Genomic DNA, 72,089 nt, shown 5'->3' on the forward strand with positions numbered 1-72,089 from the left:
TTTTTTAAAAGTTCACATTTAATTTATCAAGGTTGCCCTGTATTCTATAGAGAATAAATTTCATCAGATTCTCCTTTCTAAAACTTCTTCTCATTCATATACCTTGACTTGTAATTTGCCTAAAAGCTGTCTGCTGATTTTCACTGCATTTTCTCAAGCATTTATGGGGAGAGTTGTACAGTGAGTGGAGATGTAGGAGGAAGTGGAGGAGGAGAACAATTATCACAAACATGACTGTCATTTTGGAGCATGGATTACATCTAAAGCACTTTGTTAAGTACTGCTATCAATGTGTAATAGATGCAACCTATTATAAATATAATATAAATATATTATATATAAAACAACCCTATGAATTAGATGATATTTCCATGGAAAAGGGTTATGAGTCACAGAATGAATGCCCCAATTTACATAACGAATAATTAGTGGAAGTAGGATTTAAACTCATATATTTTCCTACCTCCAAAGTACCTGTTCTTATTCATACTTCTATGCTTGGAACAGTAATCCCATACATAGAACAGTTGAAAGCAAATGCATATTAGTATTCTTAAGCAATTAACTAACATGGACAGAACCAGGTAATTTGATTGAAAATGTCTTATATAAAAATAGCCCTATATTGGATGGTGCTAGGTTAGTGCAGTGGTAGAATTGAGTATCATGTGGGAGACCTGGGTTTAATTCCTGAACCATGCACCTCCAAAAACAATATAGTCCTAAAATTGTTAGAGAACCAATGGACAATAACATTTTTTTCCATTTGTCTAACACTCTAGGTTTCAGATTGTTTTTTGTTTTGTTTCTTTGGATATTTACACCAACACTTGAAAGACCATCTTATTATATGGAGAATGGAAATTCCAAAAGGTTACGTGAAAAATAGGCAGTGAGGGATAAAGCCAGTTCTTAAATTCAGTCTTCTGACCATGAGTCCAACTATTTTACAGTTCTAGTTTCTCTAGTACATGACTCCTTCTGCCACCACCCCAAGTTTCAGACAGTTGTATATGAAAATCAAATATGTTCAGACAACTGAAATGTTACAAAAAAAAGCAAAATAAGGAATCAGAAAATTGCAAATGATCAAAAGTACCCAGAAAGTTAACAGGATAAATGGGGCATTAACATGGGGTGGGTAGAACAAAAGAAGCAGAGGAAACTTTGCCTCATTAATCTATTATTCAGTCCTGAAATGACAGCCATAAACTTTTGAGAAATGTCATGGAAATTCTAGATTGTTTATTTCAACATCCATGAATTTCTATTCATACTTTCCTTTATATACTAATGCCCAGATCACTTTTTTCACAATTTCTTCAGAAATAGTTCAATGTTCAATGTTGCCACCAGAAGCAGAAAAAGAATCCATTACCATGGACTCTTTAATGCTCATTCTTTTTTATGCATTCTTTCAAGTTTAATTCACATTGGCTTTCTAAATCCACACTGGGCTGTGGCTTAAGTGAAGAAATGCATGCATTTGATTTCCATGCTTAGATCAATGCAGAGCACTGATATATTTAGCATTCATTAAGGGACATAAAATCTCAGGTTTAGGAAGAGGAAGTCACACATTCTAATCTTAGATAGACTGAGTCAAATGTATCTCCATGCAGATTTTTATTCCCATGTTCTACTCTGCTACTGGGAATTTGCAAAAGATCGCTTCATCATCCTGGAGCACAAATTTCAGCTGCTTAACACCTACCTACTTGCTTGGTGGTGACTTTTTCCACGAAGTCTTCCTTGACATTACACTTCGATTAGTGATTCCCTTCCTTTTGCACTTCCAGGGTCCCCTATGTTACGGTATCAACTGACTTTTCCTAGGCTAATGAACATATCTGTTAAGTTACCTGTACCTACTTTGTTCTCTGATTCTGAACACCTTGCACAGTACCTGGAGTAAAGTAATTCTATCTCCTTTTGGGTATTGCTGGCATGATTGACAGATTCACTCTGCTGCTCTGATCACTGGTGTTATAACTTGCCACTGACTCAGCTACACTATACCACATTGCTCGAAAGATACCTGGAGATCTCATCTATGACAGCTGGGAATTCCTTACAGTAGTCATTTAATTTCTACATTGTACCCGTGGGTCAAATGGCCTGGGCCATTTGTGGATGCTAGTAACTCACTTTTTTCCATGTCTTTAACAAGTCTGGACTAAAATTGAAATTAACAAACAAAAATTCATGTTGACTTTCTCTTTACTAGGGTAACCTCAATGCCTCCATGTACATCCAAGTACTTGGTTTCTCTGTCTGCTTTTATTCACTCTTTTAATGCAGGCACAGGAAATTGAAGAGATACTGTAGTTTCACTTTTCTTCTTAATAGGAAGTTCTTACCTCTCATAGTATGGCTAAGGGAGTATATGGGCGAGTGGAGATCAACCAATTCATAAATGATATATGCATCAATTTTGAAAACTCTGATTTTCCTATGGTTTGTGAGTAGTTAATGAAGGTTCTTAATAAAGAGAATGGCATGGCTAAATTTTCATTTTAGATTAGATCATTCTATTGGCTCTGTAGAAGAGGAATTTGAGGAGACATATGATGGTGAATAGGAAAACCAGTGATACTGCAGGCTTGCATATTAAAGTTCCATAGCAGGGATTGGCGCACTTTTCCTGCAAAGGTCAAGATAGTGCATATTTTTTAGTTTATTTGGACCATGTAGCCTCTGTCACAACTATTCAACTCTGCTGCCATAGCTTAAAATACAGACATTATGTAAATGAAAGTATGGTCTATATTTCAATAAAACATTATTCTGGGCAGCAAAATCTAAATTTCATATTATAATATTATTTTTATCATTTTTTTCAATTATTTAGGCAATAATTTGTTGAGCCCCATCCTATACTATTCATTTGTTTGTAGAAGAGAGAAAGGAGTTTTTAAAAATACTTAAGAGGTGCAAGGCTTGTATATTTGTTATTTTATGAGCTCGTCGGATAGTACTTGTCAAATGTTAAATATTTAAATATCTGTTGAATTGAAGGAAATATATCAGATCTTGGTGATTGTTCAGATTCTGGTGAGGAAGAAGGCAGAAAGAGTTACCAATATATTTTAAGTTTATTATTGGAAAGGAATTTTCCTGGAAAATATAGGGTTCTTTCCTGTTTGTCTGGTGCTTCTGTTTAGGACTAGTTATTTGCTGGTTTTAAGTTGGTGAAAATTCTTTATTTACCCTCCATGTGGCAGTCTTTACGTGAAGACATTTCTAGAATTCTCTCTGGCTAAAAGGTTCTCATATATATATTTCCCAAAAGGATATTTACATCTTAACTGGTGAGTTCTATCTTGTGTTAGTTTGCAAAAGCTGCCAGAATTTAAAATACCTGAAATGGAGTGGCTTTTAAAGTGGGGAATTTATTAATTTACAAGTTTAATGCCTTGAAAATGTTCAAATTAAGGCATACCTTGGTTCAAGAAGGCCGATGACATTTGGGGTTTCTCTCTGAGCTGGAAAGGCACATGGCCATCTGTGCTAGTTTTCTCTCTAGGTTTCTTCAATGGCTTCCTCAGGGCTGTGTCCATTCTATCCCTCAGGATTCTGTCAGTTCTAGGGGCTCTAAAGTTTTCCCGAAATGGTTTCCTCTTAAAGGGAGCCAGTAAGCAACCTCGCCTTGAATGAGTGGAGACATATCTCCATGGAAACTATCCAATAAAAAGTTGCAACCCACGATTGGGTGGATCACATCTCCAAGTAAACAATCAGAAAGATCTGTCCTAGCAATATTGAATGAGAATTAAAGGACATGGCTTTTCTGGAGTACACAGTAGCTTCAAAACAGCACATTCATTCTATGCTTTAGAACCCAAACATCTCCGAACATCTGTGTCTCTGTTCTGTGAAGCAACTGTTGTCCAAGCATCGATCTTGTTTCTCCAGAATGTCTCCTCTTTTAATGGACTCCAGTAAACTAATCAAGATACACCTGAAATGGGTGGAGTCCCATCTCCATATCATCAAAAGGTCACACATACTTATCGGTGGCAATAATCTAAAGTTTTCAACCTGTAGTATTGAATTAAGATGTAAAGAAAGGGCTGTCTCCACAAGACTGAATTACAATTAACGCTTAGCTTTACTGGGGTACATAATACTATCAAACCAGCACATGTTGTGTTCAATTAAGTAGAGAACTTATCTTTGATTTTTTTTCACTAGTGAAATTGAGAGCTTTCCACAAATGATTTAATTAATTAATTTATTTATTATTGTTGCTGTTATCATCATTTTGAAGATAGAAGTAAATTGGCACAGCTACTAGGTAGTAAAGCAGATAGAAAAATTAAATTACTTGTAATATTTCTATTCTATAACTTTCTCCTAGGCGTCCCAAGTCCAATTGAAGAGCGCCATTAGAAACCCTTTCCTTCCATTTCTTGCCTTTCCCCACAATTCCTTTTCCTCCTTTCTTTTTACTTCACACATATCTCAGTAATTTCTCAGACCTATAGATGAGTTTTCTTCTTCTCTTCTCCTCTTTGCCCTTATCTACCCCAACTCCTCCTCTTCTTCCTCTTCCTTCTCCTTCTTCCTTTTCTTCTTGCTTTACATTTATGTCCTTGAGACCTGTGTCTTCCAGTAAAATAACATGGAAAATACCTGGAGTAAAATTAAGTTCTCAATTTCTCAATAGTTATATGCTATGCTAACGTTTTCGGAATGGAGGATTTTACCTTGAATGCAAAAATGACAATGGAGATGAAAGGGAAGCTATCAAGTATTGCAATATAGAAATTTATTTGCCAACTGCAATCCATGCAAATCATCAAAGGAAAAAAATGTGATGCCATCTTAGTGCATCTGAATGATGAATCCAGTTTTAAGCCACAGAGGACCTGCATTTTCAGAGTTGTAACATGAACTAGATCTCATAGAAATTTACTTTTGTAAGATAAGCTGATTTTTTTTACATGAGGCCTTTGGACTTCAGAGCCAGAAAGAAGCTGAAAAGTTTCTAATTAAAAAATGACATAGGGGAATCCTACAGTCTGATTGGGTCAATTGCTTCCTGGCCTAATTCTTCAAATTGGAATTACTTCTGATTACAAAAAACATTAATGTATTTTCATATACTAAGGTTATGCAGGTTAATGAAGAACATGGACCATGAGCATATTTAATACACACTTTATAATACTTGAACAACCATTCACAAGTAAAAGTAGGATAATATGATATTATCATTGCATCATGTTTTATATGTGATTTATTTTAGAATAGTCTCCAACATTATTTTTCTGTTGACTATTTCTCTTTTTTTTCTATAATCTTCCTAATTTCATAGCATGTTTTTATCTGTTGTCTGATCTGCTTTCATTGTTTTCTTTCCTCTTCTATTTTTCTAATCTCTTCTTATTTCTCTTTATTTTTGTATGCGTGCAAGCAAGTTTTTAAAGATTTTGTGCTAATTGAACAAAATATCTCACATTCAATGATTAAAATCTGAAGTAAAATAATATGATTTTGCAGATAATCCTCCCCATCTCCAATCTCTCCCCAAAAAGCTTTACTAATTACTACTCAGAACATGAAGTCATGCAGAGAAGACAAAACAGAATTTGAAGGCATACAGACATCATTTGGATCCTTAATTCTTTTTATCTAAAACCCAAATCTATCAACTTGTACTGAGTCTGGTTAGAGCTTAGTAATTAATCTCCTCATTAATTAATACACTTATTTGCTTAATATATATGCATTGAATCTGTTATGAAGAAGGTGCTGTGATTGATACATTAAATGACAAAACGATACCAAGGCATGTCGTCCTCCCTCAAGGAATTAAGAATCCATTGGGTGATTAATATATGATGCCCTGCAATATAAAATAGAAATATGTCCTAAAAGATGAAACAAGTAAATATTGATCATAAAACCAGGTATAAATTTGAGTAGGGAAACCAGAATGGACTTTTGGGGGAAGCTCAAAGGAGGAAAGACAGAATTCATATGAACAAAAAGGTTAGAGGGAAAAGGTGAGTAAAAATGTGTTTTTATGAGGATTCCAAGAAAACAGAATTTTATTTAAATTGATAGAAGTTGAGTTAATATGACTTTATTTTGTCACTACAACCTGCCATGTATATGTTTGTTCTCCATTTCTCATATTATTCATAAGAATTACCTCCGTTCCATTTTTACTGTAATTACCACACATCAATCCCTGGTTACCTCCTGTCTGTATTGCTGCAATAGCTATCTAACCAGTGTCTCTATCTCCAATTTTTCCCCATGTCTCTTAAATGACCCACTGCTCTTTAGTCAGAGTAATCTTCTTAAAATACTATTCAACATGTCACCATCCTGTAAGGAGAATTTCATAGTCCTCAAACTAATGAGGAGTCCTCAGAGTCCTCATAGTCCACAAACTAATGTCTAATTTCCTTATTTTGACAAGGGAAGCTTTACCTAAATCATAAGTTTCAATTCTTGTGCACCCCTAATCTGTAGTTATACATAAAGATTCACAAGTATTTTGCAGAAATCCATTAAATGTAGTTCATTTCTAATGAGAAATCACATGTACACTTACAGTTTTTGTGTTTTACCAGGTATGCCAGTTTGAAAGGCTTATGTACCCTAGAAAAGCCATGTTTTAATACTAATCAACCTTGTGGGAATGTCAGTTTCTTCTAATCCATATTCAATACTGTATGTTGGAAATTTTAATTAGCTTATCTCCATGGAGATGTGACTCAATCAAGTGCGGGTATTCAACTTGATTAGGTAAAGACATGGCTTCAACCATTCCAGGTGGGTCTTGACTGTTTTTACTGGACTCCTTTAAAAGAAGAAGTACTTTGGAAAAAGCTAGAGAACAACAAGAGAGAAAGCCATGAGATTCTGAGAAAGAAGAGTATGCCACAGAACCACGGAGTCCACCAGCCAGCAACTTTTAGAGATGAAGAAGGAAAACACCTCTTGGGGAGCTTCATGAAACAAAAAGCATGAAGAGAAAGCTAGCAGATGTCACCATGTGCCCTTCCAGCTGAGAGAGAAACCCTGAACGTCATCAGCCTTCTGGAACCAAGGTACCCTGGATGCCTTAGATTGGACATGTCCATAGCCTTGCTTTAATTTGGACAATTTCACAGCCTTAGAACTGTAAACTAGCAACTTATTTAATTCCCCTTTTTAAAAAGCCATTCCATTTCTTGTATATTGCATTCCAGCAGCTAGCAAACTAGAACACCTGTATTCACCTAGTGAAAGTTTATGAATTTGAAGATTCAAATCAGATATCATCTCCTTTATGAATGACTTCTTGAACGCAGCCATCAAAACTTATTTTCCCCTTTCATGTGTAAGATGTGAATCCTGTAGGGATTATTACTGGAGCATTTATAATATTCCAAAGATTCCTCCATTTAAATCCTGGCTATATGTGTAAGCTGTTTGAAGTCAGAAATAATGCCTTACTGTTACTGGCATTCACAGGGTTTGCCTAGCACAGAGACTGGCACTGAGCAAAGGTGGAATAAATGAAACATTGAATGAATGAACAGCTTTGTTGATGCAATTGGGAGATCCTGGCTTCAGAAGTTGGCTCCCTTGATAAAGGGAAACACATGTAATTAAAGGAAAAAAGAAAACACAGGTCTCTCTCCTCGAGGTTTTTCACTGCAAAATTTAGGGTATAATTTAATATACCATGGGTCTAAGATGCCACAGAGAACAAGACAGATTGTAAAGCACATGCCTAAACTTTAATCTACTACATGAAAAAGGGAAAGTCTGAATTAAACTAGTTGAGAAATGTCATATTTGGTTGTTCTATATTCCCAAAATATAGATGCCTGGAAAGCCAGATTTGAAGGGGTGGGGTGGGAGGCAGAGAGCAAGGCATGGAGAAGGAATTAGGAAATGGGGGTGAAGTGAGAGAAATCCAGGAGGGCAGAAAAGAAAATGCAAGATAATTAGCTGCCATGATTAAAAGGTTTCATTTTTCAAATCACTTTTCAATCTAATTCACACCATGTGAAATATTAAGATCTATTTCTAGGCTGAGTAATAAGCTGTTGTAGTACAAAATTTTAATAAATAATTATCTACCTATTTTAGCCATAAAAATATTAAGACAGATCCATTTAATTAACATAACCCAGCATGACAGGGTGCTGGCCGGGTCCTGATGGATTGCTGCTTCCTGCCTGACCTCAGTATTTACCCTTGAGCCTCATGTGTGAACACCTGGAGGCAGAAGCCTGTCCACCTCCTTCCAGTTCACAGAGGAATGCTGTGTGTCAGTGTTGCTCATTTTCTGATGTGCAGGCTTTACTCTCCCCTTAGGGAATGGGATTCTGACAAGCACTTTATCTCAACACATTGAGTCTCATATGAAATTGTCACTTTCTGTTGCTGCCTTGCTAGTTAATTCAGTACAATGAAGAGATACCAGGAAATGAGCTTGTATATTGAAGTTGAGCCTGGAGATTGTTGTTTCAGGGGAAGTGTACTGCTTTATACGCATTGCTGAAGAACAAGAAATCAAGGAGGAATGGAAAGGGCATAGTGGGACCACTTCAAAATCAGATGAAAGTCTTTTATTTGCACAACTGTTTATATGTTCACGTATGTCAGGTAATCTTCACAAACCATCATTCTTTGGTTTTACTGTCAGAAAAATGAAGGGTTCAGAAAATAAGGACCAAACCATGTGGTTACTAAATAGCTGAGGCCAACGAGTTGATTTCTAGGTACAATCCTCTTTGTTCTGTATTATAGCACTTAAGTGATTTGATTAAAGTGCTAATACCCCAGTGATGATCTGTCTCCATCACTTCATGAAGCGCGTTCTACAGCATGAACTTTGGAAGACGATTCACCGGTACCATATCTCACTATTTGATAACCTAACCAATATTTTACTCATTTAATGGCCATTTCCTCTTGGTAGCTATTCTGGCCTGCACATCAAAAATTGGGATTTTGCAGCAATGACAAGTTTTAATTGCTTTAAATCATATACTAAAAACATTTAGGGCCTTATTTTCAGATAGCACAGTCTGATAAAGATGAGTATGGAATTTATATGTTCCAATTTCCATAACTCTATCTCTTTTTCATATACTGGAAAATAATTTGTCATATTTTATTACTAATTGTCCATGCTTATTTTTCCTGACTCCTATTAAAATGAGTGTAAGAAGATGAAAACATAAAACTGTAAGGCTGAAGAGAATAAAAAGAAGGCAAATGTACAACATTTTGACAGCTGAAAAACAAATAGGTCAATGGCAACTGACTTCGTACAAAGAGATCACTGAAACTTGAACTGTCAGAAGAGAGGCCCAGCAACAGGCTGATAAAGGAAACAACTCAAAGACAGCCATGGGAACTGGAGGTCCTTTTTAAAATTGAACCTACTGGTGTTGATGGAGTGAAAAACAGGATTCTTTTCTAGTCTTTGAAAAATAAAAGTCGGATGCCCATAAAACCCTTTCCAAGCACCTAAATGACTCCCCTCCACACCCTCACCATGGCAAAGACTAGGCTTTCACAATGGAGACATTTAACCAGCAATACTTTGACTAGAAGAAACCAAGCTCATTTGAGTATGAGGATGCCACTAATAAATTGAGGAAACAATGGAGTCTCTATATTGGAAAATGTAACCTCAGCCAACCCCTTTCTCTACTGTAAGAGCACATCCAAGCAGGATATTGGATATCTTCTCTCTGGTGAAATAGCCATCTCCAAATACAGTGCTAACATATAATGAGAGTTGCTGAACTTCCAAAAATGAAATTAGCAAGCTCACTAGACTGAAGTACACCAGTTTACATCTTCAACACATGCACATAGAGATAACAATTAACATTATTTTACCTCACTCTTTAATATGAGCTGACAGCCAAGGATCACCAGATATTGGACAAAAAGAAAACAAACCAAAACAAAATATGAAATTTTAAAAAAAAGGAAACTAAACTAAACAATACAGACTTTAACATAAGCATGAAGTGGAGAAGACAAAAATGCAAAAGAGGTTTCAGAGTACAGAGAGTGAAAACAAAATATGGACAGAAGAAGTCAAATAAGCAAAAAAAATTCTAAGTCTTCAAAGAGATAAAAGAAATTATGACTATCAAGAAGGATAAACAACAGCTACCACAACAACAAAAACCCAAAACAAAATATTCAGAGACTCCAAAAGTTCTTAGAAACATATGGAAGAAATTATTTTTAAAAAACAATAGAAGAGTTAAAAGATGATGATAAAAGTTGATGATATGGCCCAGAAAATAAAAATAACAAAGAAATAGAAAATAGGGAAATGTAAATAAGAAATGAGAAGGATCAGTTCAGAAAACTTGATATCTAAAAAATAAACATTTAGAAATATAGATGACAGACTATGGTATTGAAGAAATTATCAACGAATGAATGAATTTCCCATAGTTCCACATCATGAAACATGTATTTTCATGACCCAAAATTCATCCTAGCCTATTGGATGATATAGACCCACCCCAAGTTCTATCAAGCTTCTATGCTGCCTTCTTTATATTTGTGGACAGAAGACTGATCACATAAAAAAATTTTGTTACCAGAATGGCATTAGATTTCTTAACAGCACTGTAATCTTAAAGACAGTGGGGCAATGCTTCAATCCAAATAATTTCAGACCACAAATTTCATAGCCACATTGTTAATAAGTACCGTTTTATCTGTATAAATTCTCAATGGTTTTGCATCTCAAATACTCTTGGGATGCCATTAAGAGATCTGATTTTTCCCTCCAAGAAAGACTAACCTAAGGAAAAAAAAAAGAAATATGATTCAGAAAAGAAATTTTCCAATACTGAGGAAAGGTGAAGGAAATTTTCCAGTATGATGGTACAGGGAGTTTCACAAGATTAAAGTTATGTATCAGAAAAAAATGACCACTCCATATTAGAATAATAGATAAAAATGCTTGGAGAAAATGTTTTGATAGATTGGTTACATATATGACCTCATATGTTTAGTTAATTAGGTTAACTACACCTTTAGCAGAGTATTCAGCAATAAATGAATGACACATAGAAAACTAGCAAATCAATGAAGAATCAACAAGCAGAACAGTGAAAATAAATAATAAGTGAAAGAATAAAGAAAGAAAATTAATTCATAATGCTCCACATGGTTAAGGGGTGAAATCACATGGTATACTCTTGATTGAAATAACCATTCAAATGTAATGAATTTTAAAATAATATAGTAAATTTTTGTTCCAGGTGTCATCAAGATAAGTAAAATAATATTGAAAACAAAATACTAATGTTGTAAAATATCATTCTTATCATGTGCCAGGTGGTGTGTCAAATCCTTTATGATATAATATCATCTTTAATCCCCACACCAGTAATCTGAAATAAGTGTTTCTATTTTTATTTTATAGGCAAGCAAACTGAGGCTGAGAGAAATTACAAGAAGTTACTTTCAGAAGTTACTTAGAGAATGTAGAGAGAGAGCAAGCAACTTTACTAGGATTACACAAACCAGTAACACGTTAGAGGTGGGATTTACATCTTGACACCCTGGCTTTAGGTATTCAAAGTGCTTCTCAGTAAAATGGATAAATCTAGGTTTTTGTGAAATAGAGTATGCTGGTTTAAAAGGATCATGTGCCTTAGAAAAGTCATGTTTTAATCCTGATCTGTCTTGTGGAGGCAGTCTTTCTTTTAACCCCTATTTAGAACTTTAGGTTGGACACTTGATTAGATTATCTCCACAGAGCTGTGACAAGCCCAATTGTGGGTATTAATTAGAGGGAGATGTGACGCCAACCAATCCAGGTGGGTCTTGGTTAGTTTACTGGAATCCTTTAATAGAGGAAACATTTTGTAGAAAGCCACTGTCATGGTCAGCTTCATGTGTCAACTTGGCCAAGTTGTGGTACCTATTCGTCTGGTTGGGCAAGTGTTGGCCTGTCTGTTGCAATGAGGACATTTCATAGGATTAGATCATGATCATGTCAGCTGCATCCACAGCTGATTCCATTTGTAATCAGCCAAAGGGGAGTGTCTTCTGTAATTAGTGATGCTAAATGCAATCATGGGAAGCCTTTTAAGGAGGACTCAGAGGAGACAGGTTCCATTCCTGCTTTGGCTGGTGAGCCTCTCCTGTGGAGTTCATCCAGGCCATCCATTGGAGTCATCGGCTTCGCAGCCTGCCCTGTGGATTTTGGACTCGGCGTTCCTACGGTCTTGTGAGACACTTTCATAAATTTTTATTTGCGAGTGCTCCCTGTTGATTCTGTTTCCCTAGAGAACCCTAACTAATAGACCACAAAAAAGAGAACCCACACAGCCAGAGACCTTTGGAGATGAACCAGAAATATGCCCCTGGGGGAGCTTCATGAAGCCAGAGGCCTGGAGAGGAAGCTAGCAGACATCGCTGTGTTTGCCATGCGCTTTTTTGGTTGAGAGAGAAACCCTAAACGTCATTGGCCTTTTTTGAGTGAAGGAACCTCTAGTTGGTGCCTTAATTTGGACATTTTTATAGACTTGCTTTAATTGGGGCATTTTCATGGGCTTACAACTGTAAACTAGCGACTTAATGAGTTCCCCTTTTTAAAAAGCCATTCCATCTCTGGTGTATCACATGCATTCCAGCAGCGAGGAAACTAAAACAGATTTTAGTACTGGAGAAGTGAGATACTGCTGTGGCTTGCAAATACCAAGCATGCTGGAGTGGCTTTTTTAATGGATAAGGGGAAGATTCTGGAAGAGTTGTAAGGAACGTGATACAGAAGGTTTAGAGTACTTTGAAGAGACCTTTCTACCAGTCTTGTTGATAGAAACATGGACTCCAGAAAATGAGGTAGGTGTTATTGCAAACTGGAAAAATCAATCCTTGTTTTAAAATGGCAGATAATCTGGCAAAATTGACTAGTGGCTTTGGTTGTAAGGCAGATTTTAAAAGCCATGAAGTTGGATACTTAGGCATAAAAGATTTCCAAATTAAATGTGAAAAATGCAGCCTGGTTTCTCCTCGCAGCTTATAGTGAGATGTGAAGGGGAAAAGATAAGCTGAAAACTGAACTCCTGGATACAAAGAAACCAGAAATTGATGTTCTGGAAAATTCTTGGCTTCCAGAAAGGGAGATCCCAGAGAATACTGCCCCCCACCATGAGGATTTAATCAAATGTAGAACCAGGGAGCCATTTCAGAGAAAACTAGGAGCTGTCTAGGAAGGATTTGTGGAAACTGCTTATGTCTGATGGGCACGATCTGAACTTACTACATAGAAAGCCGACAAGAGTGTTGCAGGATCTGTATAATCAGAACCATTGCCAGTCTGGATTGAGAGGGACAGAAAAGGGACACATCAGAGAAAAAATAACTTCAGAGGCAGAACCATGGAAGCTAAAGTCTAGAGTCGAGAAAACTCAGACCAGAAGAGCAGACCCACCCAAGCACATGAAGAGGGTGAGTTTTTCCCAAAGTGAGGATGGGCCTTGCACCTCATTTCAGTGGAAGAGAGGTGTAGCCTCAGGCCTTAGAGAGGGTGGAGCACACTCCTTAGGGATTGGGGAGAGCCTGGCTGCCACCACATGGAAGGGTTGAACATGTGTCCCAGAGATGGCAGAGAGCCCGCGTGCACCCCAATGCTTAGAGAGGGTGGAGCCGAGAAGAAAGGTGGTCTCCTCAGTATCCCCCAAAGTTGCATTCGGAGAGAGGTGGGATGCTGCGTAAGCCCTTGGAAAGGGTGGGACTGACATTTTCTAAAGCCCCGAAGATAGATGACTCTCAGACTTTGAAATCTAATTGAGTTTGTCCTGCAGGTTTTTGAGACTGCTTGGGTCTGGTTACTCCTGTGTTTCTTCCAATTTCTCCCTATGGAAATGGTAATATGTATTCTAAGACTATCCTTCCTTTGCAGGTGGTAACAAATAACCTCTTTTGAGTTTTATAGGTCCAGAGGGGAATTTTGCCTTAGTACATACCATGCCTGTAGCTGACTTTGATGGGACTTTGTACTGGTTTTAACTTTGTATTGTATTTCTATCCTTACTGAAAAGGTTTAAGGCTTTTGTGATATTGTGATAGAATGGATGTATTTTGCATATGGAAAAAACATGTCTTTTTTAGGGTCCAAAGAGTGGAATGTGCTTGCTTGAAAGGATTATATACCCTATAAAAGCCACGTTTTAATTCTAATCCATTGTGTGGAGGCAGCCTTTCTTTTAATCCCTATTCAGAACTGTAAATTGGAAACTTGACTAGGTTATTTACACAGAGATGTGACACACCCAATTGTGGGTATTAATTAGAGGAAGATGTGACTCCACCCAGTCAAGGTGGGTCTTGGTTAGTTGACTGGAATCCTTTAAAGAGGAAACATTTTGGAGAGAGTCATGAAGCAGAGAGCCCATGTATCCAGAGACCTTTGGAGATAAAGAAGGAAAACACCCCTGGGGAAGCTTCATGAAGCAAGAGGCCTGGAGAGGAAGCTAGCAGATATCACCATGCTCTCCATGTGCCTTTCCAGTTAAAAGAGAAACCCTGAATGTTATTGGTCTTTCTTGAGCGAAGGTGATCACTTGCTGGTATCTTAATTTGGACATTTTCATGGATTGTTTTAATTGGGACATTTTCTTGTCCTTAGAACTATAAACTAACCACTTAATGAATTACCCTTTTTAAAAAGCCATTCCATTTCTGGTGTATTGCATTCTGCAGCTTACAAATGAGAACACAAGGCATATGGATTTGTAGATTAGTACCGCATTTGTACATTGGATGACCTGTGTAAAATATTTTGATACTCTGGCCTCTATTCCTTCATCTTTAAAATGAGGATGATCAGACTTACAGGACTGAATGAAATAGATGCTTGAGCAATTTGTGAACTTTTAAATAACATAAAGTACTATTACTTTGTAAAGGAAGCTAACTCACAGGGTTGATTTTTTTCTTTGAGACACAGATTACAAAGTAAACACAGGCTAGAAGAAAAGGTAGGAACATGTTGATGACTTTTGACCTCACTAATTCTACAGAGCTGAATTTAAGACTCCTTTTAAATTGGGGGACAATTGAATGACAGCGTGCACCCCAGTGGAGACTGTAGAATGTGGTAAGACAATCAATGTCACCTATGTGTGATAGCAATTGAGAACTCAGAGTCAATGGGATTTTCAGGTTTAATAGGACCAATGTGATTAATTGAATATTAAGTCTTCTTTCCCAAAAGACTGCAGTGATTGGCCTTTCACAGAAGAGCATAATTCATTCAATAATCACACTGAAGCAGTGAGTATAATTCAAAAGGAAAGTTGCAACAAGAGGAACCCGAGAGTGCATATTCTTGAATATGTGCTCCTTCTGTTGGTCTGAGCATTGCTAAATAATATTTTTTCCTAACTTACTTAATTATTAAATTAAGGAATTACATGGCTTTTAAGGTCTTAAGTGGCTATAAATCGCATAATGAAATGCAATTCTTTCAAGGTCAGAAGGAAAATTAAACTATGTTCCTGGTCACCCACTGCCAGTTATATGTTAAATCAAAGAAAAACAGCAAAGAAAAATAGCAAATACAACTTGAATAATGTGTTAGGTCTTTTAATCACTGAAAACTCAAATTTTACTTACTCAGTTAATTAGTAGCTGGCACATCAAAGAATATATGATGCCAGATTCAGTACAAAACAGAGCATTAAAAAATAACTTATGAGTAGGTAGGAAAAGCATTTTAAGTAAATAAAGATCAGTGAAATTCTGCAATTGGATTAAGGTTCAAAACATGTCAAAATTTAATCTAATTTCAGGAGAGAATTATGTCAACTGTCTAAGAATCATTATCATCAGTGGATACTTCTGTGCTTCCACTGCTAAAATCTTGACTTGGCAATTAAGCAAAGAGGAGAGAATGACTATGAAATTTAATCTTTCTTATTGGCTTAATATTTGTGGAATTTAAGTTACATAAATAAGAAATGTATTTCTTACATTTTATCACTTTGCAACCTTGAGTCCTTAAGGTTTATATATATTCTTAAGGATTAAAAACATTGAAAAAACTTGCTAGGTATAAGTCAAAGAAATCTTCATTTTTTTAAAAACATTTTGTGTATGCCGATCTCACCAGCGTTTTCTCCAAAATACAATGCTGCATATGCCAAAAAAAAAAAAAAAAAGTACAACAGATGGGTAAGTATCTTAGTTGTGCTAAACTAGGAACTAGGCTTTCAGGGGGAAGCTGGCAGCTGGAGGTATGACAAGAGCTACAGAAAAAAAAAAAAATCCAACCTACAGGAATTGTGTTCCTAGAACCGTGGCACTTACTTTTATGGTCAAAATGGGATGAAAAAATGAAGACAGATCCTAAGTGTTGGAATTCCCCAGAGCAGATTCTTTGGGGCGCTCACTTTCAGTTTTGATAATCTCCTAGAAAAAAAAAATGCTTTAAGAGGTTTTTCTATAACAGCCTCAAAAAGCTCTGTAAACCATACATTCTTGAAAGTGTAATCCAGTTATTAAATGAACTTAATTTGGTGGCATGCAATGTAAGATTGATTTTCCAGAGACTTTTTTGGATAATTCCTTGTGAATCTCTGTTTCTCATCACTTTTTTAAAAGTCAGAAAGCTCCCATAGCACTTCCAGTTATTTAAAACAAAACAAAACAAGAAAGAAAAATAAACACAAATGCTTTTGTTAAGTTTAAAATTTCAGACACACATACACACACCTATCCTGTCGTCTTCCAGCTCACTGTTGTGTGTGTGTGTGTGTTTGTATTTATGGTGAAGTCTGCTATTTCATTCTTCCTTCCTACCCTTTTCTGTCTCAATCATTTGAAAATAGATAAGAATTTAGAGGTAACCCAGCTTCTTATACAGCATCTTTTCTTAGTTGTTGCTTCTCCCCTCATAGATAACTCATGACCATCAATATTATTTGGGTACTAAATATCCAAATGCCTGCTTTCTTCTAGGACACATTTTGAGAGCTTGGTAGGGGAGTATGTTTCTTAGTTATGCAGGAGACTTTCTTGGGCTTGGCCTCCTCCAAACACTACTTGCTTAGGCACCCTTCTACTCTCAGTATGGCCCTCAGCTTCTCACTTCTCACTGACTTGGGGTTGGAGCTATTCTTTATATGGTGGAACTTAAGTTATTTGGAGCCTGTATATTGCGTTAGTATTCAATGAACACATTTCAATTGAGGATGCAAGCTCTTCACTGTCATTCTTGTCTCTGCTTGCCATCTCTCTCTAATCCTGTTTGCCCCACTCAGATAGGGCTGGAGGGCAGATTCACAAACCTGCCAAATAAATGGATGTTCATCCAGGGATGAGATGTTAGTTTCCCTTCCATTTAGGCATCCTTGAACTTTACAAATGATTTGTTGGAGACTTCCATTCCCATTTGACATAGATAAGGCCATGTTTCCCTTTGAACTCCCAAAGTAGTAAACAAATAAATTGCTATTATAATTAAGCTGTTAGTCTGATGACTTGAGACAGAAGACAAATTTCTAATCCCTACAAAATCCTAATCCTTTAATAAACAAGCGTCATGGTTGGAGATGGAAGCACCAAAGCAGCCCCAAGTGTTAACTGTTTTTCTGAGGAAAATCTTTATCTCTTAACTTAATTTGAATAATCATCTATGAAATGATGTCTCTTCCATCTACTTGCTCCACATCAATACCTCCAAAGTTTAACCAGCAAATATAGTAGCAGTTGAGTTGGTATTAAGAATCACATACCCCAAGTTCAAATCCTAGGTCCACCACCTACTAGCTGGCTCTATGACTTTGGGGGAATTATTTAAACTTTATATTTTAGTCTACTAATTTGTAAACTGATAGTAATAGTAGTATCTGCTTAATAGAGTTGCTGTAAATATTAATATTATAAGCTATGTAAGGAGTACATGGTCATACTACTATTTTTATTGAGAATCTTTTCTTTGTACTTAGCATCTAGCCTAAGGTATTCAAAGATAATATTTTCATTAATCTTCCTCATATCCTTTAGGATAAATAATATTTGTTGTATTTTAAAGGTAGAATTTGATAGAAAAAGTACTTCCCTATGTGCCCATAGGTGGTGAGTGAAAGAGTCAGGATTTTAACTCAGGTCTTTTTAAATTTAAAAACAAACAAAAATAAAACAAAATGTGAAATCTGGTTTATTACTTCAATGACTTTCCCTGTCATCATGATCAAGTTAATTCCCTTCAGTGGCTGTACACATCGTAGAGCCCAAACTCTTTTGAAAGGCAAACAAACCTTCCCTTTTTTAGTCTCTGTTTCATCAACTCATAAAAGCCCCAACAAGGGGGAATGCGAGGTAGTTGAGTGGTAGAATTCTCACCTGCCATGAGGAGAGAAGAGACCTGGGTTTGGTTCCCAGCCCACGCACTTCCCAAACATACCAACAAAGAAACCAACAAAAAAACCAAATAAACAAAATTCAACAAATGGTGCTGCAAATAACGGGATACTCACATGGAAAAAGAATGAAATGTGACCCCACCATACAACATATGAAAAAAGCCCCAACAACTTTCCTGAGCAGCCTGAACATACTAAGTTAATTCTAGTTTTCTGAATCAGCCATGTCTTTTCTGTCCTCCAGATCTGTGCAGGTTTGGTTCTTATTACCTGACATATCATCCTACCTCCCTTTATCCCTCTTCACCTGGAGAACTTTTGCTCAATTCAAAACTTAGTTCAATAATTTTTTTCATCTCTGAAGTCCTTCAGGATTGACTTCCATTGCCCATTATGTTTAGTTTTCATTGTTTTATTATATGGTGTAAAGCATGGAATATATTTACACCCTAATTGAAAATCAAGAGGCAGAGTTTTTATAACTATTAAATGAAAAAGTTAAGTTTATGACTGGTGTAAAAATATGGATCTTCAGTTTTGTCTCAGCTGTTTTCTAGGTAAAATGGATGGATCATAATGCATGACCTCTGAGATGGCATCTAGCATATAAGTTTTGAAATTTCTGAATAAGATTTTCTCAGTCCCTTCTGTAAGAAGAGAAGTTTGCAATTGATGGAAACATAAAAATACAGTTTAAATAAATGTCTTGCTATACGTTAAATGAGAAAAATTGTTTTGCTTTCTTTTTCTCACAGATTTTTCTATCTTGTCCTCTTCCAATGTGTTTGTGATTTTGATCTTATATGAATGTATATATATTTAAATATATATCATCTAATTTATATTTATAATGCCTGAACATTCTCTAATTGCAGTAATACAATCTTTAAGCTAATACCTTCACTGTCCTGTTGGACTTAAAAAAGATTTGGGATTGTTCAAGAGCTCACATGAATTCTCAGGTTTCAAGCCAGGGATAAGATGGGTAAACTCATACTGTGATCCTGTGATTTAAAGGCAAAATTAGCTGTTGATTTCACATTATTTTAAAGAGATAAGTATATTCCATCTCTAGTGATAATAATATGATTTTGCTGGAGAATGTTACAGTTTTTCCAGAAATGGTATCAAATTTAAAAGAAGAGAGAGTTCTCAAGTTCACAATTTCAGGTAACTTTTAAAAGGTTAGATTCAGAGGTTATAGCATTTTCCAAACACTTTTAACACAGGGGTTAACACATTATAAACCGTGTCACCAGAATTATTTTCTTAATCTCTTTACTTTCAATAGCAATCCCAGGATTGACAAAAACATTAAAGTTCCACTTGTAGAAGTTAACAAAATCTGAAGAACATATAGCAGCATTGAAAAGTCTAAAAGGGCTCTGCTCTAGAATCTAGAGGAAATAAACAATCCAGCCATGCACATACATTGAAATAGAAAGTACGGCCTTCAGGGTTTGAGGTACGTAACTATGAAAAAAATGTAAAAATAGAAATAATTTCCAGTAAGAAAGCTGGATAGTCAAAGAAAAATTTAGGGAGAATAGGAAGTTAAAAATATTAGTTTTAGAGTCAGTTGGACCTAAATTTAAAGCTTGGCTCCAAAGCATATGAGGGCTATTAACTTAAGGGGTATGAACATAAGCAAGTTTGTAACCTTCTGTGATTCAGTTTACTCCAATGCCAAATGGGAACAACACAAATCTCATGGGGTTATTGTAAATATCCATAAAATATTGTGTGCAGCATACATAGGCCATGATCTAATACAGAATAATTTCTCCATAAGCACTTGTTCTTTACAACTGGGTGGATTGTGCTGGATATTAATAATATCTTAAGGTTATCTTTTACTTTTTCGGCAGGAATAATAAGCTACTTTGAAAATCTTGCTATTAATAACTATACTGTTTGCTAAGACATTGGTTAGAATTGTGCATAGATTGTGATGCACGTTGAATTCACATACACATATATAATCTAATACTTATAGAATTACACTGAAAAGAAAGGTAATATAAATCTGTAAGACCTGAAATAAAAGCCATATAATCCAAATTTGAACAATATGGATGATAGACTGAGGCAAAATCTAAGAAAAATCAGGATGTGAATGTGAGATGAAAGATAGAAGGAGTTATACAGAACTTTCAAAAATAGAAATGAAAAGATTTCAATTATTTTTTCATATTTCTGAAATGTATATATTTAAATAAATATTCATCTAATTTTGCAATCATGGTTGTTGTGTTTTGAGTTTTGCTTCTTTTGAATTGGATCACAATAGCAAGCTTGCCTCAATATACCAACACCCACAAGTAATGTGGAAATATAAATATGCATAAGTATAATATAAATACATAAATATATCTGCACAGTGTGATTCTGACATTATAATAAAATGTCGATATTTAATGATTATGCAATACCATATGTTAATATAAATGTATTTTGATGAAAATGTAAAAAAAAAATATTCGCCAGCCACATATCTTTACAGGGTAACTGCTGGAGGACTAGAAGTTGTTAGTGTGGAACATTTTGGACCATTTTGTTTTCTTAGGTAGACTTTGCAATTAAATGCTAGATCACTTATACAATTAGAAAATTCTGCTGTTTTGAAGGTCATAAAGCTTAATTTAAAGATATTTAATAATGTTGATTTATGACTTCAAAGCAGTAGAACTTCTGTATAACTTTCCATGCACTTTTTTTTTTCTGCATGGGTAGGCTCTGGAAATCATTTTTTCCATGTTTTTATCAAACAGATTAGCACTTCTATTGTTCTTACACCTACCCTATGATCAGCCATTCTGTGCATATTGTAGGACATTTAGAAATTTGGAAGTCATAATTTTGCCATAAGACTCTGATGAGCCTGTTTTCTAGTTTATTATTTTGTTTATCAATTTGGCAACTTTTTTTTTTTGTCAAATCTAGGTTTAGCACAGGATATGCATTTTTCTATTAAATTAAATAGGAAATTAGTCTAACAAAGAGAATAAATGAGTTTTTATAATTGAAAAAAATTAAACCCAGAAATCTGGGACAAAAAAAGAGGGAAGGGGGAGAAAGAGGAATAAAGAGGGAGGGAGGGGCAGGAAAGAGAGAGAGTAAATGAGGCTACCCTGAACATCCTCTGCTTTCTATTATTCTTCAAGCAGTTCTTTCAGAAGGCAATGACCCAATGCTGAAAACTAGATTTTTGCTGTTGTGATCAAAATGCAATTGCTCGACACTGCCAATGTCTTGTGCTGGAAACACATTTAAATGATAATAAAATAGCAGTATTGAAGATGCTCCAGCACATACTCATTTGAGAATGAGAAAATACAGTTTGCTTTGATTTTAACTGCTGCTGGACACTTAAAGGAATCTTTCACTAATATTTATTCTAAGTTTATTTTCTTTACAACTTGTAATGGTGTCACTGACCAGTGAGCAACTAGCAAATAGGAAACCATTTTGCTTAAATCAGAAGTCTTTCATGTTGGAAATGCTGTGCCTTTCCCCAGATTGTGTGCCCTGCCACAGACTGATTTATAGGGATCTGTTGGTTATTTACTTTGTTATCATGAAATAACTCTGCTGTGTTTTTGTGATTTACCAAGTGCTTTACGTAAAGTTTTGGACGGTGATTTACACAGCTCTTTAAATAATCCCTCTCCTCTCTGTGGCTCCTGATGCTGCCTCTGATTTATGATGTCAGACTGAAGATGAGAGGCTTCCATATAGAAAAGATTTTTTATGAGTAGGCATCTTTTGATGGCAGCCATGCTAGGCATTGAAATGTTGTCATTTTGGAGTGAAAATGCCAGTATGCATGGCCAGAGACCGCATGTGTAATTACTCTTCGCCACAGCTGTCAAAACCCCAGTCAGTGTGCTCCAGCCAATACCACCTCTAGAGCTCACTGGACTTCCATTCATCTTCAAAAGAGCTCCAAACAAATTTGGAAAAAAGAAATGGGTTTACAATCTGTAATAAATCAAGTTGGTGTTCTCTTTCTCCCTCCTTTTCATCCAACAGTGATCATACAGGTACATTCCCTACATTTCCAAAGGGCAAAGTTACTTGGTGTGATGTTTATTATTTTGGGGGGAAATCCAGACAGCAGGTTAGTTATCCAACCAGTATCTATATTCCACCAGCATATTATATCAACATATTTCCTCTCCATTTGGAATGGCAATAATAAGTGGAGAGTCAGTAATCACTCAGCTAATGTGATCAATCTAGGTAGGTGATGGGCCATGGCTAATTGAAACTTTGTTAGTGACTGATAATTTTGCTATTCTCAAATTGACTGTTTGTCATTAGTTATCAGTCGTTATGTTTATGCAAATTGAAGAGATAAATACCATTTTGGATCTTGGTTTTTGCATATTTTAAAACAAGACCAACTTTAATCCATTTGAAGAATTAAGTTAGAATAAAGATAATTACAGTTTTATTAGTTTAAGACCTGTGGATCAATAAGTAGGTTCTGAGAGTCAGCCCAATTTTAGTATTTGAGAAACAACATCTTGTTCCATGTTACTTAGAAACTATGAAAAGGATTGATCTTCTGGGGGCTCCACCACTCATGCTTTTTTGGAAATTAAATGTCCTGTTGCTTGAATTGATTTAAATCAAAATGGCTCTTGAGGTTATTCTACCGCCATGATCCTAGATACAAATTGTCTTCTTACTGAATTTTATGAGAATATCTGCCATTAAGTAATCAGTATTATTGGACATCATTTCTGAATATTGAGATTTACAATTGGAGCAAATGAAACATCCATTTGATAAATGTTTTTCATATTATTGTAGATATTTTTTCTTTTTCTAGACATAGAGGTCTATACATTAAGCCTTCACTTTTTTTTTTTTTTTTCACATGAGCAGGCACCGGGAATCGAAGGCCTTCACTTTTGTATACTTGTATTGGGCAAGGTTATCTCAATAATAGTATATATATCAGCTCAAGTACATAACATTAAATAACTGCATTTTTCCCTCTATTACTCTCTTTCCTCTTTTCTATTTTTCCTATTTCTCCCAAATATTGGTGTTTGGTGCATCTCAGCCTCTTTTTAATGCTGGAAATGGATTTCTTACCTTGATGAATGAGCTCTGCCAAAGCTTATATACTTTGATGCCCTAGCACCTCTTGGAGTGATAATGAGAACTGCTGCTTCCTAATAGGTATTGCTGTTAACTCTAGTGAGAAAAGGGATTTTATAAGATGATTTATTGACTACACAAAACGATTCCCAAACTGATTTGCTGGTTGACAAGTAACAATAATATTACCAGTTGATATTAAACTTACATAAATGGAAAGTTAATATAGAACACTGATTTTTAAAATATTTCTGGCTGACATATCTAAAATGAAAAGATCTCAATCCCATATCTTAATGGCTTGCAGGCTTGAACATCAACTGCATTTATTACGAGTAGCCAAACACTGGAGGATTGTGATAGCTCACATATAACCTTGAAAGTTTAATTATCTTCAGACCTATCAAATTCCTTGCCTTGATTTTTCCTCATTTCAACAATCTCCTCAATTTGTGCCCCCATACCTGTGATGATGATGTTTTTATCAGAACACAGCATGAAATACCATGTACCCATCTTTCAAATGTCTTGAACTATCACAGTCCAGTCTTTGTAAATTAAAAACTCGAGTCATATTAAGCGTACTTTAAAAAGGATATTTTCACTCTGCTCTGTGAAGGTAGTAGGGAAATCACTTTAAGTCCCCTCCACATAACTTGTGGCTACTTAATCCTTGCAATAGAGTGTATAGTGGGTAATATTAACCCCTTTTCTGTAGATACAGACTAGAAGATTCTGAGCTTGTCCTAAATCTGCAGGGTTATTAAATAGCAGATTAAAACCTAGGTCAGTCTAATTTTATAATCCATGCTCTTTCCATGTTTAATGCTTGCATAAAAAATTTTCATCTATTAGAGTGACTAGTTATAATTGGCTTATGATTATGACAAGAAAAAGTGCATATATTAAGATAAAGTATGTTGACAAGAATGTGTTTGTTGATTTGTTTGGTTTTATTCCTGTAGGATTCGCCAAGAAGCAAACAAACAAAAAAATCAACTATCTCCTTTTTGCATCAGTAAAGAATGCAAACCTTTTGAAGTATATTCTGTAGAACAAAGTTCTTTGGGGATTTCTAAAGAAGAAGAGAGTTCTGGTGGTTTAGCTATCACTTTTTCCCACCAAATTTCTACCTTTCCATTCAAAGATTTTGTTTAGACAAAACCCTGATCAACTTAGAAACATGAAAATGAAGTCACTGGGCACGTATAGCCTCTTCATTTTAGAATAGAGACACTTGATGTCTAAGGTGAAGGGAATTAGCTGAGCTTACTCACCCAATTAGGAGGAGGTGTGGGACTCAAGTTCAACTTCCTGATTCCCTGAACAGTGTTCTTTCCATTTTACCAAGCTGCCTTTCTGATATTTGACTGGCTGTGGAAATTGCAGCTTCTAAAGGCTATGAACCCAAATGCTTGTGCATTCAGCTTTTCCTTTGTACATTTTATAATAGCTCAGTGGCTGTGCAGAAGGTAATCTACTTCTCAGTGTGCATGTTCTTTTACTACAAGCGATAATCTACTGAGTTCTGGAGTTCCCATAATATAAGCAACTCCCTTTGTGACTTTCAATTGCTGTAGGTCTGTAATGGTGCTTGGCACTTTAATAATTAGTCTACAGGGAGCTTTAATAGAGTAGGGCAACTGTTTTAATTAACTTAATCCCCAGTATATGAGTTGACCATTAGACATCAAATCACAGTTTAGCTCTAAGAGTATTTGAACTCTGAGGAAATCACATTTGTAACTACAGTGGGGATAACATTATCTTCTGTTATAAAACAATGCAGCTGCAACCGATTTGGCTTCACTGGCCTCTGACACTGTGGTAAATGGAAGTCATTATTTCCATTGGAATGAATGTATAATGGAAATGGCTTAAGAGTTTGGCTTTGGATAGTGTAGAAGTGATGTGTGCTGGCCCAATTCATGAAAAGCAAAGGACGAATAGAAAGAAATAGCCATTTTAAAACTTGCAGACTGTGAATTTTCAGCTGAGTAAGAAATGCATGCGCAAAACGATTTAGAAAGCTAATTCGACTCAAAAAGAACAATATTGCAACAATGTATTTTATGCTCTGATAACTTACTTTATGTTACTTTTTAAAACTGTGGTACTATTCTAGTCACTCATTTATTTATTCAAAAACCTTTATTATACATGAACGATATATAGGGAAAATGCTAGGTACAGAGAACATGAAGAAAAATATTGGCAACCATAACAAAATTGCAAGCTATAGTTTACAAAATAGTTTTCCATATACATAATGGTATTTTGTTCTCACAAAAAACTGATGGGATTCTTTCATTGCATCATGCATTTCTTTATGCATATACACATATGGTTTAAACATCTATTGTATAAAGCAGAGTACTAAGCTCCATGGATCAAAATGAGTGACGTCAGGTGTCCTTCAAGAACTTAAAAGTGACATGTGTAGGACAAACAGGTAAAGGGGCAATTCAATGCTATATGATTAAGGGGGATAATGATAGGGTGCTAAAAGAGGACATAAGAAGCAAAATTATCCAGTGCTGAGAATATAGAAAGTTTCATAAATGACATGCTATTGAGCTAAAAAACTAAAGATCCAAATGATATCGTCACCTTTAGTCAGACTTAGAGGTGGGTAAAGCTGTTATAGGCAAAATGAGTAATTGTATAAGTACTGAGATGTAAGTGAAAAGCTGCCAGGTGTTTAATCTTCAAAAGATATTTGCTGCTGGAATAGAAAGTATGAAATGAGGTTAGAGGAGTGATTATATCATGAAGAACATTTTATCCCTGCTATAAAATTTATACTTTATCATAAATAGCATATGAAGCATCACCGAAGAATATTAAGCAAGGCAGTTTTGTAAGCTATGAAAAAGAAAATGAAATAGTAGTTTATTTAACCCCATGTCTTAGTCTCCTGTCTGCCTAAATAAATACCTAACAGTGAGTTGACTGAACAACAGGAATTTATTGGCTTACAGTTTGAAAGACTTGCTTCCTCCCGGACTCTGTATTTTCCGGCTGGACCGCAATCCTTAGGATTCCTTGGCTTTTCCATCACGTGTCAATGCACAAGGCAGCCTCTTCTCCTTTCTCCTCTGAGTTCTGTTGACTTCCAGCTTCTGGTTGCTCCTTGTGGATTCCTCCTTGTCCAGTTTCCTTTGTTTATAAGAACCTCAGCCTAATGGGTTAAGGTCAACAGTCATTCATTTTGAATATACCTTAATACTAACATCTTCAAAGATGCTATTTACAGATCTGTTCACACCCACAGAACAAGGGGTTAGGACCTGAACATAACTTTTGTAGGGGACATGAGTCAATCCCTAACTCACATATATTCAAAATATCATTACAACATGAAATAGATATAAAAAATATTAAGGAGAGTTTTACTTTCTTTTAATACTAAATGATCAAAATTTGATGTGTTGCACATCTCAGTTTGGATTGGGCACATCGTAAGTGTTTCTTAGCCGTCTGTAACTAGTGGCTGCTAATGCAACCCTGGGTGTCACCTAGAAAATCTCCACAAGTAGAGGAGGCCTGACCCAGCCCCATTCTTTCTGAAACTAGGTGAATAAATCTACCTACATCTGGGGTTTAGTGACCAGAACTATGTGGGTACAACCCGAAGCTGTATCTGCAAATTATCAGCTGCAGATATGATATTTTAGCTTTTAACTGTCTTTTTAGTTCTCTACTTTCTCAGAATAAATGTGGGGAGGAAGTTTTATTTTTTGATGGTTTCCTCAGAAATCCCAAATAGTGAGAGTCATAGGATTAGTAAAAGGGGGCAGCATGCAAACTCATTTTCTGGCAATAGGATAGGTAATTGTTTCAACCTTGAAAACATAAGAGAAGAAGCCCCTTGGTGGATACTCAGAGTTCCTGTTCTGTTTTGAATAATTTTAGATGCTTATGGGGCAGCAACCAAATTGTTGAACATGAGGATCTGGGGCCTAGTCACCAACCCAAAATTCAATCTGCATGAGGTTGGTCCAGGTGTCTCCAGTCCAAAGTGATAATTTAACTTTCTGAGCTATTTATGGATAATTTAGGAAATTAATAATGTATTTATTTGGGGGATAATAACTCTAAAACCATATTTTTTAATTTTAATATTGTATTAGTTAGGGTTCTCTAGAGAAACAGGATCAGCAGGAAATATGCATAGATACAAAATTTATAAAAGTGTCTCATGTGATTATGGGAATGTAGAGTCCAAAGTCTATAGGGCAGGCTGCAAGCTGGTAACTCTGATGAAGGTCCACAACGAACTCTACAGGAGACACTCACTAGCTGAAGCAGGAAAGAAAACTATCTCTTCTGAACACTCTTTAAAAGCCCTCCCATGATTAGATTCAGCATCACTCATTGCAGAATACACTCCCCTTAACTGATTACAAATGAAATCAGCTGTAGATGATGAAGTCCATGAAATGTCCTCATAGCAACAGACAGACCAGCACTTGCCCTACCAGACAAATGGGTACCACCACCTGGGCAAGTTGACACATGAACCTGACCATGACAAATATACCTCTTCTCATATCTTTGAAAATAAACTTATGTGCATATACTCTCCTAGGCATTTGCATATGTGTTATATAATTTTCTCCTCCAAACAAACTTCTGAGTTAGGTATGATTATACCTTAACAGAATAAAACAAGCCTTCTACTGGTATGAATTATGTGTTTATAGAATCATAGAATAGAAAATACAGGAGAGACAGTCAGGTAACATAACACACGATGCTTTAATACATTCTTCAATACTTTGGGCAAGTCTTCATTTAGTATGGTAGAATCCATCCACTATAAAATCAAGAAAGCTCGTTGTTTTTGAGCAACTTTAATCTTCCCTGAATTTCCCATACCCTCCCAAGTACTACTTCTCCAGCCACATAGGTAAGTGTAAAGTCTCTTTATCAACAGTTATTTAAATTTCTAAAAATAGAGATAAGCTTCCTGGTAGATCTAGTCATTTCAAGACAATAATTATCCATTGGAACCTCACTGTATGTAAGCACTTGGGTAATAGACGTGTGATGCAGATTTTAATCTTACTTTCAAAGGTGTACAAACAGCAGGGGAGGATAGCTTGACTATAAAGTCCACAGTTCTTATCACTCCATCACACACCGCCATTACTGGAGAGGAAATGGCTTCTGCAAAGGAAGCAAAATGATAAGCATTAGGAACAATTAGAGATGTAAGATTCTTAGGGCTTAGCCATTGTTCTCGTACGGAGGTAAGGGGAACAAGGGAGAGGGAAGAGGTAAGATGATGTCAAGATTTTTCTATGTGAGTAAAACAATTCTGTAGAAACACTGAGAAAAGAGAAACAGGAAGCACTTCTTTTTGTTGCTTGTTTTTGTTCCTATTTTTTTTCATAAAACATGCTTTCATTGTTAGTGTTGAACTGATACCAGGAAAGCATCTGAATGGTGATATTCAGCAGTTTAATTATTTTTAGCTACTTCATTTATTTGTAAAATCACCAGATGAGTATTTTGGATAATTCAGACCTAAATTTCATTTCACTTTATGTAATCATCGTCATTTTAAAATTATAATGACAGATAAGCCAGACACACACATAAAGATATAGCCATCTTTCATTCTAAATGAAAGGCATTAATTACTTATTTGGAACAATAACCTCAGGAGCATTGTATTGCAATATTCAATGTTTTATTAATGATAGGGAAAGAATCCAGACAATACTTTCATTCTATTTGGATATATCTGCAAAGCTGATTAAGAATACTTACGTGCTGGAAAGTCTGCAAAATATCTTGAGCTAGTTAGTGCAATCTCCTGCAATAGTTTGAATTATTGTCCCTGATTCTTTTTTTTTTTTTTTTTTTGTATGCTGTATGGCAGTTTCACATTTCATTATTTTTCCATGTGAGTATTTCGTTATTGCAGAACGATTTGTTGAATTTTTGTTTGCTTGTTTTAGTTGGTTGTTCGTTTATGGGAAGTACATGGGCCGGAATTGAACTTGGGTCTCCCGAATGGCAGGCAAGTATTCTACCACTGAACCTCCCTTGCATCCCCTTGTCCCTGATTCTTAACTTATACCTGTATGCCAGTTCTTTGCCATGCAACTTTGATTTAACTCCCACAAAGGTAGAGTGTAAGGTATTGTCATTAAGTTGAAGCTGTGCTATAGAACCTGTTTTGATTAATGAAAGGTAGGCAAAAATGACCAGACCCAAATTCCTAGCTTAGCCCTTAAGAGGCCTTATAAGTTTCAACTGACCCTCTTGCGTCTATACCTTCACTTGAAAAGAATAGCCCCATCTATCTCCACAGGTTCCACTGGGAGAAAAAGAGACAGATGGAGCCAAGCCTCACCACCTGACCCTTAGGCTGAAGTAGAACTGCCGTAGCCAATCTGCAAACATGTGTGAAAGACATAAATCCTTATCATCTTATACAATTGTTTTAAGTTGCTACACAGTAAAAAAAAAGTTGCTACACACTCTCCATGTACATACATGTGAAAGATCTTAATACTTATGACAACAAAAATAGTTATTTATTTATGATAGGAATAATTAATATGTACTGAAGATTTTCTGATTTGTCAAGAGGCTGAAGATTTATGTGATGAATACACTGATATTCATGAAAAAAATACCATGAGTCTTCCGAACAAAGTAGAGATTCTATTCCACAGAAATAAGTAATCAATATGCTGCCTTCTTCCATGGCACTTTACAAAGGAAAGAATGCCAGTGTATACCAATGGATCTATTCTATTTTAACACAATACTTCTTTTGAAGTTGGTTTTCTAGAGTAGTATACAGACTTTGAATTTGTAGGATAACTTTCACAATATTATCAGTTTCTCCTGAATTTTGGTTTAGGTTTCCCCACAAAAGCTCTGAAATCATTTATAAAGTGCCTTGGAGCAGAATCCAAATTTATTCATGAAAACTCATAAGAAGTGTTCCTAAAAATAGTTTAACATTAAAATAAATGCTAAAATAGTTAAAATATTTTTAAAAATTATTTCTCCTAAAATTTGAAGCTCTACATCCGTAAATATTTATATTCAAGACATAGTCGTATTCTGTGGGATCCAGGTTCATCAGAGCTAGGATAATTATGTAACATTCCTGGGAGCATCCATAGCAAAGGAAATGGAATAACTAAAAAAGGCATCTCCTCTGGAATCAATGACCCTCTGGCCAGAGCGTCTCTCTAATCAGGACTCCTGTTTCTGGTCTCTTTTCAATTTTGGCAGTAATAAGTGGAGAAATGCCCATTTTACTAGTTGTTAACACTGCTGGAACAATCCTGGTATTTCAGAGGACTCATAAAGAACTTTGGACTCTATTCAATATGTGTTCTAAATCAGGATCATGGCTAATTGTTTGAAAAATTGAAAAGATTATACTCAGCCAAACTTAAAAATTTGTGCTATCTGAAAAAATCATATAAAGAAAAATAAAGGGGAGATTTTTCCTATTATTCTATGTTCTGACACCAGTCTGAGGCAAAATTTTCAAATTGGCCAAGCACCGTCTTCTTTCTGGAGCCAATTCACTATGTTGGTGATGCCTCTCCATCTAACCAAATGGTCACACCCACAATTGGAGATGTCACATCTCCATGGAAGGAATCTAATCAAAAGGTCACATCCACAATTGAGTGGGTTAATCTCCATGGAAATAATCTAATCAGAGGTTTTCACCCTACGGTATTAAATCAGGATTAAAGAACATGGTTTTTCTGGGGGTACACAATTTCAAATTGGTCACATGTGACCCCTTTCACGATCATCTATCTATATTGTCAGACACCTGTTCCTTTCAAAGTTGCAGTTAGATAATCTAAAAATCTAAATAGAAAAAATCAAATTTTGAGAGCTGCATGGAAATGAAAAAACATTCATTTGTATAAACCCCTATAGCCCCAAATTAACTCACATAATTGTAGCAACCAGAGTAACTTCAGTTCTGTAACCAAATGACCAATGCAAAAGAGAACCTTTTAGGCCAAGTAGCAAGTCGGGAGAGTGCCGAGATGATCTGCATTGTTTTGGAAATTCAGAATCCCACAATGGTCCCTAAATCACACCATGTGCCTAGCCTCCTGCATTGACCTTGGGTAGGAAAACTTCACTGGTAACCATAGTATCTCATGATCTATGACACTTTTACAAGCCCACAACAATATTTAATGTATTGTGAAATCAGAAAAATATACAACCAGCCTGGATTACTTTAACCTTTATTCCAAAGATGTCATAAAATGTAATTTTAAACACACATTTATTTTAATGAAGAAAAGGGCTCACAAAGACAAAGGACCTAGGACCCAGAAAAGTCATAATGTAGGCCAGATGGCTAGGCTGATTATGACTTTACTCTATGTTATAGTCACCTGAAATTGCTAAGATTATTTTCTTCCACGCAGACAACCATCTCTATATCATTGGAGATCTGAAACTCTGTATATCAACAAGTCCTTCAGGTGAATGTTTGTTTAAAAGACATTAAGCTTCCTGGTGCCTGCCCATGTAAAAAAAAAAAAAAATATATATATATATATATATATATATATATATATATATATGACATTAAGCTTGGTTTCTGAATACTGCTTATTAGCTCTTGATTGCAACATACTATTTACATTCATATGAATAATTTTTTTAATACATTCAACTTGAGAGAAGAAAAAAAAGTCTACTAATGTATCCCATGCATATTTTTTTATTAAATTCCTCTTTGCATATTCTCTGTGAAGAGTTGAAAGCTGGAAATAAAATTAAATCATCAAAGGAAATAATTGTATAAATGTCCAAATTGAGACAATCTAGGCACCAGGTAAAGTTAATCCCATACCTGATAATCCAGAGTTGCCATACCTATATTTTGCTTATGCTGAGTCTGAGAAAGATTGAAGGACAGTAACACAAGGGAAAAACAAAATGTAATGCCAAATGTCTTTCTTCTCACACAGTGAGCCAAAAAAGAGTTTTTTATTGATTGAAAAAGGCTGGTCAATCTTTTGTTTGCAGGTATGATACTTAGTTGAAAATGAACAATAAAGCTGGAAATAAAGTTCAACTATTTCACATTCTTCCTATGCATTGATAAATCCTTCTTTATAATTTTTTAGTCTTTTTTTTGTTTCCAAATTGATAATTGGTTATTGTGTTTAGTTGGTAGAATCAAGTATCAACTTAAACATCCACTTGGCAAACTTTTTAAAAATATTTGCAATGCATAGTCTGAAGGCAAAATGACCTAGAACTCTATATATAGGCAAATAAAAAACCTGGAACTCTGAACTGGCTGAGGTTCTGGACATTGGGACATGTTTTAGTTTGCTAAGGCTGTCATAAAAAAGTACCTCAAACGAGGTGGCTTAAAACACAGAAATTTATCTGGAGGCTAGAAAGCCTACAGCAAAGTATTAGAAAGACATGCTTCATCTGAAGTCAACAGAGTTCTCATAGTGGTTTTCCAGTAACCCAATGGCATCCTTTGACTTGTGGCATAAGTCAATTCCACCCACATTACATGGCTGTCTTCTTTGTCTGTCTGAGTCCAAATTTCCTCTTCTTCATTAAGATCTACCCCAATCCAATTTGGTTCATCTTAATTAATGACATCTTCAAAGATCTTTTCACAAAATAGGTCACTTATTTATTTATTTATTTATTTTTTTTTTTTTTGCCAGGGGGAGCACATTTCCATCCTTAACAAGTAAAGAAAGTAAGAATATGCTGGGAGTACTGGTGGCAATGGTGTGTTTAATTGAAGAATTTGTGAAAGGTCACTTCAAAACCAAGGAGAGGCAAGCAAGAGGGAATCAATGGAATTTCCAAAGTTTTGGGGCAAGAGGCAGAAGTCAAATTTAAAGTTAAGGGATTACACCTGGAGACTACAAGAAGATACAAATGCCTTAATGATGAATTGCTCTCTGATAGAACTCACTCAATATGCCTCAGAGCCATACATAACCTTTTTAGGCCCTACACTCTTCTTCCTGCTTCTTACTCCTTTTCTTCCCTTTTATCTCTGTAAAGGTCAATGTAACCAAGAGAATAAGAAAGTTGATCCAATCAGTTTTTAATCCAAGTTCTGAAGCTAACTAGCCTAGTAGAGTTACCTAACCACCATAGGCTTCTCACTATAACTTCATCCATTAAATATGCACACTAAATGTAAGCATACCATAGTTTGTTTTGAGGGTTAAATTTTTACTTTTATAATTAGCAAAGTTTGGCATGACACACATGTTGAATAAATATTGGTATTTATTATTATTATTAATATTATTATTGCTATTGTATTCTTTGACAAGTAATTTTTAAAAGTTTCATTTCACAGAAGAATTCATTTTTGGTCCCTCACCTCTCTTAAAATTCCCATGCAATTCCTTTTTGAATATATCAACATTTATTAGGAATAGTCTCTAAATTCTAACAACTCCAGTTTTACTAGTTACTCCCCAGGAAGCAATTTATAACTTCTGAAAATATTCATATCTCTCTTTCTTTTATCTACCTTAATAGATTTAAAATGCTTTGACTTTAACAATAGGAGATTTCACAGAAACGAGTGTAAGCCATCATTATAATAAATAGCCCCAAATCGATGAATTGATATTTCTTTCATTTAAAAAACCAACATTTTCAGATGAATACCAAGCAGACTAATAACAACATGACACAATTGATACAGTTAAATGTACAAAGCTATCTTTTTTTTTTTAAATCACTCGGAAATAATTGTAGTACTGCTACGGGAGTATCTATTCTTCCTATAATTCAATTTTTATGTTTCTATTCACTGAAAACTTCAGAACTAAAAAATCTTGATGAAAATAGGATAAAATTTGTTATCTCATTGCTGAGCAGCACATAAAGAGAAGATGAGCTGAGAGAGAAAATTCAATCTGCTTTTCCATTATGAGTTTAACAAATAACAATAATAAGAAAAACAGGAAATTATGCTAGGCGGTAGAGAACCAGATATGCTATTTCCTTCTCTTTAGCCGAGATTTAGGCATCTATCTCTATATCTGTGACTGTTATTTGACTGTAAGGCTGTTTTATTCATCTCAGCATTGTCTCTTGCCCATTCCATTCACCTTATCTCTCCCAATTCCTGACACTGCTGTGCCCTTGGGGAATATGTCATGAATGCATGGATGATTGCAATTCTTTCATCTGTTTTACAAATATTCATTGAGTAACAACTCATGGGCCAAGCACTGTTTTAAAAACTGTGTATAAGGAAGAGAACAAAAGAGACCAACCTCTGCCCTCAATGCCTTCTACTGCTGTAAGGATAGAGTGGTTGCATTTGTGGTGCTCAGTGGCTTCCGTTCAGGAGTAGGGTACACTGCCATAAAGCTCTGCCATGCTCAGAGACCTGTTGGCTTTCTCTAGACCAGACAGACTAAATCCTTCTGACACTGCTTCTCTTCCACATACAGAGCATGCTTGAAGAAAAGACACAGATGCCAAAGAATTTAATTTAGATGACTGAGGGGGGAAGCAGTTTGAATTGCAAAGCTTCTGTCCAGAAGAAGAATTAAATTGGCTGTTGATATATGGGAGGTGGTGGAGGGGGAGAGATGGTTCATTTTTGTGGGGGGAACCTATAAAAACTAAAACTTCTACAGGAGTTATTTCTAGTACACAAGCTGGACTCAAATAAGCATAGAAAAGAAGGAGGATAAAGAAGGTAACCAGAACTACTATGTGATATTGTGAAACACTTCATCTGTGGCCCATGGAAATATTTACGTATTTTATGACTTATGAAAAAGAGTTCTCTTTGTCATATGGTTTCACAGGGTATTTGGAGGGTATATTTAAGTGGGAGTGTGTGTGTGTGTGTGTACATGTATGTGTGCACATGTGTTTTGCCCAATAGTCCACAGGTTTCCAGAATTAAAAAAAATAGTCACAGCTCATATGGGATACAGGACCACTAAATGAAACTGGACATGGGGTACCCGAATCTGTTAATCTGTTCTGATTAAACAAATCTGTTCTGATAAAGTCCTCTGGGGTATTAGTCAAGACTAATCTCTCAGAGATCAGACAATATACTGCCGTGGACTATTAGATCTCATTGTCTTGTTGAGGGTAGTGAAAGAGATCTTACAGAGTTACCAAGATCTAGTGGGTAAAGCAAAGGATGCTCAAAAAAAGTGGGCAATTAAAGATTTAAAAAGTTAATGGAGAGCTACCTCTCCCGCCCCCAACTCTCTCTTTCTCTCTCTTCTTCTGTCTCACTATCAAATTGAAGGAGAGTTGACCTTAAGATAGGGAAGCCAGAACAGAAAATGTTTTTCACTCAGTGAGGGAGTCTTAGGAAGAATTAAATTTAAATTTCCTTTCCCTCCCATCCTCCTTTACCCCCCTTTCTCTTCCCTCCCCACCTTCCCTTTTCTTTCCTCCCTTCTTCCTTACCTCCTTTCCTTCCTTCCTTTCTCCTACCCACACACATTCGTCATGCGTAGTGGCACAGTAGATGATTATGAGAATTTGGTAAACTGTGAGCTTTGTGCATAACGACTCAGCAGTGGCAAACAGGCTTATAACCACAACTTGTCAAAGAGGATAGGTGACCAGAAGTTCCTGGACTGTTTCTGAAACTGGTAACAGGAAGCAAATCAAAGCAAAGGGTAAGAAATAAACTTGAGAGATGTTGGAAGCATTATGAACTATCACTGGAGAAGGTGTAGCAAATTTTTCTCCCCTGAAAATTAGGATTAGAAGCTAACCCAAAATAGGCTTGTGTGGATAATGCAGGTTGGGATTGGGTTAAAGAGGCTTTTGAATTTATTCAGAAAAGTTCGCTGGCTTGCTCAGAATAGCATTTGACTTATTCACAAAACTGCTTTTACAGCAAACCAATATACGTCTTATCTGTGCAAAAGCTGAATCTATGCCTGTTAGTTTACTTCTAACACAACAGTAAGTGTGCTCTCAAAATATGGATAAAAAATATGTCATTCTTGCTCTTCAAAAGCAGTTATTTCTAATAGTATTCTGCTTTCTGTTCTCCAGTGTAGCTCTATCACTTTGCACAGTACTGGTCCATAGAATTTTCTGAGTACATCTTCCTTGAATAAATGCTAGGAAGCAATGTGCTGGGGCCTATAATACCTTTTATCTACTCAAAGAGCTTGTGGTGGATAAGAATTATATTATCAATATCTTTGTAAAGAAAAATAAATTCTGATTGGGAATTATTTATCTAATTTACCTTTGACAAGTATCTGGATATTTTAAAGGAAAACAGGCCCAAAGGAAGGAGTGGTGAGTATTTTTCTCTGATCCTATACCTGGTTTTTAGCCACAGTTCCCAGACTTTCATTTATCTTTCCTTAGATTCAAGTGTGTGACTGAAAGCAAAAGGTCACTTTATTTACCAAAACCAAAATGTCAACAAATAAGCACTCCCACTCTTGCCTCCTGAAATCAGCAAGCACCAAAAAATGCACAATGCTCTAAGACCTTCTCCACAGAGATATTAAATGAAAGCATTAATCCTTACAAAATATGTTAATTCCTGGTCTACTTAGCCCATAGAAACAGAAAGGATAATTGTCTGGAATCAAAACCTTGCTTTCTAAGTAATCCTTTCATAATTCTTACTGAACAAAAATCTCTGGGAATAATTATAGTAATTCTGGAAGATGTGGCCTGGGAAAAAGAACACATGGATTTTGAAGACAGCAGAACTATTAAGTATCCGTGTAGCTGTAGACAGATTTTTTCAGCACTCTAGTGCTCATATTTAGCCATCTATAAAAGTAGTGATAAAACTTACCTGAAAGGTGATTGCTGATCAAGAAAAACTAGATGTTAGGAATTCTATGTACTCAATATAGGAGCAACTTAATTTGTAATTTATCTTTTAAACAAAATGAGGGGGCTCTATACGGAAAAAATAGTGATTGCTGTAAGATACAGCATGATATTGGAAATAGGATTTTGATATCCTACAAAAGCTAAAAATATTTGCTGCAACCATTAATGGAAATGTAACAATAATGATGGTGATGTGATTCTGATAACTGTGAGTGTGCAGACTCTTGAAGCCTTCTGTACACCTGTAGAAGGGCCAAATTATGAAACAATAATGCATCCTGCCATTTGGGAATTATTTTTTGAAGCCCTGCCATGTGCTAGACACTGGGCTGAGGGCTCTGTGAAAAATAGTAAACTGTTACAGCTCTTAAAATTTAGAGCTCAATCAGCAGTGATATCGAATGTGGTCAGTATTGGGATATAAATCATCAGGACTTGGGGACCACCCAGAAGGTGATCTAATCCAGGTTTCCAGAAAGAATATTCCACAGTAGGGATTGGCTGGTGTAATGATGGTTGCTGGTATTGCTAGAAGTTGAGGTATGATTCTTAGAAAAGGTTTGGTAAATAAACATCCAAGTTTAAGTCTCATTCTCTGACTTTTATAGAATAAAAGTAAATTTTACCTACAATATGACCTATAATGTGACAAAGCATTCTTAGAAACCTTATGTTCTGAAATTTTGAGCATGAAATAAAATGTGACTCATGGAAAAACTAGGATTGGTGCAAATCATCCAAAATCTACTATGAAGAGAATACTAATGAAATTTTAGAATCCTCATAAAAATACTAACAAAGTTATTGAAGATATCCTAAATCCTGGAGAAACAAGCAAGCAAGAAAACAAAAACTGCTCTTCCAAATATAGGACTTGACCTTAAAAAATAAAGTATAAAGTAACTTGAGAAAAAGTCTTGATGAGGAGCAGGAGCTGATGCATCATAGAGATAAGGTCAAAATGTCTAGATCTCAGGGAAACCACTCCCCAAACAGAATAGGTGATTAACCTGAGTTAAATCATTTATAGGACTATTTTCCTCAATTGCTTGCTGTCAACAGCTGATGAAACCAAAAATTAACTCTTTGGGAAAAATCAGATTTGAATTAATGTGACTTCTCCATTATGCTAATATCAACTTTCTCCTTATAAAATGCATATGAGCTATTCACATCGCAAAAACATTCATTGTAGTAGAGGTGACTCCTGAGATATTTATTGAATGTGATAATATATTTGAATTGTTTAGGTCTGCGGTATGTTATCTTGCTTACCGTGTTTCAAACTCATTAAGCCTTTGTTAACTAAGTGATGTCATAAATTCCTCTCAAATTCTATAAGCCCCAGTAGGGTCAAGCAGTTGAGCACCCATGTTTCTCTACCCTGTACCCTCTTTTTGGTGTCCTCAACTATCATACCTCAATTTCTTGTGCTCATCCACCCACTGTTCATTCCTTTATTAGCTAAGAATATCAATGACAAAGTTTTAAGTGTATATATTAAGTACTAATTCGGAGATCAACTAATATTTATCAATGAGAGTTATTTTTGTTCTTAAATATGCCATTTCATAGAATCTTTTTTTTTTTTTCATAGTCCTAAAAACCAGACTGCGGGTCATGTTTTCACATGTTCAATTAAAAGAAAGGGAAAATGTTGAGGTTCATAAAAGTTGGGTACTTTGACCAAAGACACTCAGCTAGTACTCAGAGTTGGAATATAAATACAGATGCATCTGTCTCTGATAGTTATACCCTTGTTATTCTAGTGCCTAAAAGAGAGCAGTGAAAGGTATATTCACTTCAGTATCAACTCATTTTCTTATGAATATCAAAGTCTTAGTCCAAAATGAGAAATATCTACTTTAGAATTTTAATTATCTCCAGCTTGAATATAAGCAATGATATTTTTATGATATTTCAGCTTCTTAACCTGTACATTCATAGTTCCACTTAACCCAGTTTCTGAGAGACAGCAGTTTAAGGCCTTCTCTTTCAATGGATGATCTTGTCGTGTAGTCCTTGGCCCTACTCATGATAAAACTTCTTATGGAAATAGGAAACACTTATCTCAGTTTTTAAGAGCTTTAGGAAACTTTGAAGGGCTTTTGGATTCCTGCTTACTTAAGCATGCTTTTATAAACATCCTAGAGGTTTCTATAGTAATGTTTTCAGTCAAAGAGAATAGATTGAAAAGTTTCAATTCATTGCTTAGTAATGTAGAACTCTTAACTCATGATGAATCAGAATTAGACAACCTCATTTCCCTTGCCTGCAAACAGAAAGGAAACCCACACGATGTGGCAGCTCAAACTCCAAGTTCTGTCAAAACTGTTGGCAAAAACTATTTGCTTCTTATATAGTATGTCAAAGTCTAACCTTGTTTCCCAAATACCTCTAGTTGCTTGTAGTCATCTTGAACTTTGTTTTTAATTTAACCAATTATTTGACAATGACCCTATTTCAAAATAAGGTCACATTCAAAGATACTGGCAGTTAGGACTTTTATCTTTTGGGGGACACAATTCAATCCATTTTAGTCTGCCATCTGCCCTAACAAAACCATGTCCTTCCCACATACAAAGCACATTCACCCCATAGCAACATCCCCATAGTCTTAAAACAGTCTAGCATCCCAAATCTCATCTAAATCAAGTATGGGTAGCAAGTCTGAAACCCAGAAAGATAAATTCCAATAGCTTTCAAGGCCTGAGAATAATTGTTGCTCCATTTCATTTTGTGTCTTCTGAACCCATTGTGTTGACAGCCACACCATCTCTGACCACCAGGGTCTGCCTGAGGAGGTCCTGTAGACCCAGGCTTCTGAATTCCTGGCTCTGCCCTCCGAATCAGTCTTCCTTCATTTTGTCCCATCCATGTCTTGTTCAGTCCAGATTATCAGTGTTAGTGTTGATATAGAATTCTAAAACTCCTTGTCAGTCTCAAGTGCAATTCACAGAGGTCCAATCCATCCATCAGGAGGGTCCTTCAGAGATCTTTCTTGGATAACTGCATTCTATTCCTGGCTCCTGCTGAGAAGGTTGATTATATCTATAAGTCAAGTGTATAATCTCTTTAGCAAATGATTGTCCAGCCCTGCCAAGACCCTATTTCCAAACCTCACAGGGACTGAGGTTTGGACCTGGACTCACATTTTTATGAAACACGATTCATCCCATAGCACATACCCTTCCAGAAACTCTTCTCAATAAAAAGATGAAGTCTAAATCCTGTCCCTTTAAATAAGGACTCTCTGTGGTGACTTGCATCACGTATTGGAAGTGACACTGTATGAAATCCATGTCTAGATGAGTAAAGCTGATAGAGCTCCTGTCTGACTCTTTCTCTCTTGGGACATACACTTCAAGATCCTTGAGTTGATACATAAGAAATCCATCTCTTCTGATATTTTCATGCTGGAGAGGCCACATGAAGATAGAAAGAGATGCCCAGTATTTCACTCCTGAGTTGAGTCTTCTTTGCATCAGCCACAAGACTTTGTGTTATTGAACTGATGCTGAGTGGAATAGAACTTGGCAGTTTTCACTGAGCCCTGTATGAATTGTAAAGCAGTGAGTAAATAAATGTTGATGTTTTCAAGCTACCAAGTTTTGCGATAGTTCGCTATGTAGCCATGGTAACTAAAACAATTCCATAGATATAGGTCAAGAAATAGCAATATATGTCATTTATAGAAACTTAGTATGTCCTAAACTGGCTGTTCAATGTGCTTATTCTTTAGACTCACTAGAAAACACTAAAAACTGATTGCTGGAACACTTCTATTAAACCTCTGAGTAGTCATCTTAGATAATAATGGGATCGTCAGAAATAGAGCATGCATTTTTGCTTTCAACTCATTGCCTGGGTTTTTTTGTTGTTGTTTTTTCCTGGGCAAAATTCAAGCAATTTACCAACTGGTATTGTTAGAATATTTGTGCTCTATGGATTATGAACTACTTAGGAATGAAGAGGATACTGAATATAGCAAAAGAAGCAATTGTTCTAATTATTAACCCTTCCTTTAATCCACATCCTTTGTGTGCCAACCCATTGTGTGCAGAGAGACCTGCTCCACCTATTATACAGTCTGAACTAAGCCTTGTTACTAACAGTCAATGAATATTAGCAGACTTGAACTCAGGCGGAGGCTTCAAAACACCCTCGTATATTCTGCTTGGTCTTTTGCATCCCTGCCATCCCCATGAGAACATGTCTGGAGTTATATGTTGGAGATTAAGAGATAAGTATAGTAGGGCATAGAATACCAATAGTCATCCCAAGCAAGGTAGGCCTAAGATGAGTTGTCCATCCCCTAGATGTGGAAAGAGGCCTGGCAGAGAATGAAAACAATACCCAGCCAAGTCCATTCTAAATCACCTGCTCAGATTCATAAAGTGATTGAAAGTTTATTGTTTAAAGAGTTTTGGGGTTATTATTAGGCAGCATTGACACAATGAATATAGCATATGTTTAATGGATAGACAATGGAGGGCTTTAACATTTCATTGGGGAAGAAAATTATACATATCCGAAAATAGTTTTTACTTGAGTAGGTAATAATTCAGTAATATCATTTTGAATTTTGTATTTATATTTCAGATACCACCAAACACTCTTTACAGAAAATAAAACACAATGGTTCAGAGACAAAAAGAGCTCACTCAGAATTTCAGTTTGCAGAGGATTTCAGAATAAAATGAAATTTAATGGGCTGTGAAATAATGGGTGAAATTTGATTTGTTCTGGGGGCGAGAGATAAGATATTCACTGAGATTTAAGGTATGACAACAAGCATGGAAATTTGTGAGACTTAGACTTCATTAAAAAAAAAATCTTATGCCAAAATATAGTGGAAAGCCATAGTGATATGGTTTAAATACTGGTCCCCTCATATATGGCAAAAAAGAGATTAAAAAGACGTTTCAAAATAAATGATAATATCACAATAAACATTAATTTGACAATACTAAGTTCCTCGAAATTATCTCAAACCTTTATATTTTTAACATTGTAATTAATGGTCGCAACAACTATATCTGGAGTTTTTATAACATGACAATCATTCCATAAATTATGTGAAGTTCAGTTCCCAATATCATGTAGTTCATTGGTGTTAGAGCCAGGATTCCAATACAGACAGAAATCCAGGTTTCTGTCTGTTTCTATATATTCCGAAGTTGCTTATTCATCTTACCACCTTAAAATAATTTCTAGAGAAAAATGAGCAAATATTAAGGCTCCCAAGATATCAATATGGTTATAAATGCAGCAAAAAAATTTCCTGCGCTTTGAGGAAATGAGACAAATGTGTTCATCAGTTTCTGGTAGAGTCCGAGTTCCTTGGAGTATCTCTCCTCTAATACTATTATTTAATTATTAACAGTCTCAGTTAATCATTAATTATGTGCAATTAATTATGCTATTGTTTCAAATAGATAAAATATCTGATTGATTTGACTAAAATAACCCCCTTGTTTAACTGTCAATTTGCATAAACTCCCCGCATCCGATGAGTGATTCATTAGTGATTCATTCATTGCCAACAGCTGCAACAACCTGAACAGCAGGAGTCTCAGTATTACAAATGATTTCCACTTTTATCAGAAAAGGGATTCTCTTGAAACACAATTCCTTTTCTGGAATTGTGATGAGAAAGTTGCAAGCTTCAACTTCCCTCGTCTTTGTGGGAAGACACTAAAGTAGAGCAGCACACATCCATGACCGCTGACTAGCAACGCAGCTGTCTTGCAAGCAAATGAAACTCTCTCCTGTGCTGGTCCAGTGCTTTAATGGCAGGGCAATGGGTTTCTATGTGGGTGCTCTCATTACAGGGATGACTGTCTTAATATGATTGAGCCACCTCCCCCACTGACTCTAAGTGAGGTTTTGGTTGAAGGTGAGATGAACTAGCAATCCTTTAAGGTTATTTTCTTTGCTTCCACAGTATTAGTATTTAAGGGCTTACTATATGCTAGGCATGTATGTACTAGGCATTATACATATTTAATCATGTTTCTTACACAACCCTATATTTTATATGGTGCAATGATATGATATCAGATTTCTGATAGAGTCATACCTCTTCTAAATGATCTCTCCAGTGTCTATGAGTCACTATTTAATCAGCACCTAAAAAAACCTGGAGATATTATTATTTGTATTTAATAGGCATTTTTTTTTTAAAAAAAGCATACTAAAACGTGTTCTATCATTGATTAAGACCCAACACATTTCTACAGTGGTTCTTTATTGAAGCCCCTTCTAAACCAGAGTTGCCTTTAGGCAAAGTTGAATATATGATGTGTTTTCTGGATTTTTTTCTCTTATACTTTAATAAAAATGGTGTTTGCATAGTGCTGCAATTTCCAAGGAACTTTAAAAATATGATGTTATAGAAAGATATGACCTCCATTTTTTAACAAGATCTTTTGGACAAATAGATCAGTTAATATACTACCTCAATGTTTTTAAATCTCCCTTAGGTTATTAAAAGATCATCACTTAAACTTCTAATTTCTAACACAAGGCAGAATTCAACCTCAGAATTGGAGGCCCTGGCTGATGGGGTTGTTTTTTTTTTTTTAACTTTTTTTATTAATTAAAAAAATTAACAAAACATTTAGAAATCATTCCATTCTACATATATAATCAGTAATTCTTAATATCATCACATAGTTGCATATTCATCATTTCTTAGTACATTTGCATCGATTTAGAAAAGGAAATAAAAATACAGCAGAAAAAGAAATAAAATGATAGTAGAGAAAAAAAAACTATACTTACCATACCCCTTACCCCTCGCTTTCATTTACCATTATTTCAAACTGAATTTATTTTAACATTTGTTCCCCCTATTATTTATTTTTATTCCGTATGTTCTACTCTTCTGTTGATATAGTAGCTAAAAGGAGCATCAGACATAAGGTTTTCACATTCACAGAGTCTCACTGTGAAAGCTATATCATTGTTCAGTCATCATCTAGAAACATGGCTACTGGAACACAGCACTACATTTTCAGGCAATTCCCTCCAGCCTCTCCACTACATCTTGAACAACAAGGTGATATCTACTTAATGTGTAAGAATAACCTCCAGGATAACCTCTCGACTCTGTTTGGAATCTCTCAGCCATTGACACTTTGCCTCATTTTACTCTTCCCCCTTTTGGTCGAAAAGGTTCTCTCAGTCTCTTGATGTTAATTCTCAGCTCATTCTATGGTTTTTCTCAGTCCTTTGATGCTGAGTCTCAGCTCATTCCAGGATCTTTGTCCCATGTTGCCAGGAAGGTCCACACCCCCGGAAGTCATGTCCAACGCAGAGAGGGGGACGGTGGTGAGACTGCTCATCATATTGGCTGGAGACAGAGGCCACATCTGAGCAACAAAAGAGGCTCTCTTGGGGGTGACTCTTAGGCCTAAATTTTAAGTAGACTTGACCTATCTTTTGTGGGGTTAAATTTCATGTGAACAAACCCCAAGACTGGGGACTCAGCCTATAGCTTTGGTTGTCCATACTGCTTGTGAGAATATCAAGAATTCAACTTGGGGAAGTTGAATTTCTCCAATGGGGTTGTTTTAACAGGAAAAAGATGCAAGAGTACCAAGTTAAATGACAAACTCTTGCTTGCATAGGTGTGCATTGTTGGAAATGAAATAGATTTTGTTGCATGCTATGTTACCTGCTCACAATGCAATGTAAGGGCAACTGTGCCCTTACTTAAATAGAACTTCTTTAAGCTATAGTGTTTTTTTAATGCATTGACCAAGAGTTGTATTCTAATTAAGGTAGCAATGTCAAAACTAATAATTACATATTAAAATAACCATGTAAGAGCTTTCTAATTCAGAATATAAAAGTAAACTAATTTTATAACATAAAGGAATTATTTCTCATCCATAACTTTTACTTTTGAGAAATCATATAACTTTAAATGTCAAGTATTTAAACTACTATAACAAAGGCGCTCCTTGGAGCCTGTTTTAGTGTCAAAAGTAGCCACTCTGCTATATCTAGCTGACTTTACTTCTTCATTATCATTATTAAAGATAATTGAATGAGAAATGAAGGGAAGATTAATTATGTAACATCTTGAAAAATGTTTATATCGTAATATATTGTGCTGGTTTGAAATGATGTATGGACCCTAGAAAAGCCATGTTTCAATCCTAATTTCATTCTGTAAAGAAAATCCTAATTTCATTTTGTAAAGAGATCCATTTCTTCTAATCCCTATTCAATGCTGCATGTTTGAAACTGTAATCAGATCATCTCCCTGGAGATATGATTTAATCAAGAGTGGCTGTTAAACTGGATTAGGTGACGACATGTCTCCACCTGTTTGGGTGGGTCTTGATAAATTTCTGGAGTCCTATAAAAGAGGAAACATTTGGAGAATTGTGGCGTGTTTCTCGGGGACTGGAGCCTAGCCATACTTAAAAATTTTAATCCTTCTCTATGTTCACCCCCTTCCCCCTTGTCTGCGGCCTGGCTCGCTGTCCCCCCTTCCCCCTCTTGTTGTAGGCCTGGCTCGCTGTCCCCCCTTCCCCCTCTTGTTGTAGACCGCCCATTTCCGTAGCTCACCACAAACCCACAACCCTTCCTGTTTTTCTCCTCCCTTCTCTACCCCTAATTCTAGCTCTACACCTGCCTGAAGCTTAGCAACTGCCTCCTAGCTTGTGTGATTGGCTGTCACCTCCTGACGTGTGAGCCCGAAACTCCACCCCTTCCCCCGAATGTACTTAAGCCCTGCGCTTTCCGAGCTCTGGGTCGTTGATCGAGCCCCGGGGTTTCCTAACCCCAGATGTCTCACTCCTCGGGTCCCCGGGTGGCCCATCCCGGTGTGTATCAATAAAAGCGTTAACCCGCATCTGGCCTCAGTGAAGACTTTTCTCGCGACCGCCGGATGGGGAAAGCGCCGGCTTCAGCTTACCCAGGTTAATTCCCTGCGAGCTCGCCCCAAACCCACCCAGTGTACCGGTCGCGCGGCCCGGCTGAAGCTATCAGCGGCAGAGAATGAAGAGTTTCAGAGACAGCCAGAGAAGAACGACATAGCCATGAGAAGCAGAGTCCACCAGCCAGCGACCTTTGGAGATGAAGAAAGAAAACTCCTCCCGGGGAGCTTCATGAATCAGAAAGCCAGGTGAGAAAGCTAGCAGATGATACCTTGTTTGCCATGTGCCCTTCCAGCCAAGAGAGAAACTGTGATTGTGTTTGCCATGTGCCCTTTCACTTGGGAGAGAACCCTGAACTTCATTGGCCTTCTTGAACCAAGGTATCTTTCCCTGGATGCCTTTGATTGGACATTTCTATAGACTTGTTGTAATTGGGACATTTTCTCAGTCTTAAAACTGTAAACTAGCAACGTATTATATTCCCCTTTTTAAAAGCCATTCCATTTCTGGTATATTGCATTCCAGCAGCTAGCAAACTAGAACATATATTTTAAATATTTAATCAATATGAATTACCTCTACATATTATAAAATATTGTAATTGCACATAAACCTTTTCTCCTTTTAAATGTATTGGTGGAAACTTATTCAAATAAAAATGATATTTCCACATAGAAAATAACAAAATTATAAGGTTGTTATGCCTCTACTTACTATGCAGTCTTAATAATAAGTAACTGGCTTTTACTAGAATAAAATGCTACTGCTATTCATTTCAACCTACTGGGCTTAAAGTACTGACAATTTTAAAAAATACAGTGATGAGTTTTACCAACTTCTGAAATAGCTCATACTTCTTTTAAAATATTTTTGTCTGCTCCTAATGCAAAAAAAGTTTTTATTCTGAAATAAATATTGCACTTTGCTCCGTGATGTGTCAAGGATATTAACATTTATTAAAATAGTGTACATTGAGTATATACTGATAAATTATCACAGAAACAGTAAAGACCACCTCAATTCTGTATTTATTTATTTATTTAGTTAGTTTTGCATGGGCAGACACCAGAAATTGAACCTGGATCTCTGGCATGGCAGGCGAGAACTCTGCCACTGAGCCACTGTGGCTCGCCCTTATTCTGTATTTCTGATTCATTATGTTGAAGATATGATAACTGGAAAGATATTATCATTAGGTCAAATACTTTTGCTTCTGTTTGTGAATAATTCTAATTATGTCAAAAATTTTAATTATAAATATGTAATATTTATGAATTTACTAATATCTTTAAGAATTATTTGAAGTTAAAGCAATTATGTCATGATTTAGACAATGTTGTCAAAGTAATGTCATCTTGTACAATACTAAAATTCACTGTAAAATCATACTCATTATTTGAGGCCCAGACTGAGTCACATTTCAGCAAAAGCATTTATATTATTAAATTCATAGGAAAAAAGTTTGGAATAAACTTTATAATTCATCATGCCATAACCCTAGGCCAGAATTTCTCAAATGATTTTATATCAACCTTGCATCAACAGCACATCTCAAAATCACCCATTAAATCATATTAAAATGGTAAAACAACAAAATTTGAATTTAAATTAGCACTCAGAGTGATATTATGCTTGATAAAATTGTCAAACCACTACCCAAGCAGAGCTTGAAATATTTATTTGACAACTTTGTCAGTGGTTGAGTATGTTAAATGAAAAAAGCAACTACACTACACTCAAATGCTGTTCATGATCTAGATAATTCTATTATAAATATAAATATACTTTATACTTGCTTGAAATGTGTTAATTCCAAACACCTATCTGAGCTTTCTTAAACTACGCTGACACTTTTAATCTCTCAGACACGTGTTAACAATTTATATAATTCAAGATATTCATCATATCCTTGCATTCCTAGTTTGAAAAATAAGGCAATTTTATCACAACTTCATATGACTTTGTTTCAGGCTTTCCAACTCTACTAACTTACACAGATTTATTAGTGCCCTCAGAATAAACACCTTTTGAATTATGTTACTCTCATTGCATTTTATACCTAACCAAATGCAATTTTGGGATGATATGATGATTACCACAAGTTAAAGGAAGGCATTTTGGAAGTCATAGTAGAAAGATGAATGAATAAAACAATAAAAATGTGTGTGGAAACTAACACCTTTACAAACTTGTGTGCCTGGCATTGGACACGTTCTTAACATTCATTATTTTACATTATCCCATACTGAACCTATGAGACAGAATTTCTTATTGAATGATTTTTCATATTTTCTCAACATTTCATTCTAATATATGGTTGTAATAGGATTCAGAAACAAATCTCTCTGCCTCCAGAGCTTTTTGTTGTTTTTAATATACTGTACATATTAGGGAATTTATTATCTTTAGGCTAAACAATGAATGTTCATTTGACCTTCCCAGGTATCAGTAATTACATATGAAAATAAGAGCATGCTTGATTTCCAATGCATAAAGGAATAAAATCCTACACAATGAAGTGTCAGTAAACAATATTATGAACATCCATTTCATTATAATGATAAGCATTTATTTAATGCTCAAGATTAACCAGTTATTACATTAAAGGATTCTTATCTATTATATAATCTTCAAAATAATCTCAAATGTTAGATACCATTATATGCTCTAATTTTCAATTACGATGTCATATACCATGCATAAGGACATGATCCAAAAAGATTCCAGAGAGTAAAAATAGATCATATACCAAGAAAGGAAAAATAAAGTGTCATCAAGATTCTCACTAGCAACACTGAATAAGGAACACAACCTTCATATTTTGCAAGAAAATGTAGCAGAAAGAACAAGGGCTTCTGGGATTTTCTTAGAGGAAAAGATTTGAAATTGAGAAAATAAATAAATATTTTATAAGATTATTGAGGAAAATTTTATAGGATTTTTCCCTTTTTTCTTTCTTTCCTTCCCTCCTTCCTTCATCCTATTATTTCTTTCTTTTATCAGTTTTGAGAGTTAGCTTAGTTCATTAAGTTATTAAAAACCAATCATTGGGCGGGCAACTGTGGCTCAGTGGCAGTTCTTGCCTGTGATACCAGAGATCTGGATTCGATTCCTGGAGCCTGCCCATGCCAAAAAACAAAAAAACAATACTTACTTTCAAAGAAAACAAAAATAGTAACAAAAACAAACATAAATATTGCATAAGAACGGAATAAATTTATATTATACTGCATGGCTCAGCAACAAATGCTTAGTTCATAATATGGCCAGAATTTTATATTGATAAAGATAAAATATGTGATATAAATGTAATTGGAAAATGAGAGCAGCCGAGCCGCCCGACCTCCCTACCCCCTCTCTTTCTCCGCCGGCCCGCCGCGCGGCGCACGCGCCCCGCAGCAGCCGAGCCGCCCGACCTCCCTACCCCCTCTCTTTCTCCGCCGGCCCGCCGCGCGGCGCACGCGCCCCGCAGCAGCCGAGCCGCCCGACCTCCCTACCCCCTCTCTGTCTCCGCCGGCCCGCCGCGCGGCGCACGCGCCCCGCAGCAGCCGAGCCGCCCGACCTCCCTACCCCCTCTCTTTCTCCGCCGGCCCGCCGCGCGGCGCACGCGCCCCGCAGCAGCCGAGCCGCCCGACCTCCCTACCCCCTCTCTTTCTCCGCCGGCCCGCCGCGCGGCGCACGCGCCCCGCAGCAGCCGAGCCGCCCGACCTCCCTACCCCCCTCCTCCCCCTCCTGCTCCGGCTGCTCTCCAACCACCACGGTGCCCTCTTCCCCCGCCTTCACCGTGCTTCTCCGCCACCAGCCTCGACAGCCTTGCCGCCCTCACCTTTCCTCCTCCAGAACAACTACTGGGGGAGTGGAGATAATACAGAGCAGCTCCCGGAGCCACGAGGGAGATTAAAGGGACAGCGTACCCCATCCTGGAACGGCTGACTATCTGGGAGAACCAGCTCTGGTGAGATCACCAAGGGGCACGGGCTTTCCTGGGTGGGACAGCAAGCGACCGGAGTCCCTCCCTTCCACCTTCCCAGGCCAGCTGGTAGAATTGGACAGGCGGTCCCCTTAGGCCGCGGCGGCTGGTGCCCCCACCACACGAGGCCCCCCGGAACAACTGAGATAGTTGGGTCGGAAATCCCCAGACTGCGGAAAACAGTGACCGGGGGATCCCTTCCAAACACGTGACTCCCCCGTCGGCTGGGAACAGTGCACTCTCCCGGGCTGCGACAGCTGGCGCCCTCCCGCCACGCTTGGTGCCCCGGGCCGACTAGCTAATTTGGCCGGACGCTCTCCTGTGCTGCGACAGCCGGCGACCCTCCCCGCGTTTGGAACCCCGGGCCGGCTGGCATTCTTCCAAGACGCTTCGGTTGCCAAACCTCCCCTACGGCGAGAGTTTTCCAGAGTTGAGGGACCCACAGCAACTTTCGCTGGTGGAACCCACAGACAGGCGTGTGCCACATGCGCCACCTACTGGGCAGGATAGAAAGAACAGAACCGAGAGACTGCGCAGAAAAATCTTTCAACCTGTGGGGTCGAACACCCGGGGAAATCTGACTAAATGCCCAGACGCCAGCAGAAGATAACGGATCACGCTCAGAAAATTGAACATATGGCCCAGTCAAACGAAGAAACCAATAGTTCAAATGAGATACAGGAGCTGAAACAACTAATGCTGAATATACGAACAGAAATGGAAAACCTCTTCAAAAACGAAATCGATAAATTGAGGGAGGACATGAAGAAGACATGGGCTGAACATAAAGAAGAAATAGAAAAACTGAAAAAACAAATCACAGAACTTATGGAAGTGAAAGATAAAGTAGAAAAGATGGAAAAAACAATGGATACCTACAATGACAGATTTAAAGAAACAGAAGATAGAATTAGTGATTTGCAGGATGAAACATCTGAACTCCAAAAAGAAACAGAAACTATCAGGAAAAGAATGGAAAAATTTGAACAAGATATCAGGGAACTCAAGGACAATGTGAACCGTACAAATATACGTGTAGTGGGTATCCCAGAAGGAGAAGAGAAGGGAAAAGGAGGAGAAAAACTAATGGAAGAAATTATCACTGAAAATTTCCCAACTCTTATGAAAGACCTAAAATTACAGATCCAAGAAGTGCAGCGCACCCCAAAGAGATTAGACACAAATAGGCGTTCCCCAAGACACTTACTAGTTAGAATGTCAGAGGTCAAAGAGAAAGAGAGGATCTTGAAGGCAGCGAGAGAAAAACAATCCGTCACATACAAGGGAAACCCAATAAGACTATGTGTAGATTTCTCAGCAGAAACCATGGAAGCTAGAAGACAGTGGGATGATATATTTAAGTTACTAAAAGAGAAAAACTGCCAGCCAAGACTCTTATATCCAGCAAAATTGTCCTTCAAAAATGAGGGAGAAATTAAAACATTCTCAGACAAAAAGTCACTAAGAGAATTTGTGACCAAGAGACCAGCTTTGCAAGAAATACTAAAGGAAGCACTAGAGTCAGATACAAAAAGACAGAAGAGAGAGACATGGAGAAAAGTGTAGAAAGAAGGAAAGACAGATATGATATATATAATACAAAAGGCAAAATGGTAGAGGAAAATATTATCCAAACAGTAATAACTCTAAATGTCAATGGACTGAATTCCCCAATTAAAAGACATAGACTGGCAGAATGGATTAAAAAACAGGATCCTTCTATATGCTGTCTACAGGAAACACATCTTAGACCCAAAGATAAATATAGGTTGAAAGTGAAAGGTTGGGAAAAGATATTTCATGCAAACAACAACCAGAAAAGAGCAGGAGTGGCTATACTAATATCCAACAAATTAGACTTCAAATGTAAAGCAGTTAAAAGAGACAAAGAAGGACACTATATACTAATAAAAGGAACAATTAAACAAGAAGACATAACAATCATAAATATTTACGCACCGAACCAGAATGCCCCAAAATACGTGAGGAATACACTGCAAACACTGAAAAGGGAAATAGACACATATACCATAATAGTTGGAGACTTCAATTCACCACTCTCATCAATGGACAGAACATCTACACAGAGGATCAATAAAGAAATAGAGAACCTGAATACTACTATAAATGAACTTGACTTAACAGACATTTATAGGACATTACATCCCACAACAGCAGGATACACCTTTTTTTCAAGTGCTCATGGATCATTCTCAAAGATAGACCATATGCTGGGTCACAAAGCAAGTCTTAACAAATTTAAAAAGATTGAAATCATACACAACACTTTCTCGGATCATAAAGGAATGAAGTTGGAAATAAATAATAGGCGGAGTGCCAGAAAATTCATAAATACATGGAGGCTCAACAACACACTCTTAAACAACAAGTGGGTCAAAGAAGAAATTGCAAGAGAAATTAGTAAATACCTAGAGGCAAATGAAAATGAAGACACAACATATCAAAACTTATGGGACGCAGCAAAGGCAGTGCTAAGAGGGAAATTTATTGCCCTAAATGCCTTTATCAGAAAAGAAGAAAAGGCAAAAATGCAGGAATTAACTGTCCACTTGGAAGAACTGGAGAAAGAACAGCAAACTAATCCCAAAGCAAGCAAAAGGAAAGAAATAACAAAGATTAGAGCAGAAATAAATGAAATTGAAAACATGAAAACAATAGAGAAAATCAATAAGACCAGAAGTTGGTTCTATGAGAAAATCAACAAGATTGATGGGCCCTTAGCAAGATTGACAAAAAGAAGAAGAGAGAGGATGCAAATAAATAAGATTAGAAATGAAAGAAGAGACATAACTACTGACCTCACAGAAATAAAGGAGGTAATAACAGGATACTATGAACAACTTTACGCTAATAAATACAACAATTTAGAAGAAATGGACAGGTTCCTGGAAAGACAGGAACAACCAACTTTGACTCAAGAAGAAATAGACGACCTCAACAAACCAATCACAAGTAAAGAGATTGAATTAGTTATTCAAAACCTCCCTAAAAAGAAAAGTCCAGGACCAGACGGCTTCACATGTGAATTCTATCAAACATTCCAGAAAGAATTAGTACCTACGCTCCTCAAACTCTTCAACATAATCGAAGTGGAGGGAAAACTACCTAATTCATTCTATGAAGCCAACATCACCCTCATACCAAAACCAGGCAAAGATATTACAAAAAAAGAAAACTACAGACCAATCTCTCTAATGAATACAGATGCAAAAATCCTCAATAAAATTCTAGCAAATCGTATCCAACAACACATTAAAAGAATTATACATCATGACCAAGTAGGATTCATCCCAGGTATGCAAGGATGGTTCAACATAAGAAAATCAATTAATGTAATACACCATATCAACAAATCAAAGCAGAAAAATCACATGATCATCTCAATTGATGCAGAGAAGGCATTTGACAAGATTCAACATCCTTTCCTGCTGAAAACACTTCAAAAGATAGGAATACAAGGGAACTTCCTTAAAATGATAGAGGGAATATATGAAAAACCCACAGCTAATATCATCCTCAATGGGGAAAAATTGAAAACTTTCCCCCTAAGATCAGGAACAAGACAAGGATGTCCACTATCACCACTATTATTCAACATTGTGTTGGAAGTTCTAGCCAGAGCAATTAGGCAAGAAAAAGAAATACAAGGCATCAAAATTGGAAAGGAAGAAGTAAAACTATCACTGTTTGCAGACGATATGATACTATATGTAGAAAACCCAGAAAAATCCACAACAAAATTACTAGAGCTGATAAATGAGTACAGCAAAGTAGCAGGCTACAAGATCAACATTCAAAAATCTGTAGCTTTTCTATACACTAGTAATGAACAAGCTGAGGTAGAAATCAAGAAACGAATCCCATTTACAATCGCAACTAAAAGAATAAAATACCTAGGAATAAATTTAACCAAAGAGACAAAAAACCTATATAAAGAAAACTACAAAAAACTGTTAAAAGAAATCACAGAAGACCTAAATAGATGGAAGGGCGTACCGTGTTCATGGATTGGAAGACTAAATATAGTTAAGATGTCAATCCTACCTAAATTGATTTACAGATTCAATGCAATACCAATCAAAATCCCAACAACATATTTTTCAGAAATAGAAAAACCAATAAGCAAATTTATCTGGAAGGGCAGGGTACCCCAAATTGCTAAAAACATCTTGAGGAAAAAAAACGAAGCTGGAGGTCTCGCGCTGCCTGACTTTAAGGCATATTATGAAGCCACAGTGGTCAAAACAGCATGGTATTGGCATAAAGATAGATATATCGACCAATGGAATCGAATAGAGTGCTCAGATATAGACCCTCTCATCTATGGACATTTGATCTTTGATAAGGCAGTCAAGCCGACTCACCTGGGACAGAACAGTCTCTTCAATAAATGGTGCCTAGAGAACTGGATATCCATATGCAAAAGAATGAAAGAAGACCCATCTCTCACACCCTATACAAAAGTTAACTCAAAATGGATCAAAGATCTAAACATTAGGTCTAAGACCATAAAACAGTTAGAGGAAAATGTTGGGAGATATCTTATGGATCTTACAACTGGAGGTGGTTTTATGGACCTTAAACCTAAAGCAAGAACACTGAAGAAGGAAATAAATAAATGGGAGCTTCTCAAAATTAAACACTTTTGTGCATCAGAGAACTTCATCAAGAAAGTAGAAAGACAGCCTACACAATGGGAGACAATATTTGGAAATGACATATCAGATAAGGGTCTAGTATCCAGAATTTATAAAGAGATTATTCAACTCAACAACAAAAAGACAGCCAACCCAATTACAAAATGGGAAAAAGACTTAAACAGACACCTACCAGAAGAAGAAATACGGATGGCCAAGAGGCACATGAAGAGATGCTCAATGTCCCTGGCCATTAGAGAAATGCAAATCAAAACCACAATGAGATATCATCTCACACCCACCAGAATGGCCATTATCAACAAAACAGAAAACGACAAGTGCTGGAGAGGATGCGGAGAAAGAGGCACACTTATTCACTGTTGGTGGGAATGTCAAAGGGTGCAACCACTGTGGAAGGCAGTTTGGCGGTTCCTCAAAAAGCTGAATATAGAATTGCCATACGACCCAGCAATACCATTGCTAGGTATCTACTCAAAGGACTTAAGGGCAAAGACACAAACGGACATTTGCACACCAATGTTTATAGCAGCGTTATTTACAATTGCAAAGAGATGGAAACAGCCAAAATCTCCATCAACAGAAGAGTGGCTAAACAAACTGTGGTATATACATACGATGGAATATTATGCAGCTTTAAGACAAGATAAACTTGTGAACCATGTAATAACATGGATGGACCTAGAGAATATTATGCTGAGTGAATCCAGCCAAAAACTAAAGGACAAATACTGTATGGTCCCACTGTTGTGAACGGACATTCGAGAATAAACTTGAAATATGTCATTGGTAACAGAGTTCAGCAGGAGTTAGAAACAGGGTAAGACAATGGGTAATTGAAGCTGAAGGGATACAGATTGTGCAACAGGACTAGATACAAAAACTCAAAAATGGACAGCACAATAATACCTAATTGTAAAGTAATCATGTTAAAATACTGAATGAAGCTGCATCTGAGCTATAGGGTTTTTTTTTGTTTTTGTTTGCTTGTTGGTTTGTTTGTTGTTGTTGTTTTTTACTATTACTACTACTTTTATTTCTTTTCTTTATATTAACATTTTATATCTTTTTCTGTTGTGTTGCTAGTTCCTCTAAACTGATGCAAATGTACTAAGAAACAATGATCATGCATCTATGTGATGATGTTAAGAATTACTGAGTACATATGTAGAATGGTATGATTTCTAAATGTTGTGTTAATTTCTTTTTTTTCTTTCCGTTAATAAAAAAAAAAAAAATGTAATTGGAAAATGAGAGATGTGTTTCTGTGTATGTATGTTTGCCACAAGGCCAAGAGGAAGAAGTTAAATTCATATTCTATAAGAAACAGAACCTATGGGAGATTATATATGTATAATATAAACATGAGCTGTATTATAGGAATTGGCTGAAGTGACTGTGGGAACTGGAAAGCAAAAATTCCATAAGGCTGGCTTCAAGCTGTGAATGTCAATTAAGATTTGAATTAATTCCCAAGAGAAGCTGTCTGGATGAAGTAGTGATGGAAATTCTTCATTTTTTAATTGCTGAATTCATCAATTATTCCTTTAAGGCCTTCAACTGATTGCAATAGACTTCTCTCACTGCTGAAAGCAATCTCTTTTGTTGATTGTAGATGGGATCATCCGTGGATACAATCAACTGACTGGTCATTTAAATCCATGAAATATCCTCACAGTAATAATCAGGCCATTGCTTGCTTGAGAGCATAAACTAGCCAAGTAGACAAATGAATCTAACCATCCCAGTCATCCCTTCATCAAATTGGCACCCATCCACACCTCTTTGAGCCTCACTTAATATCTAAATAAAAACAACATAATGCAAATGTTCTGTATACAAATAGAAACACAATAGCATTTTCCCCAGAAGAGAGTTCAAGGCCTTGGGTAATATTCACTTTTTTTTTTCTAACCCACAGACTTTATTCAAATTTTGTCAATGTTCAAATAATGATTTTTACAGCAGCACAAAATTCAAGATAATGTTTGGCATTCAGTTGTCATATCGCATAAATCTTCTTTAATCTTTTTGTTCCTTTGTATTTCATGATTTTGACATTTTTAAAGAGTGAAGTTCAGTTATTTTTCAGATTGTCCCTCAATTTGGATTTGTGTGATGTTTACTCATTATCAGATTCAGATTATGCACTTTTGGCAGGAATGTATCAGATGTGAAGAAATGATACTGAGTTCTTCTCAATACATCAGATCAGGAGATAAATGGTATTAAATAGTCCCATGACTCTTATGCAAGAAGCAAATGGCATGATTCTGGAAGTCAGTCTTCTAGAGATTCCATTCCAACCCCATTTACTGCTAAGTGTAAGTAGATTATAAGGAATATATTTCACCTTCCTGTGCCTTGACGTTCTCATTAAAAAATGTAAATATTAGTACTTATCTTACAGAGTCGCTCTGAGGATTAAAACTTGCCTATCTCATAGTAATGCTACATGTCATCGACAGCAATTAGTCCCATTTTGTAAAAATATGTTTTTATTGTGAAAGATAACATATAGAAAAAGAAAAGAAAGAAAAAGCAATAATTTTCAAAGTATACCTCAACAAGTAGTTACAGAACAGATTTCGGAGTTTGTTATGAGTTACCATTTCACTATTTCAGATTTTCCTCCCTAGCTGCTCCAAAACACTGGAGACCAGAAGAAATGCTAATATAATGAGTAGTCACACTCATTTGTTAAATCCTATTTTCTTTGTTAAAACTCTTCCTTCTCCTTTGATCCTTCTCTCTATCTATAGGGATCTTTAAGCAGTGCCCATTCTGACTTTTTCATGTTGAGAAGGGGTATCAAAACTAAAGGATAAAGAGATGTAATAAGTTGATAGCTTTGGAGAGGCTGGTCCCTCTGGGTTTCAGGATTTATCTGGCTTAGGAACCCTCTGGAAATTATAGATTCTAGGAAAGCAAATTTAGTGCATGAAACTTCTAGAGAGTCTCAGTTCAAGCCCTAGGTGTTCTTAAGAGTTAACAGGAGTGATGCTGGTTGGAGTTTAGGAAACCATGGCAACTACCGCTATATAACTGAAGCCTGCATAAGAGTAGCCTCCAGAATAGCCTCTTGACTCTATCTGATCTCTGCTAGTCACTTATGCCTTATTTTAGTACATTCTTTTCCCCCATCTGGTCAGAAAGGCATTGTTGATACCACAGTACACATCCCCGGGAGTTATGCCCCATGTTATCTGGGAGATTTTCAGTCCTGAATGCCATGTCCCATATAGGGGGAAGGATAAAGATATTCCTTGCAAAGTTGGACTTAGAGAGAGAGCTGACACATATGAGTAGCAAAAGAGGTTCCCTGGAAGTATCTTAGGCCTCATTATAAGTAGTCTTAGCTTCTTCACCCCAGAAATGAGTTTCCTAAAGGCAAACCTCAAAATTAAAGGCTTGATCTATTTTCTTGTGAGTCCCCAGTAGTTGAGAGACATTTTAGTCTGCCAAAGCTACCAGAATGCAACATACCAGAGATGGATTGGCTTTCAATAAAAGGGGATTTATTTAGTTAAAAATGTATAGTTCTTCAGAGGAAAGGGAGCTAACTCTATTTTTTTTTTCTTCAGCCCCTCAAGGTATTCTACCAATAGATTTTACTTATCAGCTCATCATACTCTGAGATAGATCCAGCTATTACATTAAACTATACAAAACTATGAGACCTTTTCCCTGTTCTGGATTCCAGGAGTTTGGGTTGTTTAAATGAGCTATCCAGACATGTTTATTTAAATTGTGTGTTAAAGAAAATTTAGGTTCTAGATATAATAACCCTCTCTGTCTTTGGTCTCATACAGTAGGTGAAGGTCTAGAGTACATACACTACCATCTTTTACATTGTATTCTAATTGACTTCAGACCCAGCCAGATTGGCTTGCTTTTATCTTTAATTGAGGCTTGATCTCTCTTTCATTTACTTTAACTGTTATTGTACATAGCTCTTCTAAAATTCAGGACTGCAGCACTCCATTCCTGGATGTTAGGTGCCACAGAGTTACTCAAAATTCTGAGGAAATACCAGCTATTATACACAGAGTTCAGTGTTTCAGAATCTAGAAATAGACTTACAACTTCAGACTAATTGTGACTCTTAAAGGGCTAATAATTTTCTTGTAAATATTTTCTGAAAGAGACCTTAGCATATCTGTTTTTTGGTTTCTGGTTTCTTTTGAACAGCACATTGTCCCCAAGGTATATTCAGTTCATTGTATGCCTCTCGATGTCCTTTCTTTTTGTAACTGCACCATATTCCTTCATTTGAATGTATCACAGTCAACCATTCTTTTTCTCAGTCATTGTACCTTTCGTCTTCATCCATCTGTTGGACATCATGGATCATATCCAAAATTAAAAAAAAAACAAAACATGTCTTACAGTACCCTCACTTGGCTGTCAAATTAGCAGCATTCTCAACTTTAGACAATTTGCACTGGTCCATAGAGTCAAAGAACTGACAAACACAGCATCACCAAATACCAAATCAAAACTACCCCTTATCACTTGTCCCTCACCCCCAATTAATTGCCCTTATTAGTGCTATGGTACTGTTGATGTCTTCCTGTTAGCTACTGGCCATAACATGCTATTTTAATTTTCCTCCTGTACCCCTCAACTATTGACTCTTTGTCCAATATCAAACTTTTCAAACAGCTCATGTGAGAATTTATTTATAACTGCACATTTAATCAGTGGGATAGATGACACTATACACCCCTACAACCCCCATAACTCCTATCTGTCCCCTTGCATTTAAGTTCAGCCTCATTGAGTAGCCTATCCCCCATCTCTAGCATCTGTCTACCTCTAAGTCTGCTATTTCTACAGTGTAACTTCTGAGCTTACCTTTGCCAGAGTCCTAAGAGTGAAATCATACAGTATCCATCTTTTTGTGTCTGACCTATTTCACTCACTATTATGTCCTCAAGTTTCACCCACATTATCATAAGTTTTGGAACCTCATTTCATCTTACTGCTGCTTAATATTCCATTGTATGTATATACCACATTTTGTTTATCCACTCCTCTGTTGATGGACACTTGAAATGTTTCCATCCTTTGGCAATTGTGAATAGTGCTGCTATAAACATTGGTCTGAAAATGTCTGTTCATATCACTGCTTCAAACTTTTCAGGGTATATACTGAGAATTGGTATTACTGGGTCATAAGGCAACACAACATTTAGTTTTCTGAGGAATGACCAAGTTGTTTTCCACAGTAGCTATACCATTATATATTCCCACCAGCAGTGAATAAGTGTCCCAATTTCTCCAGAAAAGTTTTCTGTTTGTTTAATAGCAGCCATTCTTATAGGTGTGAGGTGATATCTGGTTGTCTGCTTGATTTGCATTTCCCTTACAACTAATGAAAATGCATATCTCTTAATGTGTATTTTAGCCATTTGTATTAGCTCATTGGGAAAGTGTTTATATTCTCTGCCCATTTTATAATTAGGTTCTTTATACTTTCAATGTTGAATTGTATGATTTTATTGTACACAGGATATCAAGCCTTTATCCAATATATGGAGTCCAAATATTTTACCCATTGAGTTGGCTATCTCTTCACCTTTTTGACAAAATATTTTGAGGTTCAAAAGCTCTTGATCTTAAGGAGTTTACATTTATCTATTTTTTCTTTCACTGCTTGTCTTTAGGTGTAATATTTGAGAAGCTACATCTTATTATTGGGTCTTGAAGAGGTTTCTCTAAATTTTCTTCTAAAAGTTTTATAGTACTGGCTCTTCCACCTAGGTCTTCAATCAACTTTGAATTAATTTGTGCATAGAGTGTAAAGTAGGGGTCCTCTTTCATTCTTTTGGCAATTGATATTCAGGTCTCCTATGCCCATTTATTGAAAAGACTATTCTGTCCAGTTCAGTGGATTTGGGAACTTTGTTGAGGATCAATTGCTCACAGATTTGGTGGTTTATCTCCACAGTCTAGATTTGATTCCATTGGTTGATTCTTCTACATTTGTGAAAGTGCCATGTTATTTTGACCATTGTGGGTTTATAGTAAGTTTTAAAATCAAGAAATTTAGCCCTCCCACATCTCTCTTCTTTCATGAGATATCTTTAGCTATTTAGGGTTTCTTTCCCTTCCAGATCAATTTTGATTGCGATTGCATTGAATCTGTAGATTAATTTGGGTATAATTGACATCTTAATGACATTCAACCTTCCTATACATGAGCATGGAATGTTTTTTTCCATCTTTTTAGGTACTTTTTTATTTCTTTTAGCAATATTTTGTAGTTTTCTGTGTGGAAGTCCTTGATATCTGTGATTAAGTATTCAAGTTAGAAGAAAAAGTTACCCATCCATAATGGAAATTGTCCATTGTAAACAACCTGCCAACATGAGCAGGCTGATCTCCTCAGGAATGGTGCCATATTGAAGATACAGTCTTGCTGTCTCTTGCTGAAAGTTTGGGCACTCAGCAGTGGCTGTAGCCAAGTCACCCTTGATGAGTGGGAATTCATATTGCTTAGCCCATGCATAACTTATATCCCAACCACCATACCCATTTTGTTCATGAGCCCATTTGGTGATGAAATGAGTGGCTAGGAAAAGAGGCTGACTGGTATCCACAAACTAGGTCACTGATTATTAAAATTTTGCTCTGCTGAAGTCATGCTTTTGTGAGAAGTCACATGGGGCTCAAATATCTTCTTGTTTTACAAGCATTTAGAAAGCTCTATCCATGTACCTCTCTTCCAGATCTCTTGGTGACCAATTTTCCCATCATGTTCCTTCTAAGTCATTGCCTTTCAGCCAAATGATTGGGCACAGTCCATGAATAAGTGTACAAATACACCTCTGATCATTTTTTTAACAGAAAATTAAATCCAAGCATATTGATAGAAATTCTGCTCCCTGGGAAGATTTTCCTTCAACACTGTCCTCAGTAATGTCCCAGAAAGAAGCAATAGTGTTCCACCTTCAGATGTTAACTGTATAATGTGGAGAACCATCTTTAAACCAGGTTCACATTAACTCTTCCACAATCAACTGATCATAGGGAACTCCCCACAAGGCCAAAGCTCTGTGCCACCAAGGAGAAGGTAATGTGTCAGGAGAGAGGCTATGGGCTATTGAGCCACTTCCTCAGGTAACTTACTTGTGCCCTTATGACATACTTGAGACCCATTTCATATACACCTTCTTCCCTTTGATGATGGAGTGCCACCACTGTGCATGCCCAAGTTTATAGCTTAGTGGGTCAGACAACACCCAGTTCATGATAGGCAACTCAGTTCTCATGGTAACTTATTGGCTCATGGTTAAGCATTTGGTCTCTATCAAGGCCCAGCATCTTGGATAGAGGAGAGTAGTTATGTGAAGAGAATGACTGGCAGTGCTTTGCTCCAGAGTCCTAAGGGTCTGTGTTATGATTCTTCAATAGGGGCCTTCCAAAGGCTCCAGATGGTATCTTTATTTGCCGCTGAAAGATTGAGCATGACTAGATCTGCTGAATCATATGGCCCAAGTGAGAAAGAAGCTTGCACAGCAGCATGGACCTGTTGCAGAGCCTTCTCCTGTTCTGATCCCCACTCAAACTTTCAGCTTTTGGGGTCACTCAGTAAATAAGCAACAATAGCAGACCCAAATGAGGAATATGTTGTCCATTAAATCCAAAGAGACCAAACAGTCATTGTGCCTCTTAGTTGATTGTAGGAGAAGACAGATGAAATAGCCTACCTTTTGTCTTAGAAGGGATATTTCAAATGGTCCACACTACTGGATGCCAAAAAATTTCAATGAAGTGTAAGGCCCCCGAATTCTTCTTGGATTTATTTCCCCCCTTCTGACATGCAAATTCCTTACAAATAGGTCTAGAGTAGTTATTTCTTGCTCACTAGGTCCAATCAACATGATGCTGTCAATAAATGGACCAGCATTATGTGTTGTGAATGGAAATGACAATCAAGATTATAGGGCTGGAGTTGATTTACACCAGAGGTAGAACACTGAATGTGTATTTCTGTCTGTGTTAGCTGTAAGCAAAGTGTTTCTGGTACTCTTCAGTAATTGGTATCAAGAGAAAAGCATTTGTTAGAACAATAGCTACATACAAGTTAGTAGTGGGGGGTATGGTGAGTGGGAGGAAAATGTTGATTTGTTCAAACAGTAATACCATGGTTGCAAGAGTAGCTTCAGCTGTAGTTACCACCTGGTTACATTTATAATAACCCACTATCATTCTCTAAGACCTTTATCTTTTCCTGCTCAGGTCGAATATTATGATTGAATGGGGATATAGTGGGAATCACCACCTCCTACAGTCTTCAAGTTCTTGATGGTAGCACTAATCTCTGTGATCTTTTCAGGAATATGGCATTGCTTTTGATTTAATATTTTTATAGGTAGAAGCAGTTCTAGTGGCTTCCACTTGACCTTTCCTACCATAATAGCCCTCACTCCAAGATCAGGGAACCCATGTAAGGAGTCTGCTAATTGCTGAGCATGTCTATTCCAATTATGCATTCCAGAACTGGGAAAGTAACCACAGAATGAGTCTGGGGACCGACTGAAGCATAATGAGATGGACTTGAACCAAATTCCATTGACCACCCAAACTCCCTAAGTCCTTATTATGACTGGCGGGCCACAGTGATGTTTAGGCTCCCCTGGAATTAACATAAATTCTGAAACTAAGTCTAATAATTTCTGAAATGTCTGACCATTTCCTTTTCTCCAATGCAGTTACCCTGTTAAAAGGCCATATGTTTCTGGAGAAAGCTGGGAGAAAGATTAACTGTGTAAATATTTGGCAGTATAACTGGGTCCTTCCCTTTACTCAAAGGGATCTGTCTTACATCTGGGAAATGATTGAGGTGTTATGACTCTGCTTTTTGTGATACAAGATAGACTTTTGTTTATTTGAACAAGAATGCTTCTGCTCATACAGATAATAAGAATTTAGTAGTCTGTCCATTTATTTTACTTTTAGGGACCCCATGGCCTAACCAATGCCATATATCTCTGCGAGTCAGAATATTCTCATTCTACTTTGACTTTGCTGTCTATTATTGTAGCCACTCACACCTGGTCTTTGGCATAAGTGTTGCCTCTTAATTTCTAACAACTTAAGATCCCATTATCCTCATAGTATTTAAGGATTCAAGCTCAGTGGGAATGTCTGACATACAGAGAAAAGTAACCACAGAGCTCTTCAGGTGTGATGGAGCTGCTATCCCATATTTATTCTTCACAGTTCTGGTGAAAGGTCTGTCCATCAGACATTCCTGAGGTGACTGAGCAGTTCTTACAGGATAAATCCTCTCTAACTTTCCAATCTCTCTAAGCCTTTGGATCCCCTCATCAACATTATATAAGGGCAGTTCAATTATTTCAAATTTAGGCAATGTAGGTCATCTTTTGTTCGCTGTTCACCTGAACAAACTTTTATAGGCCTTTCTAACCCCTTTGTGCATCAACAATGAATCCATAATCTCTGCTTAGAGAACCCATATCAATAAATTCGGCCTGATTCAACTTTATGCTAACCCCACCATTAACTCACAGCCTTAGTATCCATTTGTTCCAACTCAGCTTTTAAAGAGCTCAGGTCAGTACAGCCCCAAGATGAAAGAACACTACGGGCACAGAACTACACCTGAATTTTATTAGCACATATGATTAGGAGAAGATCTTACCCAATGGCAGCTGTTCAGAAAATGCATATTAGCACTCTGCAAAGGTGAGAGTGCAGGAGACAATTTATAAGAGTTTAGAACAAGGATACTCCATAGGGTATGAGAACAGAGTTTCAGCAGGGCCTCATGAAACAGGAGGTTGGAGATTTGTTATCAAACTATCAGGGGAGAGGAGTTGTAATGCTTTATAATATAAGTATTTTACAATACTGTTTTGGTTTGTTAAAGCTGCTGGAATTCCATATACCAGAAATGGAACAGCTTTTAAAAAGGGAATTTATTAAGTTTCAAGTTTACAGTTCTAAAGCCATAAAAGATGTCCAAACTAAGGCATCCAGGTTAAGATACCTTGACTCAAGAAAGGGCCAATGATGTTCAGAGTTTCTCTGTCTATCTAGGAAGGCACATGGCAATGTCTGCTAGCTTTCTCTCCTGGCTTCTTCAAATGGCTTCCCCTGGGCATTTCCTTTCTGCATCTCCAAAAGTCTCAGGCTGTGTGAGCTCTGAAGCCTTTTCCAAAATGGTTCCTTCTAAAAGGTTCCCTCCAGTAAGCTATGCACCTTGAATGTACAGAGACACATCCCCATGGAAACCAGCTAACCAAACGATCCCACCCACAATGAGCAGGTCACATCTCCATGGAAACAATAAAACCAGGCTTCATTTCCATAGATTAAGGTACATTCACCTTCCATATGTACTAGTGCTAACTTGCTGCTGGTTAGTAGGGGAATAGAAAATGGTTAATTCTACATGTGGCCTCTGATTCCCAGCATCACCAGCTATTGTTTGCACCCAAGGATCTCGGCCTCCCCACTATGGAAGAAGGAAAGGGGCTTGTCAATCCTCTTCTCAGGGAGCAGAGGGCTCCTGGGCTCAGGCTTTGATTGGGTGGTTTTATTTATTTATTTTTCCTGGCTTCCTTTCTCCCTTGGGTGTTTGGACTCATGTTAGTAAATCTTTGGTTTTTAAGCAGTTTGCTCCTAGGTTTCACCAGGTCTGCTTTAGGTTGTTTATCTATTTCTGTTCCTGTCACAATGACATCCACCCACATCTGCTTATGAGGATATCTGATTACAGCTATCATGTTCACAGTCTTTTCCATTGTCTTTACTTCCACCCTTATTTTCCACAGCTTCTCCAACTCTCCAAGATAGCTATAGCCTGGGCAGCAAGGTAAACGGGTTATCTTACTAGCTGACTAAGGACAGACATGAGAGGCCCATAGTAATTGTTGGCGACAGTATGCAATGCCATATTTTTCATTCCTGCAGTAAAAGCTTCAGTGTAAGGACCTATGAAAGCCATGGCATAAATGTATGTTTCATTCCCATCCTCCCTAAGCATCCTGTAACTCCTCTATATTTTTCCCAGTGGGGAGTATTATGTGGTTTATCCCCTCCTTTAGGCCATGCAGCTTTACCAATAAGGAGGAATTTTTTGCATGAGCTAAGGTAACATACCAGTGTTGTTTTAGAGAAGAGTGGGCTACAATAGATGTCAATTTACTCATTTCCTCTTCAAAAAGCAATACCCCTTCTGCTCCAGGGTCCCATAACATCAGAATCCAGTTGGGTAGGATGGATTGGGTAGGATGGGTATAGAAACAAAAATCCCTAGTTTTGTTTCTATACTACTGTTCTAAATTGCCCAATCCAGTAATGCATAATCTTTTGAGGTAACACAGGATTTCTGCTCAGGAGATTGGAGTTGCTCAACCAAAGTGGTTGATCTTGTGACACCTTCTATTTCTGTGGCATGATGGGACACACCTATTGAGGCTCTTCATCCTCCTTCACCTTCAATTCCTCCTCCCTTTCAATCCTCCAGACTTGAGTCTGAGCAACTTATGCCAGAGTCTATAACTGACTGTCCATTTGCACAGGTGATCAGTCAGAGAGTCCTTTGTGTCCACCTGGGCAAACACATATCTCTTTCTAGTTTTAATTCCTCCTCTAGATAGTGGGTTTTTGTTTTTGCCATCTGTTCTGCCTCTGTGGCCATACATAAGGTTCCTAAAAGAGGTCAAAGTAGCCGCTGCTACTTGGCATTCCTTTCTCTTTCTGCTAAAATTTAGTTGTCCTGCTATCTGTTGCAAAACAGTTAGCGACCCCACCAGAGTTTTTAGAGCATCCCCATACTCTTGCAGTGATCTCCATTTGTCCAAGAGGGCAGCCACCCCTCCTCATATAGTCTGAATAGTCCAATTTAGGAGTTCCTAAACTCCTGGAATGGATTCTACCTTCCCAGGACTCATGGCTGGTGGCTCTTTGGTCTCTTGGCTGGGTTACCAATTGTTCCAACCCAGCTCTTCAAGGGCTTAGTCCAGAGCAGCCCCAGGACCAAAGAACATGTCTGGTATAGAGCTAGTCATGAATTTTCTTAGGACTTATGAACAGGAGGAGATCTTTCCTGGGGACAGCCATCTGGAAAATGGAAATCAGTGCTCTGAGATGTGGGGGTATAACAAACAGCTTATAAGCATTTAGGACAAGGACATTTAATAGGATATGAGAACAGAGTTGCAGCAGGGTTTCATGACACATGGGGTTGGAGATTTTTTTATCAACCTAACAGGAGAAATGAGTTTTAATGCTTTACAAAATAAGTGGTTTACAATACCATCTATACATTTTTCCTGAGGTCTATTGACCTTTAACTTCTGTCCTGGCTATGCAGGTGGCTATGTGCAGTAATTTATTCTCAATATGGAAGGGGGACCAGGCCCCAGGGTCTCCACACCATTCCAATGGATACTCTGATTTCTCTATATATGAAATAGAAAAATCATACAATCCTTATGGAGTTTAAAACACTGCCTCAGGGGTCACATTTTGTACATCCCCTTTTGGGGTGTCTTTGGACTTCCTCCTAGTTATAGATCTGGGAGAAATGAGAGGTGTGAGGTAGGTGTTTTAATTTCTAAACTGCTAATGCAAATACCATGCAATGGATTGACTTAAACAATGGGAATTTATTTGCTCATCATTTTGGAGCTAGGTGAAATCCTAACTCATAATATCATCAAGGAAATGCTCTCTACCACAAGACTGTACCATTTTGGAACTGGTTGCTGGCCAACCTTAGCACTCAGCTTTTTTTGTGACATTCCAATATACAGAGAGCCTCTCCTGGTTTCTCTCTTCTCTTCCAGGCTCAGTTGCATTTCAGCTTTTGAGTATCCCCTCTTGGTTTTTACTCCTTCTGTGTTCTTCCCTCTAAATCATTTAATAATAGAGTTAAAAAACATCATGATTCAATTATACTACAACATTACTGAAATAACCTCATCAAAAGATCCTATTTATAATGGTTCTTACACAGAAGAATGGATTAAGATTAGGAATGTTTTTCTGGGGTTTATAGCTCCAAGTCACCACAATGAGTCATGAGAGAAATTAGCATTGTCTTAAAAGCCGACTACCACATGGATTGAAATACTAATGGTCAATGGAAGGGAGGTGTAAGGGGGTATGGGGTATATGAATTTTTTTCTTTTTATTTCTTTTTCTGGGGTGATGCAAATGTTCTAAAAATGATCATGTTGACAGATACACAACTATGTGATGATATGGTGAGCCATTGAGTGTATGGACTGTATGTGTGTGAAGATTTGTCAATGAAAACATTTTAAAACATAAAAATTAAAAATCCAGCTACCACAGAGTATTCCATTGCAATTTCACCTAGTAAAACAGAATTAATGTCTTCAGACAGAGGCGTGAGGACTGTTTCCCCAGGGCAGGCAGTTGCAGGTTTATTAGAAATAGTTAGTTTCTCCATGTGGTGAATGGATGTCCGATTCTTCCAAGCTGTCTAGCTGGTTCCATAGCACACCATTACTAGTTTATCTGGCAAATGACCTTCAGTATAATCTAGGCATTAAATGTCTCCACTTTCTTCATTATTAGCTCATACATCCTCATTTAGATTTCTAGCTTATCATTTACTTCCAATCAACAACTTTACTTTAATATCACATTCTGAAAGGTTGGGCTTACAATTTACATTGTAATTCAGCCATCCATACAATAAGACTCTGGGTCTGGTTTTCATAAATCTCAAGTTTTAGGACACACATACAACAATTCTACATCATTTATGCTGTATTTGAGCTGGGAATTTGAAGCCTTGATCTCATCCTTTTCTTTCACAAGATATTTAGAGACAACAAGCCAACATCTTTATATTTTTTAACTCTATTAAGATATGAAATACATTGTGTCCCAGAGCCTTTGCTGCTTGTAGTCATTTGAGTAGCAGTATCCAATTGTAATATTTTGTGTATCTCTATTGCCAATTCATGCCATGGACTATCAGTACTATCTTGATCACTGGAAATAGGGTTATTAGTGCCTTTGAGTCTAATCAGATTAGAGAAACAATTCCAATAAACCCAGAACCATGTCAGAAATCTCACTCTTAAGATTCTGTTTCTCAAAAACCAATCTCTGAACTGTATTTGTCAAGGTTCTGGAGGGAAATAAAACTGAAAGGAATTGGCTCACTTGACTATGGGGAGTGGTAATCTGAATTCCATAGGGTAGTCCACAAGCTAGGCACCCCATTGAAGATTTTGATGAATTTCCCAGAAGAGCTCTCTGGCTAAAGGAGAGTTAGAAATTTTCTTCGTTTATAGCTGAAATAATCAATTTTCCCTTTATGGCCTTCAACTGATTGGATGAGATTTCCGCATTGCTGAAGGTAATCTCCTTTGTTGATTATTGATGTAATCAGCCATAGATGCCATTAAATGACTGATGAGTTAAAGCTACAAAATATCCTCACAGTAACAATTAGGCCAGTATTTTCTTGAACAAAAATTGAATATCACACCTTAGGCAAGTTGACTTATGAACTTAACCATAACAAAGAAATTCAAAGATACTTTTTCAAAATGAAAAATAGTAAGAGTCAAAATATCAAAAGTAAGATACTTTTGAAACCATATTGTCATTTTATAGTTTCAACTCCATCTTGTAAAGAGCTTAGAAGTCACCACATGTCTATACAACAACAACAACAACAACAAAAAATACTGAACAAACTGATAATAAAATAAAATAAATAATAAAAAAAAAACTCCTGGAGCCTGCATTCTTGGAAAAAGGAGCACACATTTTTTTTGCTTTCATGAAGCACACCAGGTTCCCACGGTGATTAATCAAGAATTACCCCCTTGCAGTTCTGATAGAGGGAGGGAACAATAAAAATTGTGAAATACGCACAGAGCATTATCCATATGAACTCTCCAGGAAATAGAAATAGAGGGAGCACATTCGCATTCTTTAATGTTAACATTATCTTATATAAAAATAGATAAAGACATTACATAGGGGAAAACTACAGGCTAATATCTCTCATAAATGTAATGAAAATATTTTCAGCAAAATATTAACAGATTGAACCCAGCGATGTTTGAAAAGAATTATGCAACACAATCAATGGGACTTATTCCAGGGATGCACGGCTGGTTAAAATTTCAAAAATCAATGAATATAATCCAACACATAAAGAGACTAAAGAAGAAATTTTTTTATTACATCAATTAATTCAGAAAAAGTAATGGCAAAATTCAACATCTATCCATGATAAAAACTCTCAGCAAACTAGGAATAAAAGGGCGCATCCTTAATTTGATTAAGCATACCTAAAATAAACTTACAGAATGACATACTTGATGTAGAACTGGGTGCTTTCACTTGAAAATCGGGGGTGGGGGTTGGGGAGGGTAAAGATAGCTTCTTTACAATAAACAAGAAAAATATATGGCAAGAATATGAAATGGGGCTAAAGAAATAAAACTCTTTGTTCTCAAATGACATGATCATTTATATAGAAAATTCCAAAGAATAGACACACACATATCCAAAAAGCCTACTAAAACTAATAAACAGATTCAGCAACATCTCAGGATACATGTATAATGTTCAAAAGTCAATTGCTTTTTTATATATCAGCAATGAATAATGGGAATTTCTAATGAAAAAGAAACACAGTTACAATGTTCTCCCCAAATGAAATATTTAAGCATAAATCTAAGAAAATATGTAGAAAACATATATGTAAGTTACTAAACTCTTGAATGAAAGAAACAAAAAAAAAATTAAGTAAATAGAGAGATATTCTGTGTTCATGAATTAGAAGACTCAATATTGTTAAGATGTCAGTTCTTCCCAATTTCATATCTAGATCTAATGAAACCTCTTGAAAAGGGTGTAAGCTATTCTGTAGATATCAATTAGCTTATTTTAAACTTTATATCAAATGGCAAAGACTTAGAATAACAAACAAAAATAAAAAGCAAAAAATGAATTAAGTCGGAAAATTCACAGTTCCTATTATCAAGACTAATTTTAAAGGTACAATAATCAAGACAGAATGAGCTGGTAAAAGAATAAATACATAGAACAATGGAGCAGAAATGAAAGCCAAGAAGTAAACCCACAAAAAATATAGTCAAATGATCTTTTAGAGAAGCAAATGTTTTTCAATGAAGAAAGGATAGCGTTTTTATCAAATGGTACTTAAATAATTGGACTTCCAATGAATAAAAAACAAACTGTTCACCTTTGACAAAAACTAACACAAAATGAACCATAGATAGAAATGTAATAGGAAAGCAAGAGAAAATCAGAGCGACCTCTGGCTTGGCAATCAAGTTTTAGATACCAAAGCATTATCCATGGAATAACAAATGATAATTTTAATTTTAATAAGACTAAACAAACTTCTGCTTGGTGAAAGACACTGTAAGATAATGCAAAGCAAGCCAAAGATGTGATAAAATATATTTTAATCACGCATATAATAAAGATATTTTGCAAAATTAAAAGCAAATTAAAAACCCACTTTAAAAAAGTAGAAAATTGTATGAATGGACACCTCACTGAAGAAGATGAAAAGGTATAAATTATGCAAAATAAGTATATTAAAAGATGCTCAAAATAAGTATATTAAAAGATGCTCAGCATCATTTGTAATTAGAAAATTACAAGTTAAAACAACAATATGTTACCTACATGCATCCATTAGAATGTTTAAAATAAAAAAAAAAAAATAAAAACCTACAATACAAACCACTGTTAAGTTGTGGAGTACTAAGAACTCACATTAATTTTTGGTAGAAATGCAAAATGTTACAGTCACCACATTGGAAGGATGCTTGGTAGTTTATTTCAAAGTTAACCATAATATCATCATGGAATCCAGTAATTATACACCACGGTACTTAACAATTGACTTGGAAATTTATGTCCACACAAAAAACTTTACATGGATGTTTATAGCAGCTTTATTTATAATTATCCAAAACTGGAAGCAGCCATGATGTTTTTAAATAGAAGAATTAATAAGTAGAATTTAGTACATCCATACAATGAGATATTATTTAGCAATAAATAGAAATGAACTATCGTGCCATTAAAAGGCATGAATATTAAATATATATTGCTAAGTGAAAATATCCAGTCTGTAAAGATTACTGTTTTATTTTGTAAGCTGCCGGAATGCAATATACCATAAATG

This window comes from Tamandua tetradactyla, chromosome 19, assembly GCF_023851605.1.
Source record: "Tamandua tetradactyla isolate mTamTet1 chromosome 19, mTamTet1.pri, whole genome shotgun sequence".
In the NCBI taxonomy this organism is placed as follows: domain Eukaryota; kingdom Metazoa; phylum Chordata; class Mammalia; order Pilosa; family Myrmecophagidae; genus Tamandua; species Tamandua tetradactyla.